Here is a 72,089-nt window from a genome sequence, read left to right on the forward strand (position 1 = left end):
TATCACATGTTATGGATGATATATGGTACAGGGTCAGGAGCGGCCGGGATGTCTGCAGTGTAATAATATCACATATTATGGATGATACATGGTACAGGGTCAGGAGCGGCCGGGATGTCTGCAGTGTATTAATATCACATGTTATGGATGATACATGGTACAGGGTCAGGAGGGGCTGGGATGTCTGCAGTGTAATAATATCACATGTTATGGATGATACATGGTACAGGGTCAGGAGGGGCCAGGATGTCTGCAGTGTAATAATATCACATGTTATGGATGATACATGGTACAGGGTCAGGAGGGGCCGGGATGTCTGCAGTGTAATAATATCACATATTATGGATGATACATGGTACAGGGTCAGGAGGGGCCGGGATGTCTGCAGTGTAATAATATCACATCTTATGGCTGATACATGGTACAGGGTCAGGAGGGGCGGGATTTCTGCAGTGTAATAATATCACATGTTATGGATGATACATGGTACAGGGTCAGGAGGGGCCGGGATGTCTGCAGTGTAATAATATGACATGTTATGGATGATACATGGTACAGGGTCAGGAGGGGACGGGATGTCTGCAGTGTAATAATATCACATGTTATGGATGATACATGGTACAGGGTCAGGAGGGGCCGGGATGTCTGCAGTGTAGGGATATCACATGTTATGGATGATACATGGTACAGGGTCAGGAGGGGCTGGGATGTCTGCAGTGTAATAATATCACATGTTATGGATGATACATGGTACAGGGTCAGGAGGGACAGGGATGTCTGCAGTGTAATAATATCACATGTTATGGATGATACATGGTACAGGGTCAGGAGGGGCCGGGATGTCAGCAGTGTAATAATATCACATGTTATGGATGATACATGGTGCAGGGTCAGGAGGGGCCGGGATGTCTGCAGTGTAATAATATCACATGTTATGGATGATACATGGTACAGGGTCAGGAGGGGCCGGGATGTCTGCAGTGTAATATCACATGTTATGGATGATACATGGTACAGGGTCAGGAGGGGACGGGATGTCTGCAGTGTAATAATATCACATGTTATGGATGATACATGGTACAGGGTCAGGAGGGGCCGGGATGTCTGCAGTGTAATAATATCACATGTTATGGATGATACAAGGTACAGGGTCAGGAGGGGCCGGGATGTCTGCAGTGTAATAATATCACATGTTATGGATGATACATGGTACAGGGTCAGGAGGGGCCGGGATGTCTGCAGTGTAATAATATCACATGTTATGGATGATACATGGTGCAGGGTCAGGAGGGGCCGGGATGTCTGCATTGTAATAATATCACATGTTATGGAGGATACATGGTACAGGGTCAGGAGGGGACGGGATGTCTGCAGTGTAATAATATCACATGTTATGGATGATACATGGTACAGGGTCAGGAGGGGCCGGGATGTCTGCCGTGTGATAATATCACATGTTATGGATGATACATGGTACAGGGTCAGGAGGGGCTGGGATGTCTGCAGTGTAATAATATCACATGTTATGGATGATACATGGTGCAGGGTCAGGAGGGGCCGGGATGTCTGCAGTGTAATAATATCACATGTTATGGATGATACATGGTACAGGGTCAGGAGGGGTCGGGATGTCTGCAGTGTATTATTACATGGTTCTGGGTCAGGAGGGGCCGGGATGTCTGCAGCGTATTATTACATGATCCTGGGTCAGGAGGAGCCGGGATGTCTGCAGTGTATTATTACATGTTATTCCATGGTTCTGGGTCAGGAGGAGCCGGGATGTTTGTAGTGTATTATTACATGTTATTACATGGTTCTGGGTCAGGAGGCCCGGGATGTCTGCAGTATATTACATGGTTCTGGGTCAGGAGGGGTGACAGTAACACTAGGAGACATGTTAAGGTTTTGAGCTTTTGTTTTATTATAAAAATTAAGTCTTAGTTACAGCTGAGGACGCGGTGACGTCTCTTACACACGAGAAATATATAATAACCGCCTGATATGAGCGCCCGGCGCTGACCAAATGTTGGCCAAAATCATAAAAACCGTCCGTACGTCCTTGTGCAGACCTGTCGTACCAGCGGCGGCCACCGAAACGTGTGACCCCGCCCCCCACTCTGGGAGCCACGCCCCCTTTACACTGTGCGTCAGAGGCTTTGGTCACTGGAAATCTAATTGGTCCTAACGATACTGACACACGCAGAGTGGGCGGCGGCCACCGCGTCACACAACACTGGTGTACTGTCTCTACAGCGCCCCCCTCCTGACCACAGGTCGTGTGCGGTACTGCAGTTATATCACTTCAATGGAGCAGAGCTGCAATACCAGACACAACCTACAGGCACGGGGGGGCGCTGTGTCATGTAAGACAATTATAGCAACTCGTTGCATTAAAGGGACATGATCCCCCCGTAACAGCTCATCTATGGCAGCATCACTCCACCGCGTGACTAGTGGTGAGCGGAGGTACTGCACGGACATATACTCCTATATACACAGGTACGCGGTGTAGAAAAATCACAACGTTACATGTTATAAATACAAAGTATCTACACGGAATGAACATTCGCAGCTTTCAGGAAAATATAAACTTCTGCTCCTCTCCAGACGCCGGAGGGGGGGCGCCAAATAGAAAAGGAACAATCCCCCCCCCCATTACAACAGCTTAGTGGTCTGGCCCGGAGCTCAGTTCTATTAGTGGTTGGGAATGAACCATTACAGAATAGGGGGTGCACAGGTGCACATCCGATGGCGTCCTATAACCGTGTAGCTTGGATCGTGGGTCGTGGCAGCAGTGGACTTCCCCTTTAATTCTTGCATTAAAAAAAAAACAGTTTAAAAACTTTGTCCGGCCCATACGGAGCCCCCCGGATCCGCTTTGGCTTCTTTTTGGCGTCGCGGCTCCTCGGATTTAAGGCATTTAGTGTGTAAATGTTCATTTTTGTAAAAAATAGATAATTCTATATATTTATATATTTGTACAATATACGGGCGGAGGGGGGCGTGTCCTTTATACAACAGCTTAGACGTCTGATGAGGGGGAGGGGCTATGAAAATATATAAATATCTTTATGTACAAGTCCGTGGCTCCGCCCCTCCCCCCGGGAGCAAAAAAAATAAAAAAACTGTACATGAAATTAAAACCATGGGAGGAGCCGGGGCACAGGGGGCGGGGCTCACGAGGAGTCAGTGCAGGGGGAGGGGGGTGGCGGGTACAGATGATGGGAGTAGCTGCGCTCCGTGTATGGAGACGGGGGACAACTCTCCTCAGCGGACAGGTACTGGCTGCGCGGCGTCGGGGGAGGGGGCACCGGCTCAGAGTCGTAGTTCAGGTCGCTGGTGTAACCTTTAGCGGTGGCCGACATGAGGCGGTGGCTCGGGGTGTAGTCACTGTCACAGACGTCCGTGCTGCATGGCGTAGTGGGAGGAGCAAAATGACGGTAACTGTACGGCCTGTAACTGCGGAGAGAGAGGGAAAGGGGTCAACAGGTGTCACCCAACAGACACTAATCACACCTCACACTGCTGTGCTCTGTGCTCTCTGCAGCCAGTGTTATGTATTGTCCCTGGAGAGATGTGTAATCAGACTTCACACTGCTGTGCTCTCTGCAGCCAGTGTTATGTATTGTCCCTGGAGAGATGTGTAATCAGACCTCACACTGCTGTGCTCTGTGCTCCCAGCAGCCAGTGTTATGTATTGTCCCTGGAGAGATGTGTAATCAGACCTCACACTGCTGTGCTCTGTGCTCTCTGCAGCCAGTGTTATGTAATGTCCCTGGAGAGATGTGTAATCAGACCTCACACTGCTGTGCTCTGTGCTCTCTGCAGCCAGTGTTATGTATTGTCCTGGAGAGATGTGTAATCAGACCTCACACTGCTGTGCTCTGTGCTCTCTGCAGCCAGTGTTATGTATTGTCCCTGGAGAGATGTGTAATCAGACCTCACACTGCTGTGCTCTGTGCTCTCTGCAGCCAGTGTTATGTATTGTCCCTGGAGAGATGTGTAATCAGACCTCACACTGCTGTGCTCTGTGCTCTCTGCAGCCAGTGTTATGTATTGTCCCTGGAGAGATGTGTAATCAGACCTCACACTGCTGTGCTCTGTGCTCTCTGCAGCCAGTGTTATGTATTGTCCCTGGAGAGATGTGTAATCAGACCTCACACTGCTGTGCTCTGTGCTCTCTGCAGCCAGTGTTATGTATTGTCCCTGGAGAGATGTGTAATCAGACCTCACACTGCTGTGCTCTGTGCTCTCTGCAGCCAGTGTTATGTACTGTCCCTGGAGAGATGTGTAATCAGACCTCACACTGCTGTGCTCTGTGCTCTCTGCAGCCAGTGTTATGTACTGTCCCTGGAGAGAAGTGTAATCAGACCTCACACTGCTGTGCTCTGTGCTCTCTGCAGCCAGTGTTATGTACTGTCCCTGGAGAGATGTGTAATCAGACCTCACACTGCTGTGCTCTGTGCTCTCTGCAGCCAGTGTTATGTACTGTCCCTGGAGAGATGTGTAATCAGACCTCACACTGCTGTGCTCTGTGCAGCCAGTGTTATGTATTGTCCCTGTAGAGATGTGTAATCAGACCTCACACTGCTGTGCTCTGTGCTCTCTGCAGCCAGTGTTATGTATTGTCCCTGGAGAGATGTGTAATCAGACCTCACACTGCTGTGCTCTCTGCAGCCAGTGTTATGTACTGTCCCTGGAGAGATGTGTAATCAGACCTCACACTGCTGTGCTCTGTGCTCTCTGCAGCCAGTGTTATGTATTGTCCCTGGAGAGATGTGTAATCAGACCTCACACTGCTGTGCACTGTGCTCTCTGCAGCCAGTGTTATGTACTGTCCCTGGAGAGATGTGTAATCAGACCTCACACTGCTGTGCTCTGTGCAGCCAGTGTTATGTATTGTCCCTGGAGAGATGTGTAATCAGACCTCACACTGCTGTGCTCTGTGCAGCCAGTGTTATGTACTGTCCCTGGAGAGATGTGTAATCAGACCTCACACTGCTGTGCTCTGTGCTCTCTGCAGCCAGTGTTATGTATTGTCCCTGGAGAGATGTGTAATCAGACCTCACACTGCTGTGCTCTGTGCTCTCTGCAGCCAGTGTTATGTTTTGTCCCTGGAGAGATGTGTAATCAGACCTCACACTGCTGTGCTCTGTGCTCTCTGCAGCCAGTGTTATGTATTGTCCCTGGAGAGATGTGTAATCAGACCTCACACTGCTGTGCTCTGTGCTCTCTGCAGCCAGTGTTATGTATTGTCCCTGGAGAGATGTGTAATCACACCTCACACTGCTGTGCTCTGTGCTCTCTGCAGCCAATGTTATGTATTGTCCCTGGAGAGATGTGTAATCAGACCTCACACTGCTGTGCTCTGTGCTCTCTGCAGCCAGTGTTATGTACTGTCCCAGGAGAGATGTGTAATCATACCTCACACTGCTGTGCTCTGTGCTCTCTGCAGCCAATGTTATGTATTGTCCCTGGAGAGATGTGTAATCATACCTCACACTGCTGTGCTCTGTGCTCTCTGCAGCCAGTGTTATGTATTGTCCCTGGAGAGATGTGTAATCAGACCTCACACTGCTGTGCTCTGTGCTCTCTGCATCCAGGGTTATGTATTGTCCCTGGAGAAATGTGTAATCTGACCTCACACTGCTGTGCTCTCTGCAGCCAGTGTTATGTATTGTCCCTGGAGAGATGTGTAAGCAGACCTCACACTGCTGTGCTCTGTGCAGCCAGTGTTATGTATTGTCCCTGGGGATATGTGTAATCAGAGCTCACACTGCTGTGCTCTATGCTCTCTGCAGCCAGTGTTATGTATTGTCCCTGGAGAGATGTGTAATCAGACCTCACACTGCTGTGCTCTGTGCTCTCTGCAGCCAGTGTTATGTACTGTCCCTGGAGAGATGTGTAATCAGACCTCACACTGCTGTGCCCTGTGCTCTCTGCCGCCAGTGTTATGTATTGTCCCTGGAGAGATGTGTAATCAGACCTCACACTGCTGTACTCTGTGCTCTCTGCAGCCAGTGTTATGTATTGTCCCTGGAGAGATGTGTAATCAGACCTCACACTGCTGTGCTCTGTGCAGCCAGTGTTATGTACTGTCCCTGGAGAGATGTGTAATTAGACCTCACACTGCTGTGCTCTGTGCTCTCTGCAGCCAGTGTTATGTATTGTCCCTGGAGAGATGTGTAATCAGACCTCACACTGCTGTGCTCTGTGCTCTCTGCAGCCAGTGTTATGTATTGTCCCTGGAGAGATGTGTAATCAGACCTCACACTGCTGTGCTCTGTGCTCTCTGCAGCCAGTGTTATGTATTGTCCTTGGAGAGATGTGTAATCAGACCTCACACTGCTGTGCTCTGTGCTCTCTGCAGCCAGTGTTATGTATTGTCCCTGGAGAGATGTGTAATCAGACCTCACACTGCTGTGCTCTGTGCAGCCAGTGTTATGTACTGTCCCTGGAGAGATGTGTAATCAGACCTCACACTGCTGTGCTCTGTGCTCTCTGCAGCCAGTGTTATGTATTGTCCCTGGAGAGATGTGTAATCAGACCTCACACTGCTGTGCTCTCTGCAGCCAGTGTTATGTACTGTCCCTGGAGAGATGTGTAATCAGACCTCACACTGCTGTGCTCTGTGCTCTCTGCAGCCAGTGTTATGTATTGTCCCTGGAGCACAGAGCACAGCAGTGTGAGGTCTGATTACACATCTCTCCCCGGGGACAATACATAACACTGGCTGCAGAGAGCACAGAGCACAGCAGTGTGAGGTCTGATTACACATCTCTCCAGGGACAATACATAACACTGGCTGCAGATAGCACAGAGCACAGCAGTGTGAGGTCTGATTACACATCTCTCCAGGGACAATACATAACACTGGCTGCAGAGAGCACAGAGCACAGCAGTGTGAGGTCTGATTACACATCTCTCCAGGGACAATACCTAATGCTGGCTGCACAGAGCACAGCAGTGTGAGGATACGTCCCAATACAATCCTGGAACTACTGACAATTTTTCCTTTAGCATTTTCTGATCTCTGCTTTCTTGCAACAAGTTAAAACTTTCCTATTTACATCCTGAGACTGAGGCTTCACCTTTCACAGCTGAGGGTTTGTCACATGTGAATCCTCTGCAATTCTCTCTGCTCCTGACTATCTGTTACAATGTGTCAGAGTGGATACAACTGTGACAAACCCTCATCTGTGACCAGTAGAATTCAGTCTAATTACAGAGGGAAGGGAGATCTGGAGTGAGCAGAGGTGGTGACCCCTGACCCCGGGGGGCTCATTACCTGTAGGAGCGGTGCGTGGACGGGCTGTTGGAGGAGTATCCGAACTCCATGGTGTAGTGTGATCGCTCCGTGGCCGGGGAGGGGGGAGGATTCAGGATCTGGAGGAAGGAAGGAAGAGTCAGAGAGAAGAGGTCACACACCCACGACCCCTGACCTTAGGCAGGGTCACTCACCGGTGGGAAGTAGGTCCCTTTGGTGCTGGCGGAGCTGCTGGAGGAGGCTCCGGTCACGTGTGCGCGGTCGTACGGTGGCCCGCTGCTTCCTCCCATGATGCTCAGCGAGCTGATAACCGTTTTGCCGCGCGACATTCCTGCAGGAGACAATGAGCGGGAGGCGAAGGGTTAATCCACAATCACACGACTGGCACATTGTAACGGAGCGCAGAGCGTGGCACCCACCTGGCAGGGAGCTGGTCAGGGAGCTGGGGTGCGGCACATACCCCAGGGGCACCGAGGCCGGACCATGCACCACGTAGTCGTTAGCCATGGTCTCCCCGTCACCCTTCATCCTGGGGCACAGCACCCGCTGGCACACAAAGTAGACTCCGCCCACCACGAAGACGGTGAGGATGACCCCGATGATGGAACCGATGGTGTTGGTGGAGGGCGGAGGCGGCTCCTCTGTGGGATCTGTAGGGAACAAGACATGTGATCAGGAGGAGGCGGAGATAATGCAGAGGGGCGGGGCTTATAGGACCAGAACTTACAGCAGCCCAGTTTATCGGTTCTGTCACTGCAATCCCGGTTCTGGTCACATCGCTGGTGCTTCCCGACGCACTGACCGTTACCACAATGGAACTGCTCCGGACTGCAGATCTCTGAGCGAGGAGAGAGAAAAAGTTATATCGTAATGCTACAGCTCAATGCACAGAGCACAGCAGGGTGAGGACACAATCTAAGATACAAATCCATACATCACACACATCTCCAGAGACAACACATAACACTGGCTGCAGAGAGCACAGAGCACAGCAGTGTGAGGTCTGATTACACATCTCTCCAGGGACAATACAGAACACTGGCTGCAGAGAGCACAGAGCACAGCAGTGTGAGGTCTGATTACACATCTCTCCAGGGACAATACAGAACACTGGCTGCAGAGAGCACAGAGCACAGCAGTGTGAGGTGTGATTACACATCTCTCCAGGGACAGTACATAACACTGGCTGCAGAGAGCACAGAGCACAGCAGTGTGAGGTCTGATTACACATCTCTCCAGGGACAATACATAACACTGGCTGCAGAGAGCACAGAGCACAGCAGTGTGAGGTCTGATTACACATCTCTCCAGGGACAATACAGAACACTGGCTGCAGAGAGCACAGAGCACAGCAGTGTGAGGTCTGATTACACATCTCTCCAGGGACATTGCATAACACTGGCTGCAGAGAGCACAGAGCACAGCAGTGTGAGGTCTGATTACACATCTCTCCAGGGACAGTACATAACACTGGCTGCAGAGAGCACAGAGCACAGCAGTGTGAGGTCTGATTACACATCTCTCCAGGGACAATACATAACACTGGCTGCAGAGAGCACAGAGCACAGCAGTGTGAGGTCTAATTACACATCTCTCCAGGTACAAAACATAACACTGGCTGCAGAGAGCACAGAGCACAGCAGTGTGAGGTCTAATTACACATCTCTCCAGGGACAGTACATAACACTGGCTGCAGAGAGCACAGAGCACAGCAGTGTGAGGTCTGATTACACATCTCTCCAGGGACAATACATAGCACTGGCTGCAGAGAGCACAGAGCACAGCAGTGTCAGGTCTGATTACACATCTCTCCAGGGACATTACATAACACTGGCTGCAGAGAGCACAGAGCACAGCAGTGTGAGGTATGATCACACATCTCTCCAGGGACAATACATAACACTAGCTGCAGAGAGCACAGGGCACAGCAGTGTGAGGACACGCCCCCAGTCCTGCTGCTACTAGGCGGTTATGATAAGACACTTACCTTCGCAGTTGACCTCGTCGGACTTGTCCTGGCAGTTGACCTCCCCGTTGCAGCGGAGGGCGGAGTCTATGCACTGGCCGCTGGCGCAGATGTACTGGGTGCTGGTGCACTTGGGGCAGTTCTGTTCGTCGCTGTTGTCCACGCACTCCATGAAGCCGTCGCAGCGCCACTCGTTGGGGATGCAGTCGATCTCTCCGGTGTAACAGGTGAAATGCTGCGGGGAGCAGGTGGGGGGGTCTGCAAGGGATCGAGGGGTTAGTGTTGAGCAATCATCCTCTGGGGTGCAGGGGCTGGGGTGGGGGTCACTCACCGGAGCAGATCAGCTCATCGTCCTTCAGCACCAGGTGCAGGGGGCAGGAGCAGCGGGTGGTGCCGTCTCCCTTCACGATACAGATGTGGGAGCAGCCGCCATTGTCCTGGGCGCAGGGGTGATCCTCTAAAAGACAGAGAACCCGTCAGCATATCCTGCCGCGTCCAATCAGCACCCAGCGGCCGGTCACGTGACTCACTGTATTCCTTGTCGCTCATCTCGGTCACGGCGTGGATGTCGGTCAGGAAGGGGATTCGGGCCTGGATCTTAGTGCGCCCCTCGCGCCCCGTTTTGTCGATGCGCTCGATCATCTGCTGCTGGCGGTCGATCCAATACAAATGGTTCCCGAAAACCGTGAGTCCGACCGGCTGCAGCACGTTGGAGTCTTCCAGCACGATCCGGTTCCCTCCTATAGGACCAGACCCTTCCGTTACTGTATTACCTTATATTACACAGCAGGGGGCGCTCTATTACACCTCACGTCCCTTCTTACCGGACAAGTCGCTGCTCTCGATCCGCCTCAGGTCCGAGTCGGCCCAGAAAAGCTTCCCCATCTTATTATCCAGAGCCAGCGCAATGGGTTTACTGAGCCCGGTGAAGAACAGAACCTCCCGCTCCGTCCCGTCCAGTGCGGCGCGCTCGATTTTGGCGGAGCGCTCCTGTAGGTTGGTGAAATACATGTACCTGCGGAGAGAGAGATCCAGAAGAATCAGTACCAGGCCGGGCGTGCATGTGATTATTACCCCACCACGACCTCTGACCCCCCCGCTCACCCTCGCTCGGGGTTGACCAGGATGGCTCTGGGTCGGTCCTGCTCTCCCTTCAGGACGATCCCTACGGCGCGGCCGTCCATGCGGGTGACGTTGATGACGTTTGTGGCCTCGCAGGTCCAGTAGATCAGGCGGCTGTAGATGTCCAGGCTCATGTCGTAGGGCTGCAGGTCCAGGTTCTGGTTGGGGTTGGGGTTGGACACGACGGTCACATTCTGCAAACAGAAAACACGATAATGTTAGAAGAGAACACGCAGCGCGGATTGCAGCAGAGACGCTTTGTGGCGGTTCTCACCTCGCTGCCGTCCTCCAGGGCTCTGCGGATGCTCTGCCGGGAGTCGATCCAGTACAGGTGCCGGTCCACTGGGTCGTAGTCGATGGCGCGGACGTTGCGCAGGTTGTGGATGGGGAGGATGATGTCCGGGCTCTGCTGCTCGTCTATCACCATCCTGTTGATGGCGTTCTTCTGGCTGAAGAGCAGGAATGCGCTGGGAGCTGTAGAGAGGTCATATGTTATATACGATACACGATGCAGATAATAAGCCCCTCCCCCCCCCGGCACTCCCCCGCCGCTCACCGCTACACGTCTTGTTGTCCTCGTTCAGGGAGTAGTGCACGGGGCAGCCGCACGAGTATCCGCTCCCGGGGGAGGCCAGGCACAGGTGCGAGCAGTGGCCATTGCCGGACACACACTCGTTCCATCCCGACTGGCGGGACGAGTGGAAGACCAGGATGTCCATGACGTAGTCCAGGTGCCCCTGGATGATGGTGCGGTTCTGCCCGCTGGTCTTGTTGGCCCGCTCAATGCTGCGGCGGCTCCAGTCCGTCCAGTAGATGAAGTCCTGGTACTGGGTGAGGCCGAAGGGGTGCGGCAGGTCGTCGGCGATGACCTCGCGCTCTTGTCCCAGCATATTGGAGGACTCGATGAGATTGGTGTCCAGATCCGTCCAGTAGAGGCGCCGCTCCGCGTAGTCGATGGTCAGACCGTTGGCGCGGCCCACGTTGGGCACCAGGGTGATGCGCTCGCTCCCGTCCATCGCTGCACGGTCAATCTTAGGCTTCCCTCCCCACTCAGTCCAGTACATAAACCTGCAGAGGAGACATGGTAAGTGCAGCTCTGGCTGTGACTAGAGTCTCACCATGGTAAGTGCAGCTATGTGTGTGACCGGAGGATAAGATGGTGTGTGCAGCCCTGTGTGTGACCGGAGGATAAGATGGTGTGTGTGCAGCCCTGTGTGTGACCAGAGGATAAGATGGTGTGCGTGCAGCCCTGTGTGTGACCAGAGGATAAGATGGTGTGTGTGCAGCCCTGTGTGTGACCGGAGGATAAGATGTTTGTGTGCAGCCCTGTGTGTGACCAGAGGATAAGATGGTGTGCGTGCAGCCCTGTGTGTGACCAGAGGATAAGATGGTGTGTGTGCAGCCCTGTGTGTGACCAGAGGATAAGATGGTGTGTGCAGCCCTGTGTGTGAGCGGAGGATAAGATGGTGTGTGCAGCCCTGTGTGTGAGCGGAGGATAAGATGGTGTGTGTGCAGCTCTGTGTGTGACCAGAGGATAAGATGGTGTGTGCAGCTTTGTGTGTGACCGGAGGATAAGATGGTGTGTGCAGCCCTGTGTGTGACCGGAGGATAAGATGGTGTGTGCAGCCCTGTGTGTGACCAGAGGATAAGATGGTGTGTGCAGCCCTGTGTGTGACCAGAGGATAAGATGGTGTGTGTGCAGCCCTGTGTGTGACTGGAGGATAAGATGGTGTGTGCAGCCCTGTGTGTGACCGGAGGATAAGATGGTGTGTGCAGCCCTGTGTGTGACCAGAGGATAAGATGGTGTGTGCAGCCCTGTGTGTGACCGGAGGATAAGATGGTGTGTGCAGCCCTGTGTGTGACCGGAGGATAAGATGGTGTGTGCAGCCCTGTGTGTGAGCGGAGGATAAGATGGTGTGTGCAGCCCTGTGTGTGAGCGGAGGATAAGATGGTGTGTGCAGCCCTGTGTGTGAGCGGAGGATAAGATGGTGTGTGTGCAGCTCTGTGTGTGACCAGAGGATAAGATGGTGTGTGCAGCTTTGTGTGTGACCGGAGGATAAGATGGTGTGTGCAGCCCTGTGTGTGACCGGAGGATAAGATGGTGTGTGTGCAGCCCTGTGTGTGACCAGAGGATAAGATGGTGTGTGCAGCCCTGTGTGTGACCGGAGGATAAGATGTTTGTGTGCAGCCCTGTGTGTGACTGGAGGATAAGATGGTGTGTGCAGCCCTGTGTGTGACTGGAGGATAAGATGGTGTGTGCAGCCCTGTGTGTGACTGGAGGATAAGATGGTGTGTGCAGCCCTGTGTGTGACTGGAGGATAAGATGGTGTGTGCAGCCCTGTGTGTGACCAGAGGATTAGATGGTGTGTGCAGCTTTGTGTGTGACTGGAGGATTAATGTGTGTGGGACCCTCTGATGACGCACCCCTCTGCTGGGTCCAGGGCGAGTGCCCGTGGGCTGTCCAGGTCCTTCCACACCAGGATCTGCCGGTGGAGGCCGTCCAGCTTGGAAACCTCAATGCGATTGGTTCCGGTGTCGGCCCAGTACAGGTTCTTCCCTAACCAGTCCACGGCCATGCCTTCTGGGTAATCTAACCCGAACTGTACCACGTGCTCCAGGGCGCTGCCGTTCATGTAGGCGCGACTGATGGTCTGTAAGAGAGGAGTCACAGGACTTAGACCAACGTGGATGAAAGGGGAGAATATACGGACTACTCAGACCGCAGCTTTGGATGTGACTGGAGTACACCATATTCACCTTCAGACTGATGTCGGTCCAGTAGATCCTGTTGTCCACCACATCGAAGTCCAGTGCGGAGGCCTCCTTGACGCCGGTGAGCGGGATGGCCACGTTGTTGTTGTTGGTCTCCAGGGAGATGCGTCGGATGTCGGCGCGGCGGGAGAAGAGGAGGAAGGCCTCGGGCACGATGCAGGTCCTCATGTCACTGATGAGCTCCAGGCCAATGGGACAGGCGCAGCGCAGGCCCTGGGGCCGGTACAGGCAGAGGTGCGAGCAGCCGCCATTGCCCTCCGCACAGGCGTTACTCCCGGACGTGCGCTGGATGGTGGTGGCTTTCAGTCCCATCAGGTCGGGCAGCTGATCTATGATGACCTCCCGCTCGCCCGTCTGCTTGTGCACCCGCTCAATGCTGCGCCGCTGCCAGTCCGTCCAGTACACAAAGTCACCCAGCAACGTGAAGCCAAAGATATGCGGCAGCTTGTCCTCCACCAGAACCCGCCGACCCGTCCCGTTAGTGGTCATCACCTGCAAGACACAAATATAGTCCTGAGTGCAGAGCTGAGGGTGCGTTACAGTGTAACCCGTACACACACCCCAACCCCCCTCCATCTCCTTATAGAGTGTAAGCTCTTGTGATCAGGACCCTCACCCCAACCCCCCTCCATCTCCTCAGAGTGTAAGCTCTTGTGATCAGGACCCTCACTCCTCCTGTGTCCTCCATCTCCTCAGAGTGTAAGCTCTTGTGATCAGGACCCTCCCTCCTCCTGTGTCCTCTCCATCTCCTCATAGAGTGTAAGCTCTTGTGATCAGGACCCTCACTCCTCCTGTGTCCTCTCTCTCCTCATAGAGTGTAAGCTCTTGTGATCAGGACCCTCACTCCTCCTGTGTCCTCCATCTCCTCATAGAGTGTAAGCTCTTGTGATCAGGACCCTCCCTCCTCCTGTGTCCTCTCTCTCCTCATAGAGTGTAAGCTCTTGTGATCAGGACCCTCCCTCCTCCTGTGTCCCCTCTCTCCTCATAGAGTGTAAGCTCTTGTGATCAGGACCCTCCCTCCTCCTGTGTCCTCTCTCTCCTCATAGAGTGTAAGCTCTTGTGATCAGGACCCTCCCTCCTCCTGTGTCCTCTCCATCTCCTCATAGAGTGTAAGCTCTTGTGATCAGGACCCTCCCTCCTCCTGTGTCCCCTCTCTCCTCATAGAGTGTAAGCTCTTGTGATCAGGGCCCTCACTCCTCCTGTGTCCTGTATCTCCTCATAGAGTGTAAGCTCTTGTGATCAGGACCCTCCCTCCTCCTGTGTCCCCTCTCTCCTCATAGAGTGTAAGCTCTTGTGATCAGGACCCTCCCTCCTCCTGTGTCCTCTCTCTCCTCATAGAGTGTAAGCTCTTGTGATCAGGACCCTCACTCCTCCTGTGTCCTGTATCTCCTCATAGAGTGTAAGCTCTTGTGATCAGGGTCCTCACTCCTCCTGTGTCCCCTCTATCTCCTCATAGAGTGTAAGCTCTTGTGATCAGGGCCCGCACTCCTCCTGTGTCCCCCCCTCTCTCTCCTCATAGAGTGTAAGCTCTTGTGATCAGGACCCTCACTCCCCTCCATCTCCTCATAGAGTGTAAGCTCTTGTGATCAGGACCCTCACTCCCCTCCATCTCCTCATAGAGTGTAAGCTCTTGTGATCAGGACCCTCACTCCTCCTGTGTCCCCTCATAGAGTGTAAGCTCTTGTGATCAGGGCCCGCACTCCCCTCCATCTCCTCATAGAGTGTAAGCTCTTGTGATCAGGGCCCGCACTCCCCTCCATCTCCTCATAGAGTGTAAGCTCTTGTGATCAGGGCACGCACTCCTCCTGTGTCCCCCCCTCTCTCTCCTCATAGAGTGTAAGCTCTTGTGATCAGGACCCTCACTCCCCTCCATCTCCTCATAGAGTGTAAGCTCTTGTGATCAGGACCCTCACTCCCCTCCATCTCCTCATAGAGTGTAAGCTCTTGTGATCAGGACCCTCACTCCTCCTGTGTCCCCCTCTCTATCTCCCCATAGAGTGTAAGCTCTTGTGATCAGGACCCTCACTCCTCCTGTGTCCTCTCTCTCCCCATAGAGTGTAAGCTCTTGTGATCAGGACCCTCCCTCCTCCTGTGTCCCCTCTCTCCTCATAGAGTGTAAGCTCTTGTGATCAGGACCCTCCCTCCTCCTGTGTCCCCTCTCTCCTCATAGAGTGTAAGCTCTTGTGATCAGGACCCTCACTCCTCCTGTGTCTCCCTCTCTCCTCATAGAGTGTAAGCTCTTGTGATCAGGACCCTCACTCCTCCTGTGTCCCCTGTATCTCCTCATAGAGTGTAAGCTCTTGTGATCAGGACCCTCACTCCTCCTGTGTCCTCTCTATCTCCTCATAGAGTGTAAGCTCTTGTGATCAGGACCCTCACTCCTCCTGTGTCCTCTCTATCTCCTCATAGAGTGTAAGCTCTTGTGATCAGGACCCTCACTCCTCCTGTGTCCTCTCTATCTCCTCATAGAGTGTAAGCTCTTGTGATCAGGACCCTCACTCCTCCTGTGTCTCCCTCTCTCCTCATAGAGTGTAAGCTCTTGTGATCAGGACCCTCCCTCCTCCTGTGTCCTCTCTATCTCCTCATAGAGTGTAAGCTCTTGTGATCAGGACCCTCACTCCTCCTGTGTCTCCTCTATCTCCTCATAGAGTGTAAGCTCTTGTGATCAGGACCCTCACTCCTCCTGTGTCCTCTCTATCTCCTCATAGAGTGTAAGCTCTTGTGATCAGGACCCTCACTCCTCCTGTGTCCTGTATCTCCTCATAGAGTGTAAGCTCTTGTGATCAGGACCCTCCCTCCTCCTGTGTCCCCTCTCTCCTCATAGAGTGTAAGCTCTTGTGATCAGGACCCTCACTCCTCCTGTGTCCCCTCTATCTCCTCATAGAGTGTAAGCTCTTGTGATCAGGACCCTCACTCCTCCTGTGTCCTCTCTCTCCCCATAGAGTGTAAGCTCTTGTGATCAGGACCCTCCCTCCTCCTGTGTCCCCTCTCTCCTCATAGAGTGTAAGCTCTTGTGATCAGGACCCTCACTCCTCTCCATCTCCCCATAGAGTGTAAGCTCTTGTGATCAGGACCCTCCCTCCTCCTGTGTCCTCTCTCTCCTCATAGAGTGTAAGCTCTTGTGATCAGGACCCTCACTCCTCCTGTGTCCTGTATCTCCTCATAGAGTGTAAGCTCTTGTGATCAGGACCCTCACTCCTCCTGTGTCCCCTCCATCTCCTCATAGAGTGTAAGCTCTTGTGATCAGGACCCTCACTCCTCCTGTGTCTCCCTCTCTCCTCATAGAGTGTAAGCTCTTGTGATCAGGACCCTCACTCCTCCTGTGTCCCCTGTATCTCCTCATAGAGTGCAAGCTCTTGTGATCAGGGCCCTCACTCCTCCTGTGTCCCCTCTCTCCTCATAGAGTGTAAGCTCTTGTGATCAGGACCCTCACTCCTCTCCATCTCCCCATAGAGTGTAAGCTCTTGTGATCAGGACCCTCCCTCCTCCTGTGTCCTCTCTCTCCTCATAGAGTGTAAGCTCTTGTGCTCAGGACCCTCACTCCTCCTGTGTCCCCTCTATCTCCTCATAGAGTGTAAGCTCTTGTGATCAGGACCCTCACTCCTCCTGTGTCCTGTATCTCCTCATAGAGTGTAAGCTCTTGTGATCAGGACCCTCCCTCCTTCTGTGTCCCCTCTCTCCTCATAGAGTGTAAGCTCTTGTGATCAGGACCCTCACTCCTCCTGTGTCCCCTCTATCTCCTCATAGAGTGTAAGCTCTTGTGATCAGGACCCTCCCTCCTCCTGTGTCCCCTCTCTCCTCATAGAGTGTAAGCTCTTGTGATCAGGACCCTCACTCCTCCTGTGTCTCCCTCTCTCCTCATAGAGTGTAAGCTCTTGTGCTCAGGACCCTCACTCCTCCTGTGTCCCCCCTATCTCCTCATAGAGTGTAAGCTCTTGTGATCAGGACCCTCCCTCCTCCTGTGTCCTCTCTCTCCTCATAGAGTGTAAGCTCTTGTGATCAGGACCCTCCCTTCCTCCTGTGTCCTCTCCATCTCCTCATAGAGTGTAAGCTCTTGTGATCAGGACCCTCCCTCCTCCTGTGTCCTCTCTCTCCTCAGAGTGTAAGCTCTTGTGATCAGGACCCTCCCTCCTCCTGTGTCCTCTCCATCTCCTCATAGAGTGTAAGCTCTTGTGATCAGGACCCTCCCTCCTCCTGTGTCCTCTCCATCTCCTCATAGAGTGTAAGCTCTTGTGATCAGGACCCTCCCTCCTCCTGTGTCCTCTCTCTCCTCATAGAGTGTAAGCTCTTGTGATCAGGACCCTCCCTCCTCCTGTGTCCTCTCTCTCCTCATAGAGTGTAAGCTCTTGTGATCAGGACCCTCACTCCTCCTGTGTCCTGTATCTCCTCATAGAGTGTAAGCTCTTGTGATCAGGGTCCTCACTCCTCCTGTGTCCCCTCTATCTCCTCATAGAGTGTAAGCTCTTGTGATCAGGGCCCTCACTCCTCCTGTGTCCCATCTCCTCATAGAGTGTAAGCTCTTGTGATCAGGGCCCTCACTCCTCCTGTGTCCCATCTCCTCATAGAGTGTAAGCTCTTGTGATCAGGGCCCTCACTCCTCCTGTGTCCTCTCTATCTCCTCATAGAGTGTAAGCTCTTGTGCTCAGGACCCTCACTCCTCCTGTGTCCTCTCTCTCCTCATAGAGTGTAAGCTCTTGTGATCAGGACCCTCACTCCTCCTGTGTCCTCTCTCTCCCCATAGAGTGTAAGCTCTTGTGATCAGGACCCTCCCTCCTCCTGTGTCCCCTCTCTCCTCATAGAGTGTAAGCTCTTGTGATCAGGACCCTCACTCCTCCTGTGTCCTCTCTATCTCCTCATAGAGTGTAAGCTCTTGTGATCAGGACCCTCACTCCTCCTGTGTTCCCCTCCATCTCCCCATAGAGTGTAAGCTCTTGTGATCAGGACCCTAACTCCTCTCCATCTCCCCATAGAGTGTAAGCTCTTGTGATCAGGACCCTCACTCCTCCTGTGTCCCCTCATAGAGTGTAAGCTCTTGTGATCAGGACCCTCACTCCTCTCTATCTCCCCATAGAGTGTAAGCTCTTGTGATCAGGACCCTCACTCCTCTCCATCTCCCCATAGAGTGTAAGCTCTTGTGATCAGGACCCTCACTCCTCCTGTGTCCCCTCATAGAGTGTAAGCTCTTGTGATCAGGACCCTCACTCCTCTCTATCTCCTCATAGAGTGTAAGCTCCATTTCTTTGCACTGTCCGGGTGTAGCCAGGAGATATTTGGACACCAGAAAGGAACAATTGCCAAGCATGAAATGAAAATAATTCCTGGAGCGGCTCGCGGAGGCGTCTGCCAGGAAAACTTATTGGAAACAGATTGGGATTCATCGCTTCATAATAACCGAGACGTTATCTGTACTGAAACACTAAGAGCGGGGCGTACGGGGCGAGCAAGGATCCAAAACTAACAACCCATATAGTATAGATACACAAAGTAACCCCCTCCCATACAGATAGATACAGAGGATAGAGATACAATGTAACCTCCTCCCGTATAGATACAGAGGATAGAGACACAATGTAACCCCCTCCCGTATAGATACAGAGGATAGAGATACAATGTAACCCCCTCCCGTATAGATACAGAGGATAGAGATACAATGTAACCTCCTCCCGTATAGATACAGAGGATAGAGATACAATGTAACCTCCTCCCGTATAGATACAGAGGATAGAGATACAATGTAACCTCCTCCCGTATAGATACAGAGGATAGAGATACAATGTAACCTCCTCCCGTATAGATACAGAGGATAGAGACACAATGTAACCCCCTCCCGTATAGATACAGAGGATAGAGATACAATGTAACCTCCTCCCGTATAGATACAGAGGATAGAGATACAATGTAACCTCCTCCCGTATAGATACAGAGGATAGAGATACAATGTAACCCCCTCACGTATAGATACAGAGGATAGAGATACAATGTAACCTCCTCCCGTATAGATACAGAGGATAGAGATACAATGTAACCTCCTCCCGTATAGATACAGAGGATAGAGATACAATGTAACCTCCTCCAGTATAGATACAGAGGATAGAGATACAATGTAACCCCCTCCCGTATAGATACAGAGGATAGAGATACAATGTAACCCCCTCCCGTATAGATACAGAGGATAGAGATACAATGTAACCTCCTCCAGTATAGATACAGAGGATAGAGATACAATGTAACCCCCTCCCGTATAGATACAGAGGATAGAGATACAATGTAACCCCCTCCCGTATAGATACAGAGGATAGAGATACAATGTAACCTCCTCCCGTATAGATACAGAGGATAGAGACACAATGTAACCCCCTCACATACAGATAGATACAGAGGATAGAGACACAATGTAACCCCCTCCCGTATAGATACAGAGGATAGAGATACAATGTAACCTCCTCCCGTATAGATACAGAGGATAGAGATACAATGTAACCCCCTCCCGTATAGATACAGAGGATAGAGATACAATGTAACCCCCTCCCATATAGATACAGAGGATAGAGATACAATGTAACCCCCTCCCGTATAGATACAGAGGATAGAGATACAATGTAACCCCCTCCCGTATAGATACAGAGGATAGAGATACAATGTAACCTCCTCCCGTATAGATACAGAAGATAGAGATACAATGTAACCTCCTCCCGTATAGATACAGAGGACAGAGATACAATGTAACCTCCTCCCGTATAGATAGAGGATAGAGATACAATGTAACCCCCTCCCGTATAGATAGATACAGAGGATAGAGATACAATGTAACCTCCTCCCGTATAGATACAGAGGATAGAGATACAATGTAACCCCCTCACATACAGATAGATACAGAGGATAGAGATACAATGTAACCCCCTCCCGTATAGATAGATACAGAGGATAGAGATACAATGTAACCTCCTCCCGTATAGATACAGAGGATAGAGATACAATGTAACCCCCTCACATACAGATAGATACAGAGGATAGAGATACAATGTAACCCCCTCCCGTATAGATAGATACAGAGGATAGAGATACAATGTAACCCCCTCCCGTATAGATACAGAGGATAGAGATACAATGTAACCCCCTCCCGTATAGATACAGAGGATAGAGATACAATGTAACCTCCTCCCGTATAGATACAGAGGATAGAGATACAATGTAACCTCCTCCCGTATAGATACAGAGGATAGAGACACAATGTAACCTCCTCCCGTATAGATACAGAGGATAGAGATACAATGTAACCTCCTCCCGTATAGATACAGAGGATAGAGACACAATGTAACCTCCTCCCGTATAGATACAGAGGATAGAGACACAATGTAACCTCCTCCCGTATAGATACAGAGGATAGAGATACAATGTAACCCCCTCCCGTATAGATACAGAGGATAGAGATACAATGTAACCCCCTCACATACAGATAGATACAGAGGATAGAGATACAATGTAACCCCCTCCCGTATAGATAGATACAGAGGATAGAGATACAATGTAACCTCCTCCCGTATAGATACAGAGGATAGAGATACAATGTAACCCCCTCACATACAGATAGATACAGAGGATAGAGATACAATGTAACCCCCTCCCGTATAGATAGATACAGAGGATAGAGATACAATGTAACCTCCTCCCGTATAGATACAGAGGATAGAGATACAATGTAACCCCCTCCCGTATAGATAGATACAGAGGATAGAGATACAATGTAACCTCCTCCCATATAGATACAGAGGATAGAGATACAATGTAACCCCCTCCCGTATAGATACAGAGGATAGAGATACAATGTAACCTCCTCCCGTATAGATACAGAGGATAGAGATACAATGTAACCTCCTCCCGTATAGATACAGAGGATAGAGATACAATGTAACCCCCTCCCGTATAGATACAGAGGATAGAGATACAATGTAACCCCCTCCCGTATAGATACAGAGGATAGAGATACAATGTAACCCCCTCACATACAGATAGATACAGAGTATAGAGATACAATGTAACCCCCTCCCGTATAGATACAGAGGATAGAGATACAATGTAACCTCCTCCCGTATAGATACAGAGGATAGAGATACAATGTAACCTCCTCCCGTATAGATACAGAGGATAGAGATACAATGTAACCTCCTCCCGTATAGATACAGAGGATAGAGATACAATGTAACCTCCTCCCGTATAGATACAGAGGATAGAGATACAATGTAACCTCCTCCAGTATAGATACAGAGGATAGAGACACAATGTAACCCCCTCACATACAGATACAGAGGATAGAGATACAATGTAACCTCCTCCCGTATAGATACAGAGGATAGAGATACAATGTAACCTCCTCCAGTATAGATACAGAGGATAGAGATACAATGTAACCTCCTCCCGTATAGATACAGAGGATAGAGACACAATGTAACCTCCTCCCGTATAGATACAGAGGATAGAGATACAATGTAACCCCCTCCCGTATAGATACAGAGGATAGAGATACAATGTAACCTCCTCCCGTATAGATACAGAGGATAGAGATACAATGTAACCCCCTCCCGTATAGATACAGAGGATAGAGATACAATGTAACCCCCTCCCGTATAGATACAGAGGATAGAGATACAATGTAACCCCCTCACATACAGATAGATACAGAGTATAGAGATACAATGTAACCCCCTCCCGTATAGATACAGAGGATAGAGATACAATGTAACCTCCTCCCGTATAGATACAGAGGATAGAGATACAATGTAACCTCCTCCCGTATAGATACAGAGGATAGAGATACAATGTAACCCCCTCCCGTATAGATACAGAGGATAGAGATACAATGTAACCTCCTCCCGTATAGACACAGAGGATAGAGATACAATGTAACCTCCTCCCGTATAGATACAGAGGATAGAGATACAATGTAACCCCCTCCCGTATAGATACAGAGGATAGAGATACAATGTAACCCCCTCCCGTATAGATACAGAGGATAGAGATACAATGTAACCCCCTCCCGTATAGATACAGAGGATAGAGATACAATGTAACCTCCTCCCGTATAGATACAGAGGACAGAGATACAATGTAACCCCCTCCCGTATAGATACAGAGGATAGAGATACAATGTAACCCCCTCCCGTATAGATACAGAGGACAGAGATACAATGTAACCTCCTCCCGTATAGATACAGAGGATAGAGATACAATGTAACCTCCTCCCGTATAGATACAGAGGACAGAGATACAATGTAACCCCCTCCCGTATAGATACAGAGGATAGAGATACAATGTAACCTCCTCCCGTATAGATACAGAGGATAGAGATACAATGTAACCCCCTCCCGTATAGATACAGAGGATAGAGATACAATGTAACCCCCTCCCGTATAGATACAGAGGATAGAGATACAATGTAACCTCCTCCCGTATAGATACAGAGGATAGAGATACAATGTAACCTCCTCCCGTATAGATACAGAGGATAGAGACACAATGTAACCTCCTCCCGTATAGATACAGAGGATAGAGATACAATGTAACCTCCTCCCGTATAGATACAGAGGATAGAGATACAATGTAACCCCCTCCCGTATAGATACAGAGGACAGAGATACAATGTAACCCCCTCCCGTATAGATACAGAGGAGACTCCAGTGCAGACTGCACCCAGACACTTCAGGATTCTCCACATCTCTGCTTGCTGTCAGTAGGAGGAGACAGCAGTGAGTGGGTTAAGTGCAGCGTCATGCGCGCCCCCACTCCCCGCTGCAGCGCGACACTGCGCGGCGGCCATCTTTTCCAGGGGATTAATGTCAACGCGGGCAGTACGATAAAACAGGGAACAAAAGCCCCCCGCCAGGCCCATTAGCCCCCGCCGCCGGCAGCTTATCCACATCTCAGGGGCGGCCGCCAAATATGTAAATAGACAGAGACTAACAAATGCCCCGGCCGGGCCCTCACAGCGGGGCCCCAGGAGACACGAGGAGCAACAAGATGTCACATCAAGAGACCCGAGCCCCCGACAGGAGGGGTCCATAAGCAAAGAGACCCCCGAGCCGCCGGCAGGAGGGGTCCATAAGCAAAGAGACCCCCGAGACCCCGACAGGACAGGTCCATAAGCAAAGAGACCCCTGAGACCCCGACAGGACGGGTCCATAATACCCTCAATATACCCCAAAGAGAGACAAAAAACGATCACACAGGCCACAGCTGAGGGTCTGTTACACTTGCATCCAGTCTACATGTTGCTCTGGAGACTCCAGGCTGATACATTGGACAGGAAAGAGACTTGTGATGCCCTTGTGTCTGGACACACATGTAACAAACCCTCAGCTGTAAGAGGTTCACATTTATACTACTGAGGGAGGCAGAGATGTTGGTAAATGATTCAGGACCAGTGGCGCCCCCTACCTCTATCTTGTCAGTCTTGGCATCACCCCAGTAGATCTTCCCTTCCGCATAGTCCAGAGCCAGTCCATTGGGCCACCCGAGAGAAGTGTTCACCAGCACAAGACGATCCGTACCGTCCATCGCAGCGCGCTCGATTTTGGGAGTTTCTCCCCAGTCTGTCCAGTACATGTAACTAAGGAGGAAGCAGGAGAAGGATACAGGGGTGTTATACAGAGATCTGATATACTAGCTCCCCCTAGTGGTGGTGTATAATGTGTATGTAGTGATCTCCCCCTAGTGGTGGTGTATAATGTGTATGTAGTGATCTCCTCCTAGTGGTGGTGTATAATGTGTATGTAGTGATCTCCCCCTAGTGGTGGTGTATAATATGTATGTAGTGATCTCCCCCTAGTGGTGGTGTATAATATGTATGTAGTGATCTCCCCCTAGTGGTGGTGTATAATGTGTATGTAGTGATCTCCTCCTAGTGGTGGTGTATAATCTGTATGTAGTGATCTCCCCCTAGTGGTGGTGTATAATGTGTATGTAGTGATCTCCCCCTAGTGGTGGTGTATAATGTGTATGTAGTGATCTCCCCCTAGTGGTGGTGTATAATGTGTATGTAGTGATCTCCCCCTAGTGGTGGTGTATAATGTGTATGTAGTGATCTCCCCCTAGTGGTGGTGTATAATCTGTATGTAGTGATCTCCCCCTAGTGGTGGTGTATAATATGTATGTAGTGATCTCCCCCTAGTGGTGGTGTATAATCTGTATGTAGTGATCTCCCCCTAGTGGTGGTGTATAATCTGTATGTAGTGATCTCCCCCTAGTGGTGGTGTATAATCTGTATGTAGTGATCTCCTCCTAGTGGTGGTGTATAATGTGTATGTAGTGATCTCCCCCTAGTGGTGGTGTATAATGTGTATGTAGTGATCTCCTCCTAGTGGTGGTGTATAATCTGTATGTAGTGATCTCCTCCTTGTGGTGGTGTATAATCTGTATGTAGTGATCTCCCCATAGTGGTGGTGTATAATCTGTATGTAGTGATCTCCTCCTAGTGGTGATGTATAATCTGTATGTAGTGATCTCCCCCTAGTGGTGGTGTATAATGTGTATGTAGTGATCTCCCCCTAGTGGTGGTGTATAATGTGTATGTAGTGATCTCCTCCTAGTGGTGGTGTATAATGTGTATGTAGTGAGCTCCCCCTAGTGGTGGTGTATAATCTGTATGTAGTGAGCTCCTCCTAGTGGTGGTGTATAATATGTATGTAGTGATCTCCTCCTAGTGGTGGTGTATAATCTGTATGTAGTGATCTCCTCCTAGTGGTGGTGTATAATGTGTATGTAGTGAGCTCCCCCTAGTGGTGGTGTATAATGTGTATGTAGTGATCTCCCCCTAGTGGTGATGTATAATGTGTATGTAGTGATCTCCCCCTAGTGGTGGTGTATAATGTGTATGTAGTGATCTCCCCCTAGTGGTGGTGTATAATGTGTATGTAGTGATCTCCCCCTAGTGGTGGTGTATAATGTGTATGTAGTGATCTCCCCCTAGTGGTGGTGTATAATGTGTATGTAGTGATCTCCCCCTAGTGGTGGTGTATAATGTGTATGTAGTGATCTCCTCCTAGTGGTGGTGTATAATGTGTATGTAGTGAGCTCCCCCTAGTGGTGGTGTATAATGTGTATGTAGTGATCTCCTCCTAGTGGTGGTGTATAATGTGTATGTAGTGATCTCCTCCTAGTGGTGGTGTATAATGTGTATGTAGTGATCTCCTCCTAGTGGTGGTGTATAATGTGTATGTAGTGAGCTCCCCCTAGTGGTGGTGTATAATCTGTATGTAGTGATCTCCCCCTAGTGGTGGTGTATAATGTGTATGTAGTGAGCTCCCCCTAGTGGTGGTGTATAATGTGTATGTAGTGAGCTCCCCCTAGTGGTGGTGTATAATGTGTATGTAGTGATCTCCTCCTAGTGGTGGTGTATAATGTGTATGTAGTGATCTCCCCCTAGTGGTGGTGTATAATGTGTATGTAGTGAGCTCCCCCTAGTGGTGGTGTATAATGTGTATGTAGTGATCTCCCCCTAGTGGTGGTGTATAATGTGTATGTAGTGATCTCCCCCTAGTGGTGGTGTATAATGTGTATGTAGTGATCTCCTCCTAGTGGTGGTGTATAATGTGTATGTAGTGATCTCCCCCTAGTGGTGGTGTATAATGTGTATGTAGTGAGCTCCCCCTAGTGGTGGTGTATAATGTGTATGTAGTGAGCTCCCCCTAGTGGTGGTGTATAATGTGTATGTAGTGATCTCCTCCTAGTGGTGGTGTATAATGTGTATGTAGTGATCTCCCCCTAGTGGTGGTGTATAATGTGTATGTAGTGAGCTCCCCCTAGTGGTGGTGTATAATGTGTATGTAGTGATCTCCCCCTAGTGGTGGTGTATAATGTGTATGTAGTGATCTCCCCCTAGTGGTGGTGTATAATGTGTATGTAGTGATCTCCTCCTAGTGGTGGTGTATAATGTGTATGTAGTGATCTCCCCCTAGTGGTGATGTATAATGTGTATGTAGTGATCTCCTCCTAGTGGTGGTGTATAATGTGTATGTAGTGAGCTCCCCCTAGTGGTGGTGTATAATCTGTATGTAGTGATCTCCTCCTAGTGGTGGTGTATAATGTGTATGTAGTGATCTCCCCCTAGTGGTGGTGTATGTGTATGTAGTGATCTCCTCCTAGTGGTGGTGTATAATGTGTATGTAGTGATCTCCCCCTAGTGGTGGTGTATAATGTGTATGTAGTGATCTCCCCCTAGTGGTGGTGTATAATCTGTATGTAGTGATCTCCTCCTAGTGGTGGTGTATAATGTGTATGTAGTGATCTCCTCCTAGTGGTGGTGTATAATGTGTATGTAGTGATCTCCTCCTAGTGGTGGTGTATAATGTGTATGTAGTGATCTCCCCCTAGTGGTGGTGTATAATCTGTATGTAGTGATCTCCTCCTAGTGGTGGTGTATAATGTGTATGTAGTGAGCTCCTCCTAGTGGTGGTGTATAATGTGTATGTAGTGATCTCCTCCTAGTGGTGGTGTATAATCTGTATGTAGTGATCTCCTCCTAGTGGTGGTGTATAATGTGTATGTAGTGATCTCCCCCTAGTGGTGGTGTATAATCTGTATGTAGTGATCTCCCCCTAGTGGTGGTGTATAATGTGTATGTAGTGATCTCCTCCTAGTGGTGGTGTATAATGTGTATGTAGTGAGCTCCCCCTAGTGGTGATGTATAATGTGTATGTAGTGATCTCCTCCTAGTGGTGGTGTATAATGTGTATGTAGTGATCTCCTCCTAGTGGTGGTGTATAATGTGTATGTAGTGATCTCCTCCTAGTGGTGGTGTATAATGTGTATGTAGTGATCTCCTCCTAGTGGTGGTGTATAATGTGTATGTAGTCATCTTCCCCCTAGTGGTGGTGTATAATGTGTATGTAGTGATCTCCCCCTAGTGGTGGTGTATAATGTGTATGTAGTGATCTCCCCCTAGTGGTGGTGTATAATGTGTATGTAGTGAGCTCCCCCTAGTGGTGGTGTATAATGTGTATGTAGTGATCTCCTCCTAGTGGTGGTGTATAATGTGTATGTAGTCATCTTCCCCCTAGTGGTGGTGTATAATGTGTATGTAGTGATCTCCCCCTAGTGGTGGTGTATAATGTGTATGTAGTGATCTCCCCCTAGTGGTGGTGTATAATGTGTATGTAGTGATCTCCTCCTAGTGGTGGTGTATAATGTGTATGTAGTGATCTCCCCCTAGTGGTGGTGTATAATGTGTATGTAGTGATCTCCTCCTAGTGGTGGTGTATAATCTGTATGTAGTGATCTCCTCCTAGTGGTGGTGTATAATCTGTATGTAGTGATCTCCCCCTAGTGGTGGTGTATAATGTGTATGTAGTGATCTCCTCCTAGTGGTGGTGTATAATCTGTATGTAGTGATCTCCCCCTAGTGGTGGTGTATAATCTGTATGTAGTGATCTCCCCCTAGTGGTGGTGTATAATGTGTATGTAGTGATCTCCTCCTAGTGGTGGTGTATAATGTGTATGTAGTGATCTCCTCCTAGTGGTGGTGTATAATCTGTATGTAGTGATCTCCCCCTAGTGGTGGTGTATAATGTGTATGTAGTGATCTCCTCCTAGTGGTGGTGTATAATGTGTATGTAGTGATCTCCTCCTAGTGGTGGGGTATATATGTATATGAGGAGCTCCCCCTAGTGGTGGGGTATGTATGTGTATGAGGAGCTCCCCCTAGTGGTGGGGTATATATGTATATGAGGAGCTCCCCCTAGTGGTGGGGTATATATGTATATAGTGAGCTCCTCCTAGTGGTGGGGTATATATGTATGAGGAGCTCCCCCTAGTGGTGGGGTATAATGTGTATGAGGAGCTCCCCCTAGTGGTGGGGTATATATGTATATGAGGAGCTCCCCCTAGTGGTGGGGTATATATGTATATAGTGAGCTCCTCCTAGTGGTGGTGTATATATGTATGAGGAGCTCCCCCTAGTGGTGGGGTATATATGTATATGAGGAGCTCCCCCTAGTGGTGGGGTATATATGTATATAGTGAGCTCCTCCTAGTGGTGGGGTATATATGTATGAGGAGCTCCCCCTAGTGGTGGGGTATAATGTGTATGAGGAGCTCCCCCTAGTGGTGGGGTATATATGTATATGAGGAGCTCCCCCTAGTGGTGGGGTATATATGTATATAGTGAGCTCCTCCTAGTGGTGGTGTATATATGTATGAGGAGCTCCCCCTAGTGGTGGGGTATATATGTATATAGTGAGCTCCCCCTAGTGGTGGGGTATATATGTATATGAGGAGCTCCCCCTAGTGGTGGGGTATATATACAGTATCACACATCTTACCCATGAGCTGGGTCCAGTACGATGGCTCTGGGCTCGTCAAGGTCCTCAGATATGAGAATCTTGCGCATGGTCCCGTTGAGTCGTGTGACCTCGATGCGGTCGGTCCCGGTGTCGGTCCAGTACAGGTTCCGGGCCACCCAGTCCACAGCGATGCCGTCTGGATGAGATACTTGTGATACGATGATGAACTGACTGGAGGAGCCATCGATCTGCGCCCGGCGGATGGCCCGCACCTCGTCGTCCGTCCAGTAGATGTATCCGTCCACCGGGTCGTAGTCGATGGCGATGGCGTGCCGGATGTCATCCAGGGGGAGCACGATGTCGGTGAAGTCCGGGGTGTCCAGGGAGATTCTGCGCAGATCCGTCCTCCGGGCCAGGAGCAGCAGCTCTGTGGCACCTGCAGAGAGTTACAGGGGATATGTCCATGAGGGGGCGCTGCTCCGGTCCCCGGTCTGGGGCGGCATCACTCAGCACAGAGGGGGGAAGATTTAGGTAACGCCCCCCCCCCCCTCTAACACAAACAGGAGGCCCAGGCAGGAGAATTCCTCAATGTTGACATAAGGGCAGGGACGACATTCCAGACCCAGACAAAGGAGGGAGGGAAACACCGAGAGGCCGGACCACAGAACCGCCCAGGAGCCCACGGGAACCGGACCCTACTGCTCCTGTATAGGAACCAGAACCGTCCTGGAGACCACGGGAACCGGACCCTACTGCTCCTGTATAGGAACCAGAACCGTCCTGGAGATCACGGGAACCGCACCCTACCACCCCTGTATAGGAACCAGAACCGTCCTGGAGACCACGGGAACCGGACCCTACTGCTCCTGTATAGGAACCAGAACCGTCCTGGAGACCACGGGAACCGCACCCTACCACCCCTGTATAGGAACCAGAACCGTCCTGGAGACCACGGGAACCGGACCCTACCACCCCTGTATAGGAACCAGAACCGTCCTGGAGACCACAGGAACCGGACCCTACTGCTCCTGTATAGGAACCAGAACCGTCCTGGAGACCACGGGAACCGGACCCTACCGCTCCTGTATAGGAACCAGAACCGTCCTGGAGACCACGGGAACCGCACCCTACCACCCCTGTATAGGAACCAGAACCGTCCTGGAGACCACGGGAACCGGACCCTACCACCCCTGTATAGGAACCAGAACCGTCCTGGAGACCACAGGAACCGGACCCTACTGCTCCTGTATAGGAACCAGAACCGTCCTGGAGACCACAGGAACCGGACCCTACTGCTCCTGTATAGGAACCAGAACCGCCCAGGAGCCCACGGGAACCGGACCCTACTGCTCCTGTATAGGAACCAGAACCGCCCTGGAGCCCACGGGAACCGGACCCTACCGCTCCTGTATAGGAACCAGAACCGTCCTGGAGACCACGGGAACCGGACCCTACCACCCCTGTATAGGAACCAGAACCGTCCTGGAGCCCACGGGAACCGGACCCTACTGCTCCTGTATAGGAACCAGAACCGTCCTGGAGCCCACGGGAACCGGACCCTACTGCTCCTGTATAGGAACCAGAACCGTCCTGGAGCCCACGGGAACCGGACCCTACCGCTCCTGTATAGGAACCAGAACCGTCCTGGAGACCACGGGAACCGGACCCTACCACCCCTGTATAGGAACCAGAACCGTCCTGGAGACCACGGGAACCGGACCCTACTGCTCCTGTATAGGAACCAGAACCGTCCTGGAGACCACGGGAACCGGACCCTACCACCCCTGTATAGGAACCAGAACACTATAGAATCCTCCTGGAGCCCAAACTAACTGGGCCCTACCGCAGTATGCATTCCTGCATAGGAACCAGAACCCCAACACCCCCTCCCCTTCCTCCTGTTTACGGACCAGAACCTAGACCCATTCTGAACTCCACCAAACCCCTCCGGTAAAGGAACTACAACCCCTGCCACCTTCAGAGCTGCACTCACTATTCTGCTGCTGGTGCAGTCACTGTGTACATACATGACATTACTTATCCTGTACTGATCCTGAGTTACATCCTGTATTATACTCCAGAGCTGCACTCACTATTCTGCTGCTGGTGCAGTCACTGTGCACATACATGACATTACTTATCCTGTACTGATCCTGAGTTACATCCTGTATTATACCCCAGAGCTGCACTCACTATTCTGCTGCTGGTGCAGTCACTGTGTACATACATGACATTACTTATCCTGTACTGATCCTGAGTTACATCCTGTATTATACCCCAGAGCTGCACTCACTATTCTGCTGCTGGCGCAGTCACTGTGTGCATACATGACATTACTTATCCTGTACTGATCCTGAGTTACATCCTGTATTATACCTCAGAGCTGCACTCACTATTCTGCTGCTGGTGCAGTCACTGTGTACATACATGACATTACTTATCCTGTACTGATCCTGAGTTACATCCTGTATTATACTCCAGAGCTGCACTCACTATTCTGCTGCTGGTGCAGTCACTGTGTACATACATGACATTACTTATCCTGTACTGATCCTGAGTTACATCCTGTATTATACCCCAGAGCTGCACTCACTATTCTGCTGCTGGTGCAGTCACTGTGTACATACATGACATTACTTATCCTGTACTGATCCTGAGTTACATCCTGTATTATATCCCAGAGCTGCACTCACTATTCTGCTGCTGGTGCAGTCACTGTGTACATACATGACATTACTTATCCTGTACTGATCCTGAGTTACATCCTGTATTATATCCCAGAGCTGCACTCACTATTCTGCTGCTGGTGCAGTCACTGTGTACATACATGACATTACTTATCCTGTACTGATCCTGAGTTACATCCTGTATTATACCCCAGAGCTGCACTCACTATTCTGCTGCTGGTGCAGTCACTGTGTACATACATGACATTACTTATCCTGTACTGATCCTGAGTTACATCCTGTATTATACCCCAGAGCTGCACTCACTATTCTGCTGCTGGTGCAGTCACTGTGTACATACATGACATTACTTATCCTGTACTGATCCTGAGTTACATCCTGTATTATACTCCAGAGCTGCACTCACTATTCTGCTGCTGGTGCAGTCACTGTGTACATACATGACATTACTTATCCTGTACTGATCCTGAGTTACATGCTGTATTATACCCCAGAGCTGCACTCACTATACTGCTGCTGGTGCAGTCACTGTGTACATACATGACATTACTTATCCTGTACTGATCCTGAGTTACATCCTGTATTATACCCCAGAGCTGCACTCACTATTCTGCTGCTGGTGCAGTCACTGTGTACATACATGACATTACTTATCCTGTACTGATCCTGAGTTACATCCTGTATTATACCCCAGAGCTGCACTCACTATTCTGCTGCTGGTGCAGTCACTGTGTACATACATGACATTACTTATCCTGTACTGATCCTGAGTTACATCCTGTATTATGCCCCAGAGCTGCACTCACTATTCTGCTGCTGGTGCATTCACTGTGTACATACATGACATTACTTATCCTGTACTGATCCTGAGTTACATCATGTATTATACCCCAGAGCTGCACTCACTATTCTGCTGCTGGTGCAGTCACTGTGTACATACATGACATTACGTATCCTGCACTGATCCTGAGTTACATCCTGTATTATACTCCAGAGCTGCACTCACTATTCTGCTGCTGGTGCAGTCACTGTGTACATACATGACATTACTTATCCTGAGTTACATCCTGTATTATACCCCAGAGCTGCACTCACTATTCTGCTGCTGGTGCAGTCACTGTGTACATACATGACATTACTTATCCTGTACTGATCCTGAGTTACATCCTGTATTATACCCCAGAGCTGCACTCACTATTCTGCTGCTGGTGCAGTCACTGTGTACATACATGACATTACTTATCCTGTACTGATCCTGAGTTACATCCTGTATTATACCCCAGAGCTGCACTCACTATTCTGCTGCTGGTGCAGTCACTGTGTACATACATGACATTACTTATCCTGTACTGATCCTGAGTTACATCCTGTATTATACTCCAGAGCTGCACTCACTATTCTGCTGCTGGTGCAGTCACTGTGTACATACATGACATTACTTATCCTGTACTGATCCTGAGTTACATCCTGTATTATACCCCAGAGCTGCACTCACTATTCTGCTGCTGGTGCAGTCACTGTGTACATACATGACATTACTTATCCTGTACTGATCCTGAGTTACATCCTGTATTATACTCCAGAGCTGCACTCACTATTCTGCTGCTGGTGCAGTCACTGTGTACATACATGACATTACTTATCCTGTACTGATCCTGAGTTACGTCCTGTATTATACTCCAGAGCTGTACTCACTATTCTGCTGCTGGTGCAGTCACTGTGTACATACATGACATTACTTATCCTGTACTGATCCTGAGTTACATCCTGTATTATACTCCAGAGCTGCACTCACTATTCTGCTGCTGGTGCAGTCACTGTGTACATACATGACATTACTTATCCTGTACTGATCCTGAGTTACATCCTGTATTATACCCCAGAGCTGCACTCACTATTCTGCTGCTGGTGCAGTCACTGTGTACATACATGACATTACTTATCCTGTACTGATCCTGAGTTACATCCTGTATTATACTCCAGAGCTGCACTCACTATTCTGCTGCTGGTGCAGTCACTGTGTACATACATGACATTACTTATCCTGTACTGATCCTGAGTTACATCCTGTATTATACCCCAGAGCTGCACTCACTATTCTGCTGCTGGTGCAGTCACTGTGTACATACATAACATTACTTATCCTGTACTGATCCTGAGTTACATCCTGTATTATACTCCAGAGCTGCACTCACTATTCTGCTGCTGGTGCAGTCACTGTGTACATACATAACATTACTTATCCTGTACTGATCCTGAGTTACATCCTGTATTATACCCCAGAGCTGCACTCACTATTCTGCTGCTGGTGCAGTCACTGTGTACATACATGACATTACTTATCCTGTACTGATCCTGAGTTACATCCTGTATTATACCCCAGAGCTGCACACACTATTCTGCTGCTGGAGCAGTCACTGTGTACATACATGACATTACTTATCCTGTACTGATCCTGAGTTACATCCTGTATTATACCCCAGAGCTGCACTCACTATTCTGCTGCTGGTGCAGTCACTGTGTACATACATGACATTACTTATCCTGTACTGATCCTGAGTTACATCCTGTATTATACCCCAGAGCTGCACTCACTATTCTGCTGCTGGTGCAGTCACTGTGTACATACATGACATTACTTATCCTGTACTGATCCTGAGTTACATCCTGTATTATACTCCAGAGCTGCACTCACTATTCTGCTGCTGGTGCAGTCACTGTGTACATACATGACATTACTTATCCTGTACTGATCCTGAGTTACATCCTGTATTATACCCCAGAGCTGCACTCACTATTCTGCTGCTGGTGCAGTCACTGTGTACATACATGACATTACTTATCCTGTACTGATCCTGAGTTACATCCTGTATTATACCCCAGAGCTGCACTCACTATTCTGCTGCTGGTGCAGTCACTGTGTACATACATGACATTACTTATCCTGTACTGACCCCGAGTTACATCCTGTATTATACTCCAGAGCTGCACTCACTATTCTGCTGCTGGTGCAGTCACTGTGTACATACATGACATTACTCATCCTGTACTGATCCTGAGTTACATCCAGTATTATACTCCAGAGCTGCACTCACTATTCTGCTGCTGGTGGAGTCACTGTGTACATACATGACATTACTTATCCTGTACTGATCCTGAGTTACATCCTGTATTATACTCCAGAGCTGCACTCACTATTCTGCTGCTGGTGGAGTCACTGTGCACATACATGACATTACTTATCCTGTACTGATCCTGAGTTACATCCTGTATTATACCCCAGAGCTGCACTCACTATTCTGCTGCTGGTGCAGTCACTGTGTACATACATGACATTACTTATCCTGTACTGATCCTGAGTTACATCCTGTATTATACCCCAGAGCTGCACTCACTATTCTGCTGCTGGTGCAGTCACTGTGTACATACATGACATTACTCATCCTGTACTGATCCTGAGTTACATCCTGTATTATACTCCAGAGCTGCTCTCACTATTCTGCTGGTGCAGTCACTGTGTACATACATGACATTACTTATCCTGTACTGATCCCGAGTTACATCCTGTATTATACCCCAGAGCTGCACTCACTATTCTGCTGCTGGTGGAGTCACTGTGTACATACATGACATTACTTATCCTGTACTGATCCTGAGTTACATCCTGTATTATACCCCAGAGCTGCACTCACTATTCTGCTGCTGGTGCAGTCACTGTGCACATACATGACATTACTGATCCTGCAGAGCTGCACTCACCTTGTAGACAGGTCTTGCCATCCTCCTGCAGTCTCACCCCGGTAGGACAGGCGCACTGGTAGTACGGTGTGACTGGTGACATGAGGCAGAGGTGGGAGCAGCCGCCGTTGTGTCCGGCACATGGATTTGTAGCTGTAGAGGAGATATAGGTGTAACATTCTCTGCTTGCTGTCCCCCATGCTGTACCCTGCAGCGCACTCCCTGACTACTTACCGTTTGGTTGCCGCTGTTGGCTGAACACATGGATGTCCATGGGGGAGAAGATGTTGCTGTCCACCTCCCTGCGCTCCTCGCCCGTGTACTTGTTACAGGCCAGGATGGAGCGCATGTTCCAGTCCGTCCAGTAGATGGTGTCCCCGTACAGGGTGAGGGCGAAGGGGTGCGGCAGGGACCCTTTCACCACCGTTTGTCTGAAAAAAGGAAGACGATGCAAAAATAAGAAGAGTGAAAATGTGATAACAACGTGCGAGTCCATCCAGTGTCCACAGGGGGCGCCAGAGCCGCCTCCTGCCACAATGGGATCATGTCCTCAGTCACAAGGATCCCTTTATGTAACCAGCCGCCAGGACAAAGGAGACATTATGGAAAAATCATGGAAAGTACAAGCGTCCGCACCGACACTTCCTGCAGGGGAGGGGGAATCAGGAAAAACATCCCCCCACCCCCACACACACACAGGCCGCTGAGGACCCCCAGCTGGAAACCATCAACTCTACAAATACAACTAATTTAGGATCAGTAACACCCCCCCAGGAACACAAAAGAGGGAGGGGGTGCAGACTAAACACAGAGCGGACCCCCGTGTTACACAGGTCTGGTACAGAGCAACGCAGGAGGGAAACACTCACCGGTCACACACATAATACAGCTATACCTCACCCTGCTGTGCTCTGTGCTCTCTGCAGCCAGTGCTATGTATTGTCCCTGGAGAGATGTGTAATCAGGCCTCACACTGCTGTGCTCTGTGCTCTCTGCAGCCAGTGCTATGTATTGTCCCTGGAGAGATGTGTAATAAGACCACACTGCTGTGCTCTGTGCCCTCTGCAGCCAGTGTTATGTATTGTCCCCGGGGAGAGATGTGTAATCAGACCTCACACTGCTGTGCTCTGTGCTCTCTGCAGACAGTGTTATGTATTGTCCCCGGAGAGATGTGTAATCAGACCTCACACTGCTGTGCTCTGTGCTCTCTGTAGCCAGTGTTATGTATTGTCCCTGGAGAGATGTGTAATCAGACCTCACACTGCTGTGCTCTGTGCTCTCTGCAGCCAGTGTTATGTATTGTCCCTGTAGCGATGTGTAATCAGACCTCACACTGCTGTGCTCTGTGCTCTCTGCAGCCAGTGTTATGTATTGTCCCTGGAGAGATGTGTAATCAGACCTCACACTGCTGTGCTCTGTGCTCTCTGCAGCCAGTGTTATGTATTGTCCCTGGAGAGATGTGTAATCAGACCTCACACTGCTGTGCTCTGTGCTCTCTGCAGCCAGTGTTATGTATTGTCCCTGGAGAGATGTGTAATCAGACCTCACACTGCTGTGCTCTGTGCTCTCTGCAGCCAGTGTTATGTATTGTCCCTGGAGAGATGTGTAATCAGACCTCACACTGCTGTGCTCTGTGCTCTCTGCAGCCAGTGTTATGTATTGTCCCTGGAGAGATGTGTAATCAGACCTCACACTGCTGTGCTCTGTGCTCTCTGCAGCCAGTGTTATGTATTGTCCCTGTAGCGATGTGTAATCAGACCTCACACTGCTGTGCTCTGTGCTCTCTGCAGCCAGTGTTATGTATTGTCCCTGTAGCGATGTGTAATCAGACCTCACACTGCTGTGCTCTGTGCTCTCTGCAGCCGGTGTTATGTACTGTCCCTGGAGAGATGTGTAATCAGACCTCACACTGCTGTGCTCAGGGCGAGGCTGGAAGGAGGTGACGACACGTACAGCTGAGGAGCTCGTCACAGTGTAGGATATGACCATAGGGAGGCCACAGGAGGCCTAAAGGGTTAAACTAAGTGACAGGAAGCAAAGGAACAAAAGCTGCAGCAGCGGATCGGGAGGACGCAATATCCTGCAGCTGTGTAAACACCGTAACGCGCACCCGGCACGATCCGACACCCAATCCCGACACTGCTGGGACAGAGCCAAACTCACAGCAACAGGACTGCAGCTTCTCCAGTGCATCCTCACACTGCTGTGCTCTGAGCTTTCTACACAGAGATGTTCCCCACCAACCCCTCCCCCTCTGACTACTAAAGCAGTCACCTAGAGCAACCAGAAGCCGCCTGCTACAGCTTTTACTCAGAGGGAAGGGGCTGGAAGTCCTGGGATATACATCCATACTTCACAGTCCTGCTGCTACTAATAACATACACAAAGGTCTGATTACACATCTCTCCAGGGACAATACATAACACTGGCTGCAGGGAGCACAGAGCACAGCAGTGTGAGGTCTGATTACACATCTCTCCAGGGACAATACATAACACTGGCTGCAGGGAGCACAGAGCACAGCAGTGTGAGGTCTGATTACACATCTCTCCAGGGACAATACATAACACTGGCTGCACAGAGCACAGCAGTGTGAGGTCTGATTACACATCTCTCCAGGGACAGTACATAACACTGACTACAGAGAGCACAGAGCACAGCAGTGTGAGGTCTGATTACACATCTCTCCAGGGACAATACATAACACTGGCTGCAGAGAGCACAGAGCACAGCAGTGTGAGGTCTGGTTACACATCTCTCCAGGGACAATACATAACACTGGCTGCAGGGAGCACAGAGCACAGCAGTGTGAGGTCTGATTACACATCTCTCCAGGGACAATACATAACACTGGCTGCACAGAGCACAGCAGTGTGAGGTCTGATTACACATCTCTCCAGGGACAGTACATAACACTGACTACAGAGAGCACAGAGCACAGCAGTGTGAGGTCTGATTACACATCTCTCCAGGGACAATACATAACACTGGCTGCAGAGAGCACAGAGCACAGCAGTGTGAGGTCTGGTTACACATCTCTCCAGGGACAATACATAACACTGGCTGCAGAGAGCACAGAGCACAGCAGTGTGAGGTATGATTACACATCTCTCCAGGGACAATACATAACACTGGCTGCAGAGGGCACAGAGCACAGCAGTGTGAGGTATGATTACACATCTCTCCAGGGACAATACATAACACTGGCTGCAGAGAGCACAGAGCACAGCAGTGTGAGGTATGATTACACATCTCTCCAGGGACAATACATAACACTGGCTGCAGAGGGCACAGAGCACAGCAGTGTGAGGTCTGATTACACATCTCTCCAAGGACAATACATAACACTGGCTGCAGAGAGCACAGAGCACAGCAGTGTGAGGTCTGATTACACATCTCTCCAGGGACAATACATAACACTGGCTGCAGAGAGCACAGAGCACAGCAGTGTGAGGTCTGATTACACATCTCTCCAGGGACAATACATAGCACTGGCTGCAGAGACCACAGAGCACAGCAGTGTGAGGTCTGATTACACATCTCTCCAGGGACAATACATAACAATGGCTGCACAGAGCACAGCAGTGTGAGGACAAGCTGACATTGCTGCCCCTGCTGGCAGTGGTGGGGTGGTGCACTCACCGGAAGGAGCCGTCCAGGTTGGCCTTGTGGATGAAGCTGAGCTTGGCGTCGGCCCAGTACAGCTTCTGCTCCTCGTAGTCCAGCGTCAGCCCGTTGGGCCAGTATATGTCGGAGTCTATGATGACGGAGCGCAGGGAAGCGTCCATTCCGGCTCGCTCGATCTTCGGCACCTCGCCCCAGTCCGTCCAGTACATGTAACTGCAAGAAATACAGAGCATTAGCTGCGCTGACACTTTGCTACAATGTATCAGGTAGAGAATGATGCTACAGAACCTCAGCTGTGAGACGGGACCGTTTCTATTCACTGACAGCAAGCAGAAGGCACAAGCCACCAGGACAGAGGGCTAAGGTCCAGCACATGGCAGTGTAAGAGCTGGCGTCCAGACTGCAGCAGTACCAAGTAATTATTACCACTGACCCCCGGGCAACACCCTGCAGCCACTACTCATGTCCACGGGATGCAGGGATCCCCTGTAGTCATTACCATCTCTGATCCCGCTCTACAACCCTCCCTCCCTCTCTGATTCAACCCCCTGGGATGCAGAGATCCCCTGTAGTCATCACCATTTTGCAGCTAAAGTTGAAAGATGTTGAAGGGCAGCATATCCTGCACCTCACATGGAGGGCAAAGCCAGAACCTCACAGAGAAGACAACACCAACCTCCCCCATGTGAGGAGGAGGCAGCAATGGAATCCAATCTAGTGCATGGATACATTGTATCAGTGGCATCTTATCTGCAGCGGTACATTGTATCAGTGGCATCTTATCTGCAGCGGTACATTGTATCAGTGGCATCTTATCTGCAGCGGTACATTGTATCAGTGGCATCTTATCTGCAGCGGTACATTGTATCAGTGGCATCTTATCTGCAGCGGTACATTGTATCAGTGGCATCTTATCTGCAGCGGTACATTGTATCAGTGGCATCTTATCTGCAGCGGTACATTGTATCAGTGGCATCTTATCTGCAGCGGTACATTGTATCAGTGGCATCTTATCTGCAGCGGTACATTGTATCAGTGGCATCTTATCTGCAGCGGTACATTGTATCAGTGGCATCTTATCTGCAGCGGTACATTGTATCAGTGGCATCTTATCTGCAGCGGTACATTGTATCAGTGGCATCTTATCTGCAGCGGTACATTGTATCAGTGGCATCTTATCTGCAGCGGTACATTGTATCAGTGGCATCTTATCTGCAGCGGTACATTGTATCAGTGGCATCTTATCTGCAGCGGTACATTGTATCAGTGGCATCTTATCTGCAGCGGTACATTGTATCAGTGGCATCTTATCTGCAGCGATACATTGTATCAGTCACATCTTATCTGCAGCGGTACATTGTATCAGTGGCATCTTTTCTGCAGCGGTACATTGTATCAGTGGCATCTTATCTGCAGCGGTACATTGTATCAGTGGCATCTTATCTGCAGCGGTACATTGTATCAGTCGCATCTTATGTGCAGCGGTACATTGTATCAGTCGCATCTTATCTGCAGCGATACATTGTATCAGTCGCATCTTATCTGCAGCGGTACATTGTATCAGTCGCATCTTATCTGCAGCGGTACATTGTATCAGTCACATCTTATCTGCAGCGGTACATTGTATCAGTGGCATCTTATCTGCAGCGGTACATTGTATCAGTGGCATCTTATCTGCAGCGGTACATTGTATCAGTGGCATCTTATCTGCAGCGGTACATTGTATCAGTGGCATCTTATCTGCAGCGGTACATTGTATCAGTGGCATCTTATCTGCAGCGGTACATTGTATCAGTGGCATCTTATCTGCAGCGGTACATTGTATCAGTGGCATCTTATCTGCAGCGGTACATTGTATCAGTGGCATCTTTTCTGCAGCGGTACATTGTATCAGTGGCATCTTATCTGCAGCGGTACATTGTATCAGTGGCATCTTATCTGCAGCGGTACATTGTATCAGTCGCATCTTATGTGCAGCGGTACATTGTATCAGTCGCATCTTATCTGCAGCGATACATTGTATCAGTCGCATCTTATCTGCAGCGGTACATTGTATCAGTCGCATCTTATCTGCAGCGGTACATTGTATCAGTCACATCTTATCTGCAGCGGTACATTGTATCAGTCGCATCTGGTCTGCAGCGGTACATTGTATCAGTCGCATCTTATCTGCAGCGGTACATTGTATCAGTCGCATCTTATCTGCAGCGATACATTGTATCAGTCGCATCTTATCTGCAGCGATACATTGTATCAGTCGCATCTGGTCTGCAGCGGTACATTGTATCAGTCGCATCTTATCTGCAGCGATACATTGTATCAGTCGCATCTTATCTGCAGCGATACATTGTATCAGTCGCATCTGGTCTGCAGCGGTACATTGTATCAGTCGCATCTTATCTGCAGCGGTACATTGTATCAGTCGCATCTGGTCTGCAGCAGTACATTGTATCAGTCACATCTTATCTGCAGCGGTACATTGTATCAGTCACATCTTATCTGCAGCGGTACATTGTATCAGTCACATCTTATCTGCAGCGGTACATTGTATCAGTCACATCTTATCTGCAGCGGTACATTGTATCAGTCAGCGATACATCTCACAAGACCAATCACAGGATCCTAAGACCCCAAATACCACCCTTCATGTACAATATAACAGGACTATGCAGAGCACCAGGTGCCCCCTATACAGCAGGACCCAGCAGGTACTATCACCCCCAGCATCCGCTGCTCCCTGCCGACTGTCCGAAACACACAAACAAGAGCGGAAAACTATAACAAATCCCACTATAGGCGGGCAGACCCCCCACCCCAGTATATACAGCGAACACCAGACCCTTCATCAACTTCTACATTAAGATATTAGTTACCAGGCGAGACATTTTATAATATCCCAATTTATATGACATTTTTCTGGCTCTCACTCACCCATTCCACGTATCACTGATCCAGCTCCAACTCTGCTACATCCAATATTTCATGGTGATAGGAACCAGACCCCGAGTGTTACAGATTACTGATAACTACAGGTACCAGCGCCCGCTCCATGTATATCACCACATATAGTAATATATACATTATATGCATCTAACTGTACATAGGGGGCAGTATTATAGTAGTTATATTCTTGTACATAGGGGGCAGTATTATAGTAGTTATATTCCTGTACATAGGGCGCAGTATTATAGTAGTTATATTCTTGTACATAGGGGGCAGTATTATAGTAGTTATATTCTTGTACATAGGGGGCAGTATTATAGTAGTTATATTCTTGTACATAGGGGGCAGTATTATAGTAGTTATATTCCTGTACATAGGGGGCAGTATTATAGTAGTTATATTCCTGTACATAGGGAGCAGTATTATAGTAGTTATATTCCTGTACATAGGGGGCAGTATTATAGTAGTTATATTCTTGTACATAGGGGGCAGTATTATAGTAGTTATATTCTTGTACATAGGGGGCAGTATTATAGTAGTTATATTCCTGTACATAGGGGGCAGTATTATAGTAGTTATATTCCTGTACATAGGGGGCAGTATTATAGTAGTTATATTCCTGTACATAGGGGGCAGTATTATAGTAGTTATATTCCTGTACATAGGGGGCAGTATTATAGTAGTTATATTCCTGTACATAGGGGGCAGTATTATAGTAGTTATATTCCTGTACATAGGGGGCAGTATTATAGTAGTTATATTCCTGTACATAGGGGGCAGTATTATAGTAGTTATATTCCTGTACATAGGGGGCAGTATTATAGTAGTTATATTCCTGTACATAGGGGGCAGTATTATAGTAGTTATATTCCTGTACATAGGGGACAGTATTATAGTTGTTATATTCCTGTACATAGGCGGCAGTATTATAGTAGTTATATTCTTGTACATATGGGGCGGTATTATAGTAGTTATATTCCTGTACATAGGGGCAGTATTAAAATAGTTATATCCCTGCACATAGAGGGCAGTATTATAGTAGTTATATTCCTGTACATAGGGGCAGTATTATAGTAGTTATATCCCTGCACATAGAGGGCAGTATTATAGTAGTTATATTCCTGTACATAGGGGCAGTATTATAGTAGTTATATCCTTGTACATAGGGGGCAGTATTATAGTAGTTATATTCCTGTACATAGGGGGCAGTATTATAGTAGTTATATTCCTGTACATAGGGGGCAGTATTATAGTAGTTATATTCCTGTACATAGGGGGGCAGTATTATAGTAGTTATATTCCTGCACATAGAGGGCAGTATTATAGTAGTTATATTCTTGTACATAGGGGGCAGTATTATAGTAGTTATATTCCTGTACATAGGGGGAAGTATTATAGTAGTTATATTCCTGTACATAGGGGGCAGTATTATAGTAGTTATATTCTTGTACATAGAGGGCAGTATTATAGTAGTTATATTCTTGTACATAGGGGGCAGTATTATAGTAGTTATATCCCTGCACATAGAGGGCAGTATTATAGTAGTTATATTTTGTACATAGGGGCAGTAATTTGATATACAGGAGACCCCTGTATAATAATACGTCTTGTGTATCCTCCTCACTGATGTGTAATCCTACACCAGGTGCCGGGGTCTTTGTTGGATGTAATTACTCTTTGCCCCATTAGCAGCACTTTGCAGCTCGGAGGCTTCCCAGGGTGGGTTTAGGAGCTTCTCATTGACTTGCATGTGTTGGGGGAGGGGGATGCAGTCAGTGTGACCACATGTAAGCAGCTGTGAGCTCAGACATGGATCCTCTCCCCCTCGTTCAGGCTTCTAATCAGTCCGTTTCTGTAATTAGAGCGACCATGGGACACAAAACACCAAAAAAATGTTGGCTGAGGAAGTGCAGGGCGATGCGTTCCCTCCCAGCATGTGCGTCTCCTCTGCACTGCGCCACGGCACTCGCCGCCGCTACACAGGTGATCTACAGGGACGATACCTCCCAGCATGGAAGTCGTGACATTCACAGCTTAACAACACGGATCCTCACACCAGAGACTGCGCTGGAACACGGGAAGAGACAAAGCGTCTTGTAACCTCCATCATCCCCGGAGGCCTAAGGAGGGGGAGGGGGCAATTAATTTGTCATCCGCTGATGAGGCTCCGGCATCTGATTCCCTGCTGCTGCAATCACATGGCCCCGCATCAAAGGAAACAATCAGCAATTCAGCAAGGAAATAGAAAGCAGACCTCCGGGATGGCAGGCCAAGAATCCACAGCAAATGTGACAGCGCAGGAGGAGGACCACACATGGCTGATAACAGAGAGTAATAGATTGTATCCCCCCCTGTACAGTCTCCTCTCCCCGGGGTGTAATGGCTGATACCAGAGAGTAATAGATTGTATCCCCCCTGTACAGTCTCCTCTCCCCGGGGTGTAATGGCTGATAACAGAGAGGAATAGATTGTATCCCCCCTGTACAGTCTCCTCTCCCCGGGGTGTAATGGCTGATAACAGAGAGTAATAGATTGTATCCCCCCCTGTACAGTCTCCTCTCCCCGGGATGTAATGGCTGATAACAGAGAGTAATAGATTGTATCCCCCTGTACAGTCTCCTCTCCCCGGGGTGTAATGGCTGATAACAGAGAGTAATAGATTGTATCCCCCCTGTACAGTCTCCTCTCCCCGGGATGTAATGGCTGATAGCAGAGAGTAATAGATTGTATCCCCCCCTGTACAGTCTCCTCTCCCCGGGATGTAATGGCTGATACCAGAGAGTAATAGATTGTATCCCCCCTGTACAGTCTCCTCTCCCCAGGATGTAATGGCTGATACCAGAGAGTAATAGATTGTATCCCCCCCCCTGTACAGTCTCCTCTCCCCGGGATGTAATGGCAGATAACAGAGAGTAATAGATTGTATCCCCCCCTGTACAGTCTCCTCTCCCCGGGATGTAATGGCTGATAACAGAGAGTAATAGATTGTATGCCCCCTGTACAGTCTCCTCCCCCCGGGGTGTAATGGCTGATAACAGAGAGTAACACAGGACAGTAATGTAGTTAGGTGGAGATATTTGGGGGTCACACTCACCCTCTGGTGGGGTCCAGGGCGATCGCTCGGGGTTGATCCAGTTCTTGCCAGAACAGAACTTTCCGCAGGGTTCCATCCAGGTTGGACACTTCTATCCGGTTGGTCTCGGAGTCGGTCCAGTACAGTTTCTCTCCTAACCAATCACAGGCCAGTCCATCGGGGGACACCAGGCCGGAGATGATGACGTCCTGCGAGGCGCCGCTCTTGTTAAAGTTGATCCGTTTTATGGCTTCCTCGCTGACGTCGCTCCAATAAATATATCCACGGAAATACACATAGTCCACGGCGGCGGCGTCCTCCAGGCCCGTGACCAGGACGGTGGAGTTCCCCTTCATCCCGGCCGCGTCCACCACCCGCAGGTCCCGCCGGTTGGCGTAAAGTAGTAAGGGCGACGCTGAAAGAGAAAAAGAGAGGATGAGTGACACAGACAGATGCGGCTGCAGTGTAAAGCATGGAGGGGTCCACAGAACCGGACCACCTAGATAAAGACACATCACAGCATTGTGAGGCAGTCAGCGCCCCCCCTGCGATCAGGACGTGCTTGGTATTACAGATCAGATGAAGGTGAATGGAACAGATCTGTAATACCGAGCACCACCTATAGGCAGGGGTGGCGCTGTTGGCTGTGACAGGCCGGACACGTGAGGCGCAGACGCCTGATAAATACTTCCAGGTGCGGGGGCATCAGCTGAGCGGCTCGTAAAGTGTACGCAGGAATCTCTGCCTGTCCCAGGGTGACCCGGAGCAGGATCTGGTGCCCCCTCCACCTCATCCCAGCGGCCGCCCCCGTGGGAGCCGACATCTGAGAAGTATTTTCCTCCTCACCAGGAATGCAGGAGGCTTTTGTCAGTGACTTTTAACCCCTCGGTTGCTGCAGCGGCAGACAAAGAAGGACCGGCCCTGGTCACGTGACCTCGCCTTGTTTTGCTCCTGTTACACAAAAACTTCTGTGGTTCTTCTGGAGAATTCACACAGGTAGCAAAGTATAGACACATTGTAACAAGCAATCCCCTCCCCCACAGGACCCCAGTGACACACGGATGTGCCCGCAACTCCACCGATCCCGTATCGTCTGATCCCCGGTCATATGGCGGCTCTCCCCCCCGGTGACCCGGTCATATGGCGGCTCTCCCCCCCGGTGACCCGGTCATATGGCGGCTCTCCCCCCCGGTGACCCGGTCATATGGCGGCTCTCCCCCCCGGTGACCCGGTCATATGGCGGCTCTCCCCCCCGGTGACCCGGTCATATGGCGGCTCTCCCCCCCGGTGACCCGGTCATATGGCGGCTCTCCCCTCCCGGTGACCCGGTCATATGGCGGCTCTCCCCCCCGGTGACCCGGTCATATGGCGGCTCTCCCCCCCGGTGACCCGGTCATATGGCGGCTCTCCCCCCCCCCGGTGACCCGGTCATATGGCGGCTCTCCCCCCCCCCGGTGACCCGGTCATATGGCGGCTCCCCCCCCCCCGGTGACCCGGTAATATGGCGGCTCTCCCCCCCGGTGACCCGGTAATATGGCGGCTCTCCCCCCCGGTGACCCGGTAATATGGCGGCTCTCCCCCCCGGTGACCCGGTAATATGGCGGCTCTCCCCCCCGGTGACCCGGTAATATGGCGGCTCTCCCCCCGGTGGCTCTCCCCCCGGTCCCCCGGTCATATGGCGGCTCTCCCCCCGGTCCCCCGGTCATATGGCGGCTCTTTCCCCCGGTCATATGGCGGCTCTCCCCCCCGGTCCCCCGGTCATATGGCGGCTCTTTCTCCCGGTCATATGGCGGCTCTCCCCCCGGTCCCCCGGTCATATGGCGGCTCTCCCCCGGTCATATGGCGGCTCTCCCCCGGTCATATGGCGGCTCTTTCCCCCGGTAATATGGCGGCTCTTTCCCCCGGTAATATGGCGGCTCTTTCCCCCGGTAATATGGCGGCTCTCCCCCCGGTCCCCCGGTAATATGGCGGCTGTCCCCCGGTAATATGGCGGCTCTCCCCCCGGTCCCCCGGTAATATGGCGGCTGTCCCCCGGTGATATGGCGGCTCTCCCCCCGGTAATATGGCGGCTCTCCCCCCGGTAATATGGCGGCTCTCCCCCCGGTAATATGGCGGCTCTCCCCCCGGTAATATGGCGGCTCTCCCCCCGGTAATATGGCGGCTCTTTCCCCTCAGCAGGCAGCTCAGGCTGCACACCAGCAGCTCCTCAGCACACCCCCCCCTCTCTCCCCGGGGCTCCCCCCTCTCTCCCCCCGGTCCCCCGGTAACATGGCGGCTGTCCCCCGGTAATATGGCGGCTGTCCCCCCGGTCCCCCGGTAATATGGCGGCTGTCCCCCCGGTAATATGGCGGCTGTCCCCCCGGTAATATGGCGGCTGTCCCCCCGGTAATATGGCGGCTCTCCCCCCGGTAATATGGCGGCTCTCCCCCCGGTAATATGGCGGCTCTCCCCCCGGTAATATGGCGGCTCTCCCCCCGGTAATATGGCGGCTCTCCCCCCGGTAATATGGCGGCTCTCCCCCCGGTCCCCCGGTAACATGGCGGCGCTCACCCCTCAGCAGGCAGCTCAGGCTGCACACCAGCAGCTCCTCAGCACATCCCCCCCTCTCTCCCCGGAGCTCCCCCCTCTCTCCCCGGTAATATGGCGGCTCTCTCCCCGGTGCTCCCCCCGGTAACATGGCGGCGCTCACCCCTCAGCAGGCAGCTCAGGCTGCACACCAGCAGGCTCCTCAGCACATCCCCCCCCTCTCTCCCCGGGGCTCCCCCCTCTCTCCCCGGTAATATGGCGGCTCTCCCCCCGGTCCCCCGGTAACATGGCGGCGCTCACCCCTCAGCAGGCAGCTCAGGCTGCACACCAGCAGCTCCTCAGCACATCCCCCCCTCTCCCCGGGGCTCCCCCCTCTCTCCCCCCGGTCCCCCGGTAACATGGCGGCGCTCACCCCTCAGCAGGCAGCTCAGGCTGCACACCAGCAGCTCCTCAGCACATCCCCCCTCTCTCTCCCCGGGGCTCCCCCCTCTCCCCCCGGTAATATGGCGGCTCCCCCCCCCCGGTAACATGGCGGCTCTCACCCCTCAGCAGGCAGCTCAGGCTGCACACCAGCAGGCTCCTCAGCACATCCCCCCCTCTCTCCCCGGTAACATGGCGGCGCTCACCCCTCAGCAGGCAGCTCAGGCTGCACACCAGCAGCTCCTCAGCACATCCCCCCTCTCTCCCCGGGGCTCCCCCCTCTCTCCCCGGTAATATGGCGGATCTCCCCCCTCTCTCCCCGGTAATATGGCGGATCTCCCCCCTCTCTCCCCGGGGCTCCCCCCTCTCTCCCCCCGGTCCCCCGGTAACATGGCGGCGCTCACCCCTCAGCAGGCAGCTCAGGCTGCACACCAGCAGCTCCTCAGCACATCCCCCCTCTCTCCCCGGGGCTCCCCCCTCTCTCCCCGGTAATATGGCGGATCTCCCCCCTCTCTCCCCGGTAATATGGCGGATCTCCCCCCTCTCTCCCCGGGGCTCCCCCCTCTCTCCCCGGTAACATGGCGGCGCTCACCCCTCAGCAGGCAGCTCAGGCTGCACACCAGCAGGCTCCTCAGCACATCCCCCCTCTCTCCCCGGGGCTCCCCCCTCTCTCCCCCCGGTCCCCCGGTAACATGGCGGCGCTCACCCCTCAGCAGGCAGCTCAGGCTGCACACCAGCAGCTCCTCAGCACATCCCCCCTCTCCCCGGGGCTCCCCCCTCTCTCCCCGGTAACATGGCGGCTCTCCCCCCTCTCCCCCCGGTCCCCCGGTAATATGGCGGCACTCACCCCTCAGCAGGCAGCACACCAGCAGCTCCTCAGCACATCCCCCCCTCTCTCCCCGGTGCTCCCCCGGTAATATGGCGGCTTTCCCCCCTCTCTCCCCGGTAATATGGCGGCGCTCACCCCGGTCTCCCCCCTCTCTCCCCGGTGCTCCCCCCGGTAATATGGCGGCTCTCCCCCCTCTCCCCCCGGTAACATGGCGGCGCTCACCCCTCAGCAGGCAGCTCAGGCTGCACACCAGCAGCTCCTCAGCACATCCCCCCCTCTCCCCGGGGCTCCCCCCTCTCTCCCCGGGGCTCCCCCCGGTAACATGGCGGCGCTCACCCCTCAGCAGGCAGCTCAGGCTGCACACCAGCAGCTCCTCAGCACATCCCCCCTCTCCCCGGGGCTCCCCCCTCTCTCCCCAGTAACATGGCGGCGCTCACCCCTCAGCAGGCAGCTCAGGCTGCACACCAGCAGGCTCCTCAGCACATCCCCCCCTCTCCCCGGGGCTCCCCCCTCTCTCCCCGGTAATATGGCGGCTCTCCCCCCGGTCCCCCGGTAACATGGCGGCGCTCACCCCTCAGCAGGCAGCTCAGGCTGCACACCAGCAGCTCCTCAGCACATCCCCCCCTCTCCCCGGGGCTCCCCCCTCTCTCCCCAGTAACATGGCGGCGCTCACCCCTCAGCAGGCAGCTCAGGCTGCACACCAGCAGGCTCCTCAGCACATCCCCCCCTCTCCCCCCGGTAATATGGCGGCTCTCCCCCCGGTCTCCCCCCTCTCTCCCCGGTGCTCCCCCCGGTAACATGGCGGCGCTCACCCCTCAGCAGGCAGCTCAGGCTGCACACCAGCAGGCTCCTCAGCACATCCCCCCTCACCCCCCGGTAATATGGCGGCTCTCCCCCCGGTCTCCCCCCTCTCTCCCCGGTGCTCCCCCCGGTAACATGGCGGCGCTCACCCCTCAGCAGGCAGCTCAGGCTGCACACCAGCAGGCTCCTCAGCACGGCGCCCATGTCTGTGTGTGTCCGCTGCACATCGCGGGCTCCGGTAGGTCGGGCGGTAGGTGGTCAGTGCTCCTGGGTGTCCGGGCCCCGGCTGCCGCTCCGCTCCGGACCCTCCATGCTGCGTGTGAAGCGGCGTCTCCTCTCCTCCCTCCTGCCGCGGACTGATCTCCTCTCTGTGCCCGGGCTGCGGCCGCTTCTCCCGGGGGGTGTGCGCCCCCTGTGCCCGGTATCACCGCACTGCCTGCCGCTGTGTGCCCTGTACTCGGTGCCCTCCGCCCAGCGGCCACCACGGCGCAGCACGGCGCGGAATTCCGCAGGGACTACTTCCTGTCTCCCCTCCCCCTCCGCTGCAGCCGGAACTACATTCCTGGGGCCTGTCTTCTATGAGCGGAGAGACGAGACCGCGGCCTGTAGTGACGAGCCGAGGCCGAGGAGGAGGGGCCGAGGCCGGGGAGGAGGGATGTAAACAACCGGCCGGGGGACCCAGGGGAGGACGGCACAGAGCATTGTATATACAGTATATACATCACATTATATACATCACAGTATATACATTATACATACCAACACATTATATACATCACATTATATACATTATATACACCAACACATTATATACATCACATTATATACATTATATACACCAACACATCATATACATCACAGTATATACACCAACACATCATATACATCACAGAATATACATTATATATACCAACACATTATATACATCACATTATATACATTATACATACCAACACATTATATACATCACATTATATACATTATATACACCAACACATTATATACATCACAGTATATACATTATATACACCAGCACATTATATACATCACAGTATATACATTATATACACCAACACATTATATACATCACAGTATATACACCAACACATCATATACATCACAGAATATACATTATATATACCAACACATTATATACATCACATTATATACATTATATACACCAACACATTATATACATCACAGTATATACACCAACACATCATATACATCACAGAATATACATTATACATACCAACACATTATATACATCACATTATATACATTATATACACCAACACATTATATACATCACATTATATACATTATATACACCAGCACATTATATACATCACATTATATACATTATATACACCAGCACATTATATACATCACATTATATACATTATATACACCAGCACATTATATACATCACAGGATATACATTATATACACCAGCACATTATATACATCACAGTATATACATTGGGGCACATTTACTTACCCGGTCCAGTCGCGATCCAGCGGCGCGTTCTCTGCTCTGCATTCGGGTCCGGCCGGGATTTATGAAGGTAGTTCCTCCGCCGTCCACCAGGTGGCGCTGCTGCGCTGAAAGTCATCTCATCGCGCCGGAATTCACCACCTCGGACCAAGTGAAGGTAAGCGGTCCCCAAGCGACACTTTTTCGGTTTTTAAATGCGGCGGTTTTTCCGAATACGTCGGGTTTTCGTTCGGCCACGCCCCCCGATTTCCGTCGCGCGCATGCCGGCGCCGATGCGCCACAATCCGATCGCGTGCGCCACAATCCCGGGGCAATTCAGGTACGATCGGCGCAAATCGGAAATATTCGCGTAACACGTCGGGAAAACGCGAATCGGGCCTTTAGTAAATGACCCCCATTATATACACCAACACATTATATACATCACAGTATATACACCAGCACATTATATACATCACAGGATATACATTATATACACCAACACATTATATACATCACATTATATACATTATATACACCAACACATTATATACATCACAGTATATACACCAACACATTATATACATCACAGGATATACATTATATACACCAACACATTATATACATCACATTATATACATTATATACACCAACACATTATATACATCACAGTATATACACCAGCACATTATATACATCACAGGATATACATTATATATACCAACACATTATATACAACACATTATATACACCAACACATTATATACATCACAGAATATACACCAACACATTATATACATCACTGTATATACACCGACACATTATATACATCACTGTATATACATTATATATACCAACACATTATATTCATCACAGTATATACATTATATACACCAACACATTATATACATCACAGTATATACATTATATACACCAACACATTATATACATCACATTATATACACCAGCACATTATATACATCACAGTATATACATTATATACACCAGCACATTATATACATCACAGTATATACATTATATACACCAGCACATTATATACATCACAGTATATACATTATATATACCAACACATTATATACATCACATTATATACATTATATACACCAACACAATATACACCAACACATTATATACATTATATACACCAGCACATTATATACATCACAGTATATACACCAACACATTATATACATCACAGTATATACATTATATACACCAACACATTATATACATCACAGTATATACATTATATACACCAACACATTATATACATCACAGGATATACATTATATACACCAGCACATTATATACACCACAGTATATACATTATATACACCAACACATTATATACATCACAGTATATACATTATATACACCAACACATTATATACACCACATTATATACATTATATACACCTGCACATTATATACACCACAGTATATACATTATATACACCAGCACATTATATACATCACAGTATATACATTATATACACCAGCACATTATATACATCACATTATATACACCAACACATTATATACATCACAGTATATACATTATATACACCAGCACATTATATACATCACATTATATACATTATATACACCAGCACATTATATACATCACATTATATACACCAACACATTATATACATCACAGTATATACATTATATCGGTCACACGGCGCATTCTTGGACCGTTTTTGAATGATTACCAAAACTAGCCATGGTGTAATGGTACATCCGGGAGCAGCAACAGACTGCAGTGTTACATATGAATAAATGGGGGGCACCCTTAATGAGGGGGCGGGGTGCTGTACGTTATGGGATGTCGTATAACAATTAGTGGGCGCTGTAAATAAATAAGGACATGGTTTTAATCCAGGAGACATTATGCTGTAGGTGACTGTGGAGTATTTAGGGACGCAGTGTGGAGACATTATGCTGTAAGTGACTGTGGAGTATTTAGGGACGCAGTGTGGAGACATTATGCTGTAAGTGACTGTGGAGTATTTAGGGACGCAGTGTGGAGACATTATGCTGTAAGTGACTGTGGAGTATTTAGGGACGCAGTGTGGAGACATCTGGTAGAAGTTATCAAGTTCTGTAACTGTGAAGAACCGTGAGGATAAGGATGAAGATCAGGACGGAGCAGAGGTAGAAGGGAGCGGCTCTCCTCCCGGTGATGTCTATATGGTATATATGTGATGTCAGGGATGGGGCCGGCAGCATAGGTTTAGGTACATAGGGCCCCCGGAGTCTTGTATCACCATCCAAATATCCATAGCTGAGGTCACAGGGAAAAGAACAAAGTGCCCCCTACACTGTTCTGAGCTGTGTATCTAATCCTCTCCAGTGTGATACAGTCTGCTGAGCTGTGTATCTAATCCTCTCCTGTGTGATACTGTCTGCTGAGCTGTGTATCTAATCCTCTCCTGTGTGATACTCCCTGCTGAGCTGTGTATCTCATCCTATCCTGTGTGATACTGCCTGCTGAGCCGTGTATCTAATCCTCTCCTGTGTGATACTGTCTGCTGAGCTGTGTATCTAATCCTCTCCTGTGTGATACAGTCTGCTGAGCTGTGTATCTAATCCTCTCCAGTGTGATACTGCCTGCTGAGCTGTGTATCTCATCCTATCCTGTGTGATACAGTCTGCTGAGCTGTGTATCTAATCCTCTCCTGTGTGATACTGTCTGCTGAGCTGTGTATCTAATCCTCTCCAGTGTGATACTGCCTGCTGAGCTGTGTATCTCATCCTATCCTGTGTGATACAGTCTGCTGAGCTGTGTATCTAATCCTATCCTGTGTGATACTGCATGCTGAGCTGTGTATCTAATCCTCTCCAGTGTGATACTGCCTGCTGAGCTGTGTATCTCATCCTATCCTGTGTGATACAGTCTGCTGAGCTGTGTATCTAATCCCATCGTGTGTGATACTGTCTGCTGAGCTGTGTATCTAATCCTCTCCAGTGTGATACTGCCTGCTGAGCTGTGTATCTAATTCTATCCTGTGTGATACAGTCTGCTGAGCTGTGTATCTCATCCTATCCTGTGTGATACTGCCTGCTGAGCTGTGTATCTAATCCCATCCTGTGTGATACTGACTGCTGAGCTGTGTATCTAATCCTATCCTGTGTGATACTGCCTGCTGAGCTGTGTATCTCATCCTATCATGTGTGATACAGTCTGCTGAGCTGTGTATCTAATCCTATCCTGTGTGATACTGCCTGCTGAGCTGTGTATCTAATCCTATCCTGTGTGATACAGTCTGCTGAGCTGTGTATCCAATCCTATCCTGTGTGATACTGACTGCTGAGCTGTGTATCTAATCCTCTCCTGTGTGATACTGACTGCTGAGCTGTGTATCTAATCCAATACTGTGTGATACTGACTGCTGAGCTGTGTATCTAATCCTCTCCTGTGTGATACTGACTGCTGAGCTGTGTATCTAATCCTCTCCTGTGTGATACTGTCTGCTGAGCCGTGTATCTAATCCTCTCCTGTGTGATACCGTCTGCTGAGCTGTGTATCTAATCCTATCCTGTGTGATACTGTCTGCTGAGCTGTGTATCTAATCCTCTCCTGCGTGATACTGTCTGCTGAGCTGTGTATCTAATCCTCTCCTGCGTGATACTGTCTGCTGAGCTGTGTATCTAATCCTCTCCTGTGTGATACTGTCTGCTGAGCTGTGTATCTAATCCTGTCCTGTGTGATACTGTCTGCTGAGCGGTGTATCTAATCCTCTCCTGTGTGATACTGTCTGCTGAGCTGTGTATCTAATCCTGTCCTGTGTGATACTGTCTGCTGAGCTGTGTATCTAATCCTCTCCTGTGTGATACTGACTGCTGGGCTGTGTATCTAATCCTCTCCTGTGTGATACTGACTGCTGAGATGTGTATCTAATCCTCTCCTGCGTGATACTGTCTGCTGAGCTGTGTATCTAATCTTATCCTGTGTGATACTGTCTGCTGAGCTGTGTATCTAATCTTATCCTGTGTGATACTGTCTGCTGAGCTGTGTATCTAACCCAGTGTGATACTGCTGAGCTGTGTATCTAATCCTCTCCTGTGTGATACAGTCTGCTGAGCTGTGTATCTAATCCCATCCTGTGTGATACTGCCTGCTGAGCTGTGTATCTAATCCTCTCCTGTGTGATACTGACTGCTGAGCTGTGTATCTAATCCTCTCCTGTGTGATACTGACTGCTGAGCTCTGTATCTAATCCTCTCCTGTGTGATACTGACTGCTGAGCTGTGTATCTAATCCTCTCCTGTGTGATACTGACTGCTGAGCTGTGTATCTAATCCCCTCCTGTGTGATACTGTCTGCTGAGCTGTGTATCTAATCCTATCCTGTGTGATACTGTCTGCTGAGCTGTGTATCTAATCCTCTCCTGTGTGATACTGACTGCTGAGCTGTGTATCTAATCCTATCCTGTGTGATACTGTTTTAGGACCTGCTGTATCTAAGCCCATAATCTTTGTGTACAGTTGTGTGTACATTGTGATACTCCATGCTGAGATACAGTAGCACCTTGTGTGGATGGACAGTATCCAGGAATCACTTGGGGTAATAAATGTGGAGACAATGGGGCAAATTTACTTACCCGGCCCATTCGCGATCCAGCGGCGCGTTCTCTGCTCTGGATTCGGGTCCGGCCGGGATTCATGAAGGGAGTTCCTCCGCCGTCCACCAGGTGGCGCTGCTGCGCTGAAAATCATCTCCACGCGCCGGAATGCACCACCTCGGACCAGGTGAGGGTAAGCGGTCACCAAGCGACACTTTTTCGGGTTTTAAATGCAGCGGTTTTTCCGAATACGTCGGGTTTTCGTTCGGCCACGCCCCCCGATTTCCGTCGCGCGCATGCCGGCGCCGATGCGCCACAATCCGATCGCGTGCGACACAATCCCGGGGCAATTCAGGTACAATCGGCGCAAATCGGAAATATTCGGGTAACACGTCGGGAAAACGCGATTCGGGCCCTTAGTAAATGACCCCCAATGAGTCGGGAAAACCATAAATCACTGAACATCAACAGCAGCGACCACCAGTCATGTGACTGAGCTGCCAATCACTGCCACTACCCAGGATATACAGGCAGGGGGCGGGGCTGTGACTACCTCTCACACAGGATATACAGGCAGGGGGCGGGGATTACCTCTCACACAGGATATACAGGCAGGGGGCGGGGATTACCTCTCACACAGGATATACAGGCAGGGGGCGGGGCTGTGACCACCTCTCACACAGGATATACAGGCAGGGGGCGGGGCTGTGACTACCTCACGCAGGATATACAGGCAGGGGGCGGGGCTGTGACTACCATCACACAGGATATACAGGCAGGGGGCGGGGATTACCTCTCACACAGGATATACAGGCAGGGGGCGGGGCTGTGACTACCTCACACAGGATATACAGGCAGGGGGCGGGGCTGTGACTACCTCTCACACAGGATATACAGGCAGGGGGCGGGGCTGTGACTACCATCACGCAGGATATACAGGCAGGGGGCGGGGCTGTGACTACCATCACACAGGATATACAGGCAGGGGGCGGGGCTGTGACTACCATCACACAGGATATACAGGCAGGGGGCGGGGCTGTGACTACCTCTCACACAGGATATACAGGCAGGGGGCGGGGCTGTGACTACCTCTCACACAGGATATACAGGCAGGGGGCGGGGCTGTGACTACCACTCACACAGGATATACAGGCAGGGGGCGGGGCTGTGACTACCATCACACAGGATATACAGGCAGGGGGCGGGGCTGTGACTACCTCTCACACAGGATATACAGGCAGGGGGCGGGGCTGTGACTAGCTCTCACACAGGATATACAGGCAGGGGGCGGGGCTGTGACTACCATCACGCAGGATATACAGGCAGGGGGCGGGGCTGTGACTACCATCACACAGGATATACAGGCAGGGGGCGGGGCTGTGACTACCATCACACAGGATATACAGGCAGGGGGCGGGCTACCTCTCACACAGGATATACAGGCAGGGGGCGGGCTGTGACTACCTCTCACACAGGATATACAGGCAGGGGGCGGGGCTGTGACTACCTCTCACACAGGATATACAGGCAGGGGGCGGGGCTGTGACTACCTCTCACACAGGATATACAGGCAGGGGGCGGGGCTGTGACTACCTCTCACACTGCTCTATATATTGATGTGACTGGGATCTTATAGACCAGTGATGGAAAACCTTTTAGACACCGAGTGCCCAAACTACATCCAAAACCCACATATTTTTCGCAAAGTGCCAAAGCCACAATTTTATCAGTAACTTATTACTCCCTGCTCTGTCACAGGTTTATATTGTATAGGCACCCGAGGACACAATACAGGAGAAAGAAGGAGAAAAAGCTTTGTGTAATCATTGTAGCTTCCTTCTAGGCTTCCTGGACTGCCTGGGACTGCAGGAAACCTTGAGTCCTGTCTGGCAAATTCTGCGCTGGGGTGATGGCATGGGTGCCCATAGAGAGGGCTCTGAGTGCCACCTCCGGCACCCGTGCCATAGGTTCGCCACCACTGTTATAGGCTGTGGAGAGGCAGATATGTATCAGTGTGTGGAGGGACCTGACACATTGCAACAGAAGCCGCATAATAGCAATAACCAGGGCTCCCTCTAGTGTCATCACCAAGAATTACATGATACAGTATAATGTCATGGATTAGTATTTACAGCCGTTTGCTGCTGATCACTTAGGTGGGGGGCGGCAGCAGCGTGGAGGGGTCGCTGAGGCTGAGGGCTCCGGACCTCCCAGACAGGACAGTAAAATTTTATTTTGTGTTGGTGTTGGGGATGATCCAAGTCCGGATGCAGGTGCCAAATACCTAATTATAAGAAAGCTAAATTAACATCTGCTACTGATGATGTGGAGGGCACAAGAGTGACAAGAGTTGGGGTCCCCTCGGGGCAATGCCCTAAAGGGGGACCCTCGTCCCTTGTGCCTGAAGATGCGGAGGTGGTTATGCCCCCTATGTCCCCTATTTCCCTTATGGCCCCTAATGTTGCTGCTGGTCCAGCTGGAGCAAATGCTGGTGTGAGTGGTGCAAAAACATTACCAGTTATGGGGGTGACTGGTGGTGCGAGTGGCATGGAGGTGGGTAGTGTTAATGTGGTGGGTGCAGGGGTTGGTCCGGTTGCTCCCCCAGTGGCGGCCCCTATTAAGAGCTATGCCAGTGTCGCTGCTGGGGGAAGTAGGGTTCCATCATCCTCGTCTCTGGGCTCTGTGGACGGCTTTTTGCAACGGCGCCTCCTGCAGGCCTTACAGAAGGGAGAAAGGACGATCAATGTAGCGGGGCAGGAGGTTGATTTGTCGTTTTGGATAGAGAGGCACGGCCTGTCTGCCTTCCGAGAGCAAAAAGGCAGGGAGACACCATGGTTGCTCCCGACAACCGGGCCGGGTGCTAACCGTAGGAATGTGGTCCGTCTTCGGTGGCGTGGCAGTGATGTGTGTCCCCCTCGGGCACGGGTAGTTGAGCTGCTGCTGAAGATGGACTTCAAGGCGGCTGACATCTTTGCCTTGATCCATCCCTATGGTACATCTGAGTTTGATGTCAGCTTTGTTCGGCCGGAGGGGCTTGAGCTCTTCTGGTCCAACTATGAGCTGAGATACAACGAGCCCGAGTGGCGGGACTTTGCTGTGCAAGCAGTGTCCCGCCAGAGCGAACTCAAGAAAGTGACCGTTCTTACCCGTAACGAATCACTATCTTGCTTTGACATCATGACCTGGATGAATCGTTATGGAGAGGTACTGGGAGTACCAGAGAAAAATCGAGACGAGTATGGTATCTGGTCAGGGGCCTGGACCTTCATGGTGAAGTTGAGGCGTTCAGGTAACTCAGTCGCCCACATCCCTTCATCAGCCTTCCTGGGGAGGGATCGGATCCTGATCTTCTACCGGGGGCAGCCTAAGCTGTGTCACAGGTGCGGTGACCCCACACATTTCAGCGCAAACTGCACCGTGCAGAAGTGTGCGTTGTGTGGGGATGTCGGCCATCTCGCTGCATCCTGTACAGGGCAGATTAGGTGTAACCTGTGTGGTGATCTCGGTCACCCGTATAGTCGTTGTCCTCTTTCCTTCGCTAATGCGGGCTCAGCCTCAGCGGATGAAAGCCATGAGGCTGAATCTGCTGGGGAGGGGACTAGCAGAGGCGGAGGAATGGAGGGGCCAAGGAAGAAAGACAGGAAAAAGACGCCTGCCCAGCTAAGGCGTCTAGAGAAGCGTCAACAGGAGAGAGAGCGGGGGGAGTCTCGGGCTGCTGGGACAACCTCTGGCGCTGTCCTGGAGACCACACCTGTCGCTGAGGCCCCAGGGGATGATGTACTGGATGAGGAGGTCAGGAGGATCGAGAGAAAGGAAGGTGCCACGTCCTCAGACTCCTCCCATTATGAGAGTATGGACGAGGATAATAGGGCGTGGCTAGAGGAAAAGCGTAAGCGTGGCGCCAAAAAGAAGAAAAAGGGTAAAAAGAAGGGAGGTGTAAGATCTTCTCCCTCCCTGACTAAGGTACCCAAGGAAGGTGCAACCGACCCCCCGCTGGTCGAACTTTCAAATCGATTCCTGGCCCTGGACGGAGCCTCTCCTGCCGATGGAGGGGCTGAGGGCGAAGGGCCAGAGGTGGCGGAGCCTGCAGGAGGTGCCGAGTCTCCCCCTGGGGAGTCAGGGTCCTCAGGAGGGGAGACTGGCCCAGAGTCTGGAGACGAGGATGAGGGTGCAGGTCCTGGATCTGCCCCTGAAGCATCAGAGGTGCGGGAGATGGACACCACAATATGTCTAAAAAGGGGGTGTTCATTTCCCGAGGGTGGTGGTAAGATGGGTAAAAAGAAAGCCGTCTAACTCAATCACTTATGATGGCGGCACCCACTCCGTTGACACTGGCGTCCATTAATGTCGCCAGCATTAAGTCTGATGCGGCTAGATTTGCGGCCTTTGATTTTCTCGGCCGCGTTGAAGCCGATATTTTATTTTTGCAGGAGACCAGGCTGCCAGATTTGGCGGCCGTGTTTAAAGCTAAGAGGGAATGGAGACACGGGCCTTCCTATTGGTCTCTTGCGGCCGAGCCGTATAGCGGAGTGGCGGTCCTTTTTACCGCACCGGTAGAATGCCGACGAGTTATTGAGTTAGAAATGGGGAGGTGCCTGATCCTGGATGTCCTCATGAAGGGACAAGAACTTCGTCTTATTAACATCTATGGTCCCCAGTCCAAGTGGGACAGGAAGTGTCTCTTTATGAGGATCAAGCCCTACCTTTTTACAAGTCGGCAGGTGGTCTTTGGAGGGGACTTCAATGCTGTCACGAGGTCCCAGGATAGGGGAGGTTCCAGAGACAAGCTGACTTATGATTGCGTCGCTCTTAATAGCATAGCCAGTGAGGCTCGCCTGGTGGATGTCCACATCCGGCACACCCCAGGCCACGCGGGGTTCACCTATTATAGGGGTAGCTGCAGGTCTAGAATAGACAGGTTTTATTTAAAGGAGGAAGCCATTTCTTCAGCAGTGTCTGTTGTTGAGGTGGAGTTCTCCGACCACTGTCTAATTTTGTTTTCTCTGAATGTTACAGAGACCCCCCGGATGGGAAGAGGCTACTGGAAGCTCAATTCGTCTCTCCTGGAAGAAGCAGAGATCAGACAATCCTTTGAGGACTTTCTTCAGAGCCAGGTACCATTGCTGGGCCTTTGTAGCAGTAAGTCAGAGTGGTGGGAGATGCTCAAGAAAAGGGTGGTGAGATTCTTCCGCCAGCTCTCGAGCCTCAGGAGCCTGGACAGGTACCGCCTGTATCAGGGCCTGAGGAGGAAACTCGAGCATCTCGTCTCGACTGGAGGTAGTCGTGAGGACATCTCCAGAGTGAAATCCTTGCTGAAGAGGTGTCAGTACGATAGACACGCATCTTTGGTTTTTGAGAGGGATTACGGGAAATACCGCTCGCCCGACCCTTACAGAAACTGCAGGATGTCAGTGAATGGTAAAGTTGTCACAGGACTGGTTGACAGTACGGGATCCCTGAAAAGGTCCAGATCAGGGATCCTGGAGGTCGTCAGATCCTTCTACTCACACCTCTTGGGCAGGAAGGATCTAGATCGGGATGTGATGTCGGCTTTCCTGGCTGAAACTGTCCCTGAGCCAGGAGTAGACCCTTCTCTTGATGTTTTGACAGAGATGATCAGGGAAGAGGAAGTCAGCCGGGCGATTGAAGGGCTCGCCCTCAAGAAATCGCCGGGTCCGGATGGCTTAACATCCGAGTTTTATAAGACCTTTAAGGACGCCTTGGTTCCCCTCTTGACTGAGGTATTCAATGAGTGTCTTTCCTCGGGCGCTCTGCCAAAGTCAATGAGGAGGTCTGCCCTGATCATCCTGTCAAAGGGTAAGGACCGATCTCGTATTGAGAACTGGCGTCCCATAGCGCTTCTCAATACGGACAGAAAGGTTTTGGCAAAGGTGCTGTTTAATCGGCTGGTGCAGTTTGCGCCCCGGCTCCTTTCGGGGACCCAGCACTGCTCTGTTCCAGGCCGCAGTACATTTAGTGCTGTGCTTTGTGTTCGGGAGGCAGTGGAGCAGGGCAGGGCTGGTAACTAGAAGGGGTACTTGCTGTCCTTGGATCAGGCAAAAGCGTTTGATCGGGTTAACCACGAGTACCTCTGGTCTGTCCTTCTGAGGTATGGCCTGCCGGGGGAGTTTGTCAATTGGCTAAAGGTTTTGTACACAGGGGCAGAGAGTTTCCCGCTTGTGAACGGTTGGATTGGCCGCTCTTTTGAGGTCGGGTCTGGTGTTCGCCAGGGTTGTCCTCTGAGCCCACTTTTATACGTGTTCGCGATTGACCCATTCCTTAGGAGGGTTGATCGTGGGCCGTTGGTGGGAGTCGGGATGGATCGGGCAGCACCGGAAGCCACTCTAAGGGTGGTAGCGTATGCTGATGACGTCACCGTTTTTGTGTCCTCGAGAGGGGAGGCGCAATGGGTGATGTCAGAGGTTGACCGCTACTCAGAGGCTTCTGGGTCCAAGATCAACCGGGATAAGTGTGAGAGTCTCTGGCTGGGAGAGGGGGATCCAGGCTTTGATCTCCCGGACACTCTTCCAGGGCCCCAAGACTCTGCCAAAGTTCTCGGCATCGATTTTGGCCAGGGGGATTACCCCATGCAAAACTGGGACGGCAGGCTTAAGATCGCCGCTCAGAGGGTGGACCACTGGAAGGGTTGGTCTTTGACCCTCAGAGAAAGGGTTCACCTGATTAAAACCTACCTGCTCCCATTGCTGATATATCTGGGCAGTGTGTGCATGTTGCCAGAACCCCTCTGGACTCGGGTCTACAGTCTGTTCTTCCAGATGTTATGGGGGAATAGGCTGAACCTTATCAAGAGGGAGGTTACTTACCGCACGAGGAGACAAGGAGGGTTGCGTATGGTCAACCCTGTGGTGTTCCTAGTGAATACCTTTCTTAAGATCAATATCGCAAACCTCTGGAAAGAGAGGGCTCCTCCGTGGGTATACTCCTGCAGGGGATGGGCTCCTCCGTGGGTATACTCCTGCAGGGGATGGGCTCCTCCGTGGGTATACTCCTGCAGGGGATGGGCTCCTCCGTGGGTATACTCCTGCAGGGGATGGGCTCCTCCGTGGGTATACTCCTGCAGGGGATGGGCTCCTCCGTGGGTATACTCCTGCAGGGGATGGGCTCCTCCGTGGGTATACTCCTGCAGGGGATGGGCTCCTCCGTGGGTATACTCCTGCAGGGGATGGGCTCCTCCGTGGGTATACTCCTGCAGGGGATGGGCTCCTCCGTGGGTATACTCCTGCAGGGGATGGGCTCCTCCGTGGGTATACTCCTGCAGGGGATGGGCTCCTCCGTGGGTATACTCCTGCAGGGGATGGGCTCCTCCGTGGGTATACTCCTGCAGGGGATGGGCTCCTCCGTGGGTATACTCCTGCAGGGGATGGGCTCCTCCGTGGGTATACTCCTGCAGGGGATGGGCTCCTCCGTGGGTATACTCCTGTAGGGGATGGGCTCCTCCGTGGGTATACTCCTGTAGGGGATGGGCTCCTCCGTGGGTATACTCCTGCAGGGGATGGGCTCCTCCGTGGGTATACTCCTGCAGGGGATGGGCTCCTCCGTGGGTATACTCCTGCAGGGGATGGGCTCCTCCGGGGGTATACTCCTGCAGGGGATGGGCTCCTCCGTGGGTATACTCCTGCAGGGGATGGGCTCCTCCGTGGGTATACTCCTGCAGGGGATGGGCTCCTCCGTGGGTATACTCCTGTAGGGGATGGGCTCCTCCGTGGGTATACTCCTGCAGGGGATGGGCTCCTCCGTGGGTATACTCCTGTAGGGGATTGGCTCCTCCGTGGGTATACTCCTGCAGGGGATGGGCTCCTCCGTGGGTATACTCCTGCAGGGGATGGGCTCCTCCGTGGGTATACTCCTGCAGGGGATGGGCTCCTCCGTGGGTATACTCCTGCAGGGGATGGGCTCCTCCGTGGGTATACTCCTGCAGGGGACGGGCTCCTCCGTGGGTATACTCCTGCAGGGGACGGGCTCCTCCGTGGGTATACTCCTGCAGGGGATGGGCTCCTCCGTGGGTATACTCCTGCAGGGGATGGGCTCCTCCGTGGGTATACTCCTGCAGGGGATGGCTCCTCCGTGGGTATACTCCTGCAGGGGATGGGCTCCTCCGTGGGTATACTCCTGCAGGGGATGGGCTCCTCCGTGGGTATACTCCTGCAGGGGATGGTTTCGGCCTTTCTTCCAGGAATGGGAGACAGGAGGGCGAGTGAAGGATCTCCGTACACCACATGGGCATCTTCCGGCTTACGCTACCCCGGTTCTGAAGGTGATTCGCCGGTGGGTCTGGGAATGTGGGAGATCAGGACCATGTCGAGGAAAGTCCTTGACAAAAGGGTTCTGTTGACCCATTTCCAGAAGCCTCTGGCCCTCAGGGATTGCCCAAGTCGGGATCTGGGGGTGGGTTTAGGTCTTTTGAATTCCATCAGGATCCCCTTGAAGTTTTGGGACTTGGCTTGGCGCTGCTTCCATGGAAAGCTGTGTGTGAGGGACAATCTGAAGTGTAGGAGCTCTGAGGAAAGGGGTTGTCCCCGGGAGGAGTGCGGTGGTCTGCTGGAGAGCATGGACCACTTCCTGCTTCAGTGCCCCTGTAACACAGAGGTGTACAACCGGGTGGGCGCTTTCATCCATTGGCCCGGGTTGGCCGGTCTCTCCTATGCGGAGTGGGCCTATGGAGCATTCAGAGGCCTGGGTGGCCGGGAGCGCTGCACGTTATTCCTAGTTAGTCTAGTAGTCAGGTACCACACGTGGAACGCACGGTGTTTAGTATCGACGCAGCGTAAAATCCTCCCGGTGGATGAGGTGGTTAGGAACATTCTGGGTGACCTGGTGAAGGTGCACTCTCTGGAGTATGAGAGGCTGGGCACGGGGAGGACCTCTCTCCTTAGTGTCCCTTAGTCTGTCCTCTCCCCTCCTGGTGAAGGTGCGCTCTCTGGAGTATGAGAGGCTGGGCACGGGGAGGGCCTCTCTCCTTAGTGTCCCTTAGTCTGTCCTCTCCCTCCTGGTGAAGGTGCGCTCTCTGGAGTATGAGAGGCTGGGCACGGGGAGGACCTCTCTCCTTAGTGTCCCTTAGTCTGTCCTCTCCCTCCTGGTGAAGGTGCGCTCTCTGGAGTATGAGAGGCTGGGCACGGGGAGGACCTCTCTCCTTAGTGTCCCTTAGTCTGTCCTCTCCCCTCCTGGTGAAGGTGCGCTCTCTGGAGTATGAGAGGCTGGGCACGGGGAGGGCCTCTCTCCTTAGTGTCCCTTAGTCTGTCCTCTCCCTCCTGGTGAAGGTGCGCTCTCTGGAGTATGAGAGGCTGGGCACGGGGAGGGCCTCTCTCCTTAGTGTCCCTTAGTCTGTCCTCTCCCCCCTGGTGAAGGTGCGCTCTCTGGAGTATGAGAGGCTGGGCACGGGGAGGGCCTCTCTCCTTTGGAGGGGGTTCTCCTTTAGTGTCCCTTAGTCTGTCATCTCCTCTCCTGGTGTTGGGCTGATGCTGCACTGTAGATTTTTGTTTTGTATCTGAGGTTATAGTGATGTAGGGGCTTGCAGGCGCCGAACCTGGGCTTTATGTGGTTTGGATTTGTTATGTTGATTTGTTTAATGTGTTTGTATCTTGTGTACAGTGTGTATTTATTTATAGTTATATGTAGTTATAGTTCTTGTGTATATAGGCTGGTTGGTTTTGGGGTGTTGGTGTTAGGGTGTTAGGTTGGGAGGGGGGTGGACGGGATTTGGACTATACGATCCTGGGCACTGGTCTGGACTATATAGCGCAAACTTTGGACGTTAGACCAGTGTCTGGGGGGGGGGGGGTGATGGGTGTGGGATTTAGTTATATTTAATGTTTTTATTTCCTGTTTTATGTCTTTTTTTTGCTGTGTATTCTTTAGTTATTTATGGGGAAAAAAAAATATATATATATAAAAAAAAAAAAAAAATTATTAAAAAAAAAAAAAAATTATTAAAAAAAAAAAAAAATTAGGTGGTGGGACTGTGTGAGGGTTTTGGTTGTTCTCATGCTGAGTGTGTGGTGTGTGTGTGTGGCTGGGCCAGGAGGTTTTGTAAGTTTATTTTCGATTATATTTGTTGTAATTATTTTGCCAGAAGTTATGGCTTCATTTATGTTTATTGTTGTTATGTTTTTCATTTTTATATAAAATAAAAGATTTACAGGATGTAACTCAGGATCAGTACAGGATAAGTAATGTCATGTATGTACACAGTGACTGCACCAGCAGCAGAATAGTGAGTGCAGCTCTGGGGTATAATACAGGATGTAACTCAGGATCAGTACAGGATAAGTAATGTCATGTATGTACACAGTGACTGCACCAGCAGCAGAATAGTGAGTGCAGCTCTGGGGTATAATACAGGATGTAACTCAGGATCAGTACAGGATAAGTAATGTCATGTATGTACACAGTGACTGCACCAGCAGCAGAATAGTGAGTGCAGCTCTGGGGTATAATACAGGATGTAACTCAGGATCAGTACAGGATAAGTAATGTCATGTATGTACACAGTGACTGCACCAGCAGCAGAATAGTGAGTGCAGCTCTGGAGTATAATACAGGATGTAACTCAGGATCAGTACAGGATAAGTAATGTCATGTATGTACACAGTGACTGCACCAGCAGCAGAATAGTGAGTGCAGCTCTGGAGTATAATACAGGATGTAACTCAGGATCAGTACAGGATAAGTAATGTCATGTATGTACACAGTGACTGCACCAGCAGCAGAATAGTGAGTGCAGCTCTGGGGTATAATACAGGATGTAACTCAGGATCAGTACAGGATAAGTAATGTCATGTATGTACACAGTGACTGCACCAGCAGCAGAATAGTGAGTGCAGCTCTGGGGTATAATACAGGATGTAACTCAGGATCAGTACAGGATAAGTAATGTCATGTATGTACAGTGACTGCACCAGCAGCAGAATAGTGAGTGCAGCTCTGGAGTATAATACAGGATGTAACTCAGGATCAGTACAGGATAAGTAATGTCATGTATGTACACAGTGACTGCACCAGCAGCAGTATAGTGAGTGCAGCTCTGGGGTATAATACAGGATGTAACTCAGGATCAGTACAGGATAAGTAATGTCATGTATGTACACAGTGACTGCACCAGCAGCAGAATAGTGAGTGCAGCTCTGGGGTATAATACAGGATGTAACTCAGGATCAGTACAGGATAAGTAACGTCATGTATGTACACAGTGACTGCACCAGCAGCAGAATAGTGAGTGCAGCTCTGGAGTGTAATACAGGATGTAACTCAGGATCAGTACAGGATAAGTAATGTCATGTATGTGCACAGTGACTGCACCAGCAGCAGAATAGTGAGTACAGCTCTGGAGTATAATACAGGATGTAACTCAGGATCAGTACAGGATAAGTAATGTCATGTATGTACACAGTGACTGCACCAGCAGCAGAATAGTGAGTGCAGCTCTGGGGTATAATACAGGATGTAACTCAGGATCAGTACAGGATAAGTAATGTCATGTATGTACACAGTGACTACACCAGCAGCAGAATAGTGAGTGCAGCTCTGGGGTATAATACAGGATGTAACTCAGGATCAGTACAGGATAAGTAATGTCATGTATGTACACAGTGACTGCACCAGCAGCAGAATAGTGAGTGCAGCTCTGGAGTATAATACAGGATGTAACTCAGGATCAGTACAGGATAAGTAATGTCATGTATGTACACAGGGACTGCACCAGCAGCAGATAGTGAGTGCAGCTCTGGAGTATAATACAGGATGTAACTCAGGATCAGTACAGGATAAGTAATGTCATGTATGTACACAGTGACTGCACCAGCAGCAGAATAGTGAGTGCAGCTCTGGGGTATAATACAGGATGTAACTCAGGATCAGTACAGGATAAGTAATGTCATGTATGTACACAGTGACTGCACCAGCAGCAGAATAGTGAGTGCAGCTCTGGGGTATAATACAGGATGTAACTCAGGATCAGTACAGGATAAGTAATGTCATGTATGTACACAGTGACTGCACCAGCAGCAGAATAGTGAGTGCAGCTCTGGAGTATAATACAGGATGTAACTCAGGATCAGTACAGGATAAGTAATGTCATGTATGTACACAGTGACTGCACCAGCAGCAGAATAGTGAGTGCAGCTCTGGAGTATAATACAGGATGTAACTCAGGATCAGTACAGGATAAGTAATGTCATGTATGTACACAGTGACTGCACCAGCAGCAGAATAGTGAGTGCAGCTCTGGGGTATAATACAGGATGTAACTCAGGATCAGTACAGGATAAGTAATGTCATGTATGTACACAGTGACTGCACCAGCAGCAGAATAGTGAGTGCAGCTCTGGGGTATAATACAGGATGTAACTCAGGATCAGTACAGGATAAGTAATGTCATGTATGTACAGTGACTGCACCAGCAGCAGAATAGTGAGTGCAGCTCTGGAGTATAATACAGGATGTAACTCAGGATCAGTACAGGATAAGTAATGTCATGTATGTACACAGTGACTGCACCAGCAGCAGTATAGTGAGTGCAGCTCTGGGGTATAATACAGGATGTAACTCAGGATCAGTACAGGATAAGTAATGTCATGTATGTACACAGTGACTGCACCAGCAGCAGAATAGTGAGTGCAGCTCTGGGGTATAATACAGGATGTAACTCAGGATCAGTACAGGATAAGTAACGTCATGTATGTACACAGTGACTGCACCAGCAGCAGAATAGTGAGTGCAGCTCTGGAGTGTAATACAGGATGTAACTCAGGATCAGTACAGGATAAGTAATGTCATGTATGTGCACAGTGACTGCACCAGCAGCAGAATAGTGAGTACAGCTCTGGAGTATAATACAGGATGTAACTCAGGATCAGTACAGGATAAGTAATGTCATGTATGTACACAGTGACTGCACCAGCAGCAGAATAGTGAGTGCAGCTCTGGGGTATAATACAGGATGTAACTCAGGATCAGTACAGGATAAGTAATGTCATGTATGTACACAGTGACTACACCAGCAGCAGAATAGTGAGTGCAGCTCTGGGGTATAATACAGGATGTAACTCAGGATCAGTACAGGATAAGTAATGTCATGTATGTACACAGTGACTGCACCAGCAGCAGAATAGTGAGTGCAGCTCTGGAGTATAATACAGGATGTAACTCAGGATCAGTACAGGATAAGTAATGTCATGTATGTACACAGGGACTGCACCAGCAGCAGATAGTGAGTGCAGCTCTGGAGTATAATACAGGATGTAACTCAGGATCAGTACAGGATCAGTAATGTCATGTATGTACACAGTGACTGCACCAGCAGCAGAATAGTGAGTGCAGCTCTGGGGTATAATACAGGATGTAACTCAGGATCAGTACAGGATAAGTAATGTCATGTATGTACACAGTGACTGCACCAGCAGCAGAATAGTGAGTGCAGCTCTGGGGTATAATACAGGATGTAACTCAGGATCAGTACAGGATAAGTAATGTCATGTATGTACAGTGACTGCACCAGCAGCAGAATAGTGAGTGCAGCTCTGGGGTATAATACAGGATGTAACTCAGGATCAGTACAATCCTATACATTATCTTTAATGAATGTGCCGCGGCTGTTGTTGAGCTGTGATGATGTTGCGGCGCTCGGTACAATCCGTCCTGTGATCAGTGACTTCTGTGCAGCCTCCTGTCTGACCCCCTCCCCCACAGACTACACATCAGTTTCCACATGATAACCAGACTCCCATTCAGAACCCCTGGAAAGCTGAATGATAAATCTAATGCCTGTCACTCAGCTTTCCTAAAGTCCTAAACGACAAATTTATGTAACTGACGGGCTTTCTGCTGCATAACTTAGTCTGCTGTTCAGAACACAAGGAAAGCTGGATGATGAACGCTATAGAAGTGTTACAGATAAGTGTATGGCCGCCACCCATCTTTCCAAAAGTTCTGAACGGCAAAACAAGTCTTACTCTGGAGTGATATGTAATTGGTGCATTTTCAGGTCTTCCAGTCAGGAACCCAGGAAAGTTGGGTGACAGTTGTATTGACGTTCTAGTGATTGGTTGTGAGGTAGGTGCCCCTCCCCCAGGCCCCGCCCCCTAGGTGTCCACATACATCCCGTTGATGAGATAGTCCAGCTTGGTGTAGCGATGGCGGCGCCGCACCTCTGACACCTTGCGGCTGACCAATCCGATGACCACCATGAGGAACAGCACCCCGAACACCAGGGCTGCCACCAGGCCACTCCTGTCCTCCAGCGAGGGCAGGACCCCCCCAGCCTCCTCCAGGTGCACCGCAGGGGCGGGCCGCGCTGTGGGCGGGGTCTTGTCCTGGTCCATAGTCTCCTTGCTGGGTTTGGGAGTCCGTACGGGGGAGGGGCGAGTCGCCCTCTGCGGGGGTCCGGTGTGGCGCTCGGTGGTCAGCGCGGGCAGGGGGTGACTCACCTTCTTGGGTGCGGAGTGGTCTCGCTCGGGTTGTTTGGCAGGGGGCGCGGCCTGAGAAGCGGCGCTGGGTTTGGTCCGGGGCACCGGCTGAGGGGGGGCGGTGCTGGTTCTGTTGGGCCCGGTGCCCGCCGTGGGTAAGTAGATTTTGAGGTTTTCTGGTTTCATGTCAGGTTTTTCCTCCTTGGCTGCAGAGTGAATGCTCTTTACTGTTGTGGTTCTGACTACGACTACGGCCTCGGTAGGGGAGGGGCGGTGGACTCGGAGGTCATCCTCCTCGGCAGCTCCGGGTTTGGACCCCAGCTCCTCCAGGTGTTGGTCCAGCTCCTCGGTGAGGTGCAGCAGTTGGGTGGTGATGCTTTTGGGGGAGTCGTCCGCTTCCTCTTTAGGGTAGAGTTTGGCTGATCCCTGCGAGGCAATAGCGGGGCTCGGTTTCTTGTTGTTTTGGTTGGACGTCTTCTCTGGAGAGCTCGGGGCTCTGCTGCGGTCACTGGACTTCAGCTTCTTCTGCACCTTGTTGGCCGAGTCCAGACGTCGCAGACTGGAAGAATCTGAAATATTAATTAGAAGCAATTAGATTCCATGGAGTGGGCACCCAGCTTTCCTGGAACCCTGAATAACAAAGCCGGCAACACATCCCTTATATTACATTTATAAACGTAACATCTAGGCCCCAAGGATCCATCTGCAAGTCTCTTACAATACCCAGCTTTCTGACGACCCTGAATGGTATATGAGTCGGATAAGGGGACATAGATTTCTTTGCCTAAGATTTGCACCCAGCTTAACAGGGATCCTAAATGGTAGGTATGTGTAATAGGGAACATAGTGTTGACTAGGTTTTGTCACCCAGCTTTCTGTGGATCCTGAATGGTAGGTATAAATGATAGGGAGAAATAGACTTTGCAACCAGTTTTTTAGGGATCCTGAGTGGTACATATATGTGTGGTAGGGGGACATAGTGTTGATTAGGTTTTGCCACTAAGCTCTCCAAGGATCCTGAATGGTATATTAGTGTGCATATAAGTGTTCCACCCATCTTTCCAAAGATTGTGAATGGTAATTAGTTGTGACTTGAAGCATATTTTGACTAGGTTTTAATACTCAGCTTTCCATGGATACTGAAGGGTATGTATGTGTGATTAGGAGACAGTTGCCTATGGTGTGCGTCCATCTTTACATGGATCCTGAATGTTAATCAGTGTGACAAGGGGCATATTTTGTCTAGGTTTTGTCACCCAGCTTTCCAGGGAATAGCACAAAGATCAATAAGGACATCCAATCTTAGTCACCCAACTTTCCAAGAAATGGACAGAGCTGCAGCGACAAGTTTGTCCTGGAATATGAAGGGTTACTGAAGAAAAAAAAACATCTATTTCCTAAATCTCTCCACGGTTTGACGTCTTCCTTCCTTTTTCTTGGAATAAAAGGGGCGGAGCCATCCGGTAAAATGGGCGTGGCTCTGAAAGTAACATCCAAATGTTTCCAGAATGTTCCTAATACACTTGTACAATACAAACCCTCTGATCCGTCTGCTGGTTTTTTACAGTACCCAACTTTCCCAGGGCTCTGAATGGCACAGCTGTGCTGTCCTGCTGCCTTCATGACTGACCTGACCAGATGCTGTAGCTGCGGACCCCCGGGCTGGGGGTCAGGGGGCAGTCGTCTGACGTGGGGCAGTGGAAGATGTAGCAGTTCTGGAGTCCGGGGCCTTTCCTGGCGTCATATACCAGAAGGTTACAGTCCCGATCACCTGCAGGACACAGAAAGGCATCACATGACCGGGACAAGTGCAATGGAGGCGGAGCTATGTGTAGACCCCGCCCTCTTACCCGCCATGTCCTGCTGCGCACAGCACGCGGTCAGACACTCCTCCTCGCTCAGGACACTCAGCGGATCTGTGAATCGGGCGCCACGTGCCACGGCCTGACTGATGTCTATCACCAGATCCGGGAGAGCGTGGGGGACACAGGACCCATCCCCCAACACCAGGAGCAGAGCAGGGAGGAGCACAGCGCAGGGGAGGAGCACAGCACAGCACGCCATGACATCAGGGGGAGGAGTCTGCCGAACCGGGGAGAAGTCACATGACCCCAAACGACAACTGACCCTGCAAGAAACGGAAGAAGCAATCAGGATAAAGATCAACCACAAGCGGAGCGGTATTATATCCCTGTACATAGGGGGCGGAATTATATCCCTGTACATAGGGGGCGGTATTATATCCCCGTACATAGGGGGCGGTATTATATCCCCGCACATAGGGGGGCGGTATTATATCCCCGCACATAGGGGGGCGGTATTATATCCCCGCACATAGGGGGGCGGTATTATATCCCCGCACATAGGGGGGCGGTATTATATCCCCGCACATAGGGGGCGGTATTATATCCCCGTACATAGGGGGCGGTATTATATCCCCGCACATAGGGGGCGGTATTATATCCCCGTACATAGGGGGCGGTATTATATCCCCGTACATAGGGGGGCGGTATTATATCCCCGTACATAGGGGGCGGTATTGTATCCCCGCACATAGGGG

General features: G+C 50.6%; 2 protein-coding genes across 7 annotated transcripts in view; both read right to left on the reverse strand.

Moving 5' to 3' along the window:
- Window positions 1-1,897: 1,897 nt before the first annotated feature.
- On the reverse strand, window positions 1,898-49,554 carry LRP6 (LDL receptor related protein 6). Of its 3 annotated transcripts, none has more exons than XM_072144865.1 (21): window positions 49,193-49,554; window positions 44,489-44,882; window positions 38,467-38,664; window positions 35,059-35,255; window positions 34,846-34,977; window positions 28,439-28,835; window positions 23,559-23,730; window positions 13,113-13,619; window positions 12,780-13,006; window positions 10,912-11,423; window positions 10,630-10,829; window positions 10,338-10,549; window positions 10,058-10,248; window positions 9,764-9,973; window positions 9,565-9,690; window positions 9,255-9,491; window positions 7,995-8,105; window positions 7,687-7,917; window positions 7,462-7,598; window positions 7,289-7,386; window positions 1,898-3,459 (listed from the first exon to the last, which is right to left on the reverse strand). In XM_072144865.1, the coding sequence occupies exons 1-21, from the start codon at window positions 49,245-49,247 to the stop codon at window positions 3,177-3,179; spliced, it is 4,827 nt and encodes a 1,608-aa protein (XP_072000966.1). In that variant the 5' UTR covers window positions 49,248-49,554; the 3' UTR covers window positions 1,898-3,176. The 3 variants fall into 3 exon arrangements, with proteins under 3 accessions (XP_072000966.1, XP_072000968.1, XP_072000967.1); XM_072144867.1 differs by lacking the exon at window positions 49,193-49,554 and adding an exon at window positions 47,157-47,197; XM_072144866.1 differs by lacking the exon at window positions 49,193-49,554 and adding an exon at window positions 47,018-47,046.
- Window positions 49,555-68,678: 19,124 nt separating this feature from the next.
- Window positions 68,679-72,089, reverse strand: part of MANSC1 (MANSC domain containing 1) — a 14,050-nt gene continuing 10,639 nt past the window's right edge. For all 4 annotated transcript variants that reach the window (XM_072144871.1, XM_072144868.1, XM_072144872.1 and 1 more), the window contains exons 2-4: window positions 71,380-71,657; window positions 71,160-71,300; window positions 68,679-70,098 (exon numbers count right to left, since the gene is read on the reverse strand). In XM_072144871.1, coding sequence (XP_072000972.1) covers window positions 69,206-70,098; window positions 71,160-71,300; window positions 71,380-71,593 — 1,248 coding nt within the window. In that variant the 5' untranslated portion in view covers window positions 71,594-71,657 and the 3' untranslated portion in view covers window positions 68,679-69,205. The remainder of the gene's footprint in view (window positions 70,099-71,159; window positions 71,301-71,379; window positions 71,658-72,089) is intronic.

Source organism: Engystomops pustulosus, chromosome 4 (genome assembly GCF_040894005.1).
Source record: "Engystomops pustulosus chromosome 4, aEngPut4.maternal, whole genome shotgun sequence".
Taxonomy (NCBI): domain Eukaryota; kingdom Metazoa; phylum Chordata; class Amphibia; order Anura; family Leptodactylidae; genus Engystomops; species Engystomops pustulosus.

What these genes read in the sequence shown, in the direction of transcription:
- LRP6 (XM_072144865.1), bottom strand. Translation starts at nt 49,247, where the DNA reads ATGGGCGCCGTGCTGAGGAGCCTGCTGGTGTGCAGCCTGAGCTGCCTG. An exon ending in GTACTGGACCCAGCTCATGG is followed by an intron (nt 23,731 to 28,438) that starts GTAAGATGTGTG and finishes CTTCCTCCTTAG; the next exon opens with TTACATGTACTGGACAGACT. An exon ending in CCCTGGAGGACGGCAGCGAG is followed by an intron (nt 10,550 to 10,629) that starts GTGAGAACCGCC and finishes TTCTGTTTGCAG; the next exon opens with AATGTGACCGTCGTGTCCAA.